General features: G+C 43.1%; 1 long non-coding RNA gene across 1 annotated transcript; it reads right to left on the reverse strand.

Moving 5' to 3' along the window:
• Nucleotides 1-23,243: 23,243 nt before the first annotated feature.
• On the reverse strand, nt 23,244-42,676 carry LOC308581729. Its single transcript, XR_014005221.1, has 3 exons — nt 42,516-42,676; nt 23,969-24,080; nt 23,244-23,399 (listed from the first exon to the last, which is right to left on the reverse strand). It is a non-coding gene; the product is annotated as an uncharacterized lncRNA (long non-coding RNA).
• Between the last annotated feature and the right edge of the window lie 29,413 nt (nt 42,677-72,089).

A 72,089-nucleotide genomic window follows, 5' to 3' on the forward strand; every position in this document is an offset into this window, starting at 1 on the left:
CTAGCATTTCCAAAATCTTACTGTTTCAACTCAGTATCTATAAACTGCCTGATGGGGTAAGAATCTTAAAAGACAAGTAAGCTAATACTGTACATGCCATTTTGCAAGCTTGTCTCTTTCTCTCATTTTTTCAAACCTCCCGAGTAAACATGAAAACATTTAAACTTTCAGAGAAAGTGTTTGGAAGGCTTTATAAAATTGCAACTATTACCCAGTCAGTGTTTATCTGTTTGTTTTTTAATCAATTACCTGGTGGTTTTTATCTTCTCTAAGGCTTCGGGGGGGGGGGGTTGTTCTTTGGCCAGGAACTCGGTGTTATTAAATAAGGAACTTGGTGTTATCAAATCAAGTACATCATCTAAAACAGTGGGTATCTTTGTTTCGCAAGTTGGGAAGGAATCAAAATATACCTGTGCTGGCATGCTTTCATGCAGACATATGGATTGAGCAACTTCCCACCAGGCTATAGCAGATTATAGAGGAAGGCTGGAGAAAAGGAAAGCAGTGGTACTCTAATCACATGCCATACCTGCAAGCATGATGCCTGATTGTGTAACAAAACAGGTGTTTACTGTGCATTGAGAGACTTCCCAAGCACAGTACGTTAGTTCTGCTGTCCCTGTAAGCAAGCATTAAATCCAAGGCAAAAACGAAACAAACAGAACAAAAGCCCAGGTACAATATCTTCAGCTAGCACTAAACTTTCCCAAACTAGTTTTAGTCTTCCATCAGTCCCAGTCAGCACAGCCATGCTGGAGGGCATCAGGTTGGGGAAGGATAGTGTACACAAAAGCAGGTACCCAATTCTGACAATGCAGCGAAAAGAAAAACCCTTTAAACCTCCATTCCTTACCCAGCTTTATCTTAAGTGTCTTTAAAAGCTGGGCAGGAAGAATCCCTGATGGGTGCAAAGATGTTTGACAATTCCAACTGCACTTTTTAATAAAGTCTGACATGCAACTTTAGAGCAATCTGTCTCTGCTCAGCAGCAGTAATATTATGTGTTTCATCAATGAGCTCTGAATGGGTCTTGTCACTGGAAATATTTTCCATCTTGACACCTGCACTTTGAGAAACACTTCTTGGGAATCGACTGATGCTTAGAAACATCTCATGTGAGAAGAGGGTGTTTATTAAATGAAAACCTTTGTACTTCTGTGAAACTATTAATGAAAGCATTTTCTTTCTTTTTGGCATCTTCAACTGATCCATAAAAACTCCTTAATTGACTAAACATTGCTTGCATTCTTGGACGAAACTGATCATCTCTACCCCCAATTTAGCCTTGTTTCAGAGCTGGTTACAGGACTGAATTGGCCTTGATGGATGACCTCTGTCAGGAAAGGGACAAGGGGAGTGCAAACTTGCTTCTTTTGCTCCCTGTTTCTCTACAGCGTTTGATACCATTGACCATGGTGTCCTCCTAGCCTAGCTTAGGAGGAGCGCTGTTTTGCAGTGGTTCTGGTTCTACCTGTAGAGTCAGTTCCAGAGAGTGGCACTGGGGCAATGCTCCTCAGTCCCTTTGCATCTGTGCTATGGATGCCACAGGGCACTATTTTGTCCCCGTCACTATTTAATTACATGAAGCCATTGGAAATGGTTATTAGGGGAGGTTATTAAATCTCTGTTTATCCAAAACATCTGAATCAAGAGTGGCTGTGCTGGTTCTGGACCAAAGTCTGCCCACAGCAGTGGCCTGGACAAGAGCCAATAATTTGAGTTGAAGCTCTGACAGACGAGTGACCCTGTGGGTGACTGGTTTCCATGTCTGGGAGACAGCAGTGGAGCGCATGCTACTGCCATCCAGGGAAGGCATGCAGAGCACACCCCCAAGGGGGCGGGGTGAGGAGGGAGGCCACTGCATCCCTGGGTCAGGTCTGATCCTAGAGTGGAGCTACGGCCAGGCATGAGAAAGCCACCTTGGCAGTTTCCTTGTGAGCCTCAGCCCAGCCGATGAGAGGGGCACCATTGTTGCTGCCGACTCTCTTCCTCTCTGCCCCTGGGTCAGGCCTGACCTGGGAGTGGAGCTGTGGCTTGTGGCATTGGGCTGTCCCATGAGGAAGCTGTCTCTGTGACTCCCTCACATGCCTAAGCCAGAATTGCCTGGGGCCAAACACATCCAGCTCCAGCCCCCTTTATGCCACTGCTGGGAGATTGGTCACTTACCTGTTGTGGATGGGGCTCACTTCTTCTGAAAGAACTGGCATATAGTCTGGGGGTGCTACTGGATTCATCTTTGGCACAGGTGGCTAGGAGTGCCTTTAACCATCTTCAGTTGGCAGGATCGCGATGACTGTTTTGGTTTCTTTGAATAAAGAGTTAACTTCACTGACACCTTGTGAATTATTGCTGACCAGCTCCTGACTCTCACCTTGACACTCTGCCCCATCCCCTGTCCCGTACTGGCTTCTGAACCTGGAATTTTGTCCCAAAGGGAACACAACCCTTGGCATGAAAGAGATTCCCTGTTCTCAGAGCACAGGGTATGAATGGATGTGGGAACCATGTGAAATATTTCTTTTTCATCTATACAAATAACACTGTCTTTTGTAGCAATGAAATGCAAACAAAATATGACTATTTAGCAAGGAGCGAAAGAGAGAAATATAGTAGCAATTTCCTCTTACTTCCCGGACCTCAGAAATTTCACTGCACTATCTATACATCAGGCATGGCCAAACATGGCCCTCCAGCTGTTTTGGGACTACAATTCCCATCATCCCTGACCACTGGTCCTGTTAGCTAGGGATGATGGGAGTTGTAGTCCCAAAACAGCTGGAGGTCCAAGTTTGACTATGCCGTCTATACATGGTAGGTAGTAAGTGTAAGGATGATGTAAAATAGTGACATTCCTAGAAGATGAAAAGATGTATGTCAGTATAAAAAACACTCCTTACATTCCCTTTGGTAGGTAATTTAAGATTATTCTTTCCCCATTTTGTATCCCATCGAATCTGTTGCCACCTCCCTCAACCTTTCTTACCTTTGTAATTTAAAGTGACAGGTTAAATGCTAATGCAATTGATAGGGGTGAACAACTGGTCAAGGAACAACCTGAGCTGACTGCTTAATATATCTACGAATTGCAGAAATATGCAGGTCAGGTCTAATTTTGACAGGGAATGGTTCACTGCAAGGCTTTATGTCTCCCTGGATAGCCATTAACAGACTCATACTAGAATAACTACCTCATTGCTTAGGGTGGGAAAATCAAGTTCATCTTAATAGGGGGGAAACAGAGCCAAGTTCCTGATACCCTCATTTTTAAGTGCCATTTTGTTAAATATTGGATCTAATATTATAATCTAAGATTATAGAATTCGAGGCGGAGGGGATCAGTAATAGCCCGGCAGATGTGTATACCCCAAGGCAGCCCTCAAATTTTCCCATAAATAAAGCATGCCTGTGAAAACAGCAACACGCTGTTGTTCTCTTTATGTGAAGGATCCTCTGTGGAAACCATTTCATACAGACGTGTTCATCACTAAATCATTAATTCCAGCTAATTCCACCCTGTTTTGGTATTGCTGGGTCCGTCATGTTCCATTCCTCCCCGTTGCATGCCGCTGAATCCTATTCCGTTCTGTTACATGCCTTTCCACTGTAACACATTTCTTTCTACATAATACATGCACTTTAATGTAAAATGCACAGTTTTCAACACATTCACCAGTAAAATAAAAGACACAATTTTGTCCACACATTTTACCTACTGGGAAGACCCAGTTTTCTGAGTGCATGTTCTGGAAGTTGGGCAATAGGGGCAGTACAGGATTCCTTTTGGTGTACCGACCTCCCCGCTGCACCAGGGATTCCCCGTCCAAGCTGCTTCAGGTCGTGGCGGATGTTCTCCTGGAGACACCTAGTTTGGTTGTCCTAGGGGATTTTAACATCCACGCCTACACAACCTTACAAGGGGCCGCTCGGGACTTCGTGGAAAGCATGGCCTCCATGGGGCTGTCCCTGAATAAGTTGGGCCCAACTCATAGTCATGGACATGCCTTAGACCTGGTATTCACCTCTAGTGACGTGGGTGATCTGACACTAAGTAAAAGTGAAACCAAAGAAGTGCCATGGTCAGATCACTTCCTGGTGCAACTGGACTTCTCCGCAACCCTTCCCCTCTGCAGGGAGGTGGGACCAATTCGGATGGTCCGCCCCCACCACTTAATGGATCCAAATGGTTTCCAGAGAGTGGTAGGGGATGCTTTATCCCATGTTGATGACCTTTCAGCTGATTCCCTGGTGGCCCGCTGGAATGCGGAGTTAACCAGGGCTATTGACTGTCTGGCTCCGAAGCGCCCTCTCCGATTGCATGGAGCCCGGACAGCCCCGTGGTTTTCTTCAGAGCTGAGGGCGATGAAACAATCGCTGAGACGGCTAGAGCGCCGGTGGCAGAAAACTCACTCCGAATCTGACCGGACACAGGTTAGAGCTCAACGTCGAGCCTACCAAGTGGCGATAGTGATGGCGAAGAAGACTTTCTTCACCGCCTCTATTGCATCTGCAGAAAATAGTAGCAGGAGACTCTTTCAGGTGGTCCGCAATTTAACGGAACCACCTTTACCACCGGGGCCTTGTAAAGACCCCAAGATCTCCTGCAACGATTTTGCAAAGTTTTTTGCAGATAAAATCACTCATATTCGGAAGGAGCTAGACACCACTGTGGGAGCAGGGCTGGGGCGGGAGAGTGCTAGAGCCCTGTCTGGTCAAGTTGCATGGAATCAATTTCAATCCGTTACCCCCGAGGATGTGGACAGGCCGCTTGGACACATGAAACCAACCACCTGTCTCCTTGATCCTTGCCCATCCTGGCTAATAAAAGCAAGCCGGGAAGGGCTGGGTGATGGGCTCTACGCGGTGGTGAATGCTTCCTTCTGTGAGGGAACATTCCCAGATCCACTGAAAGAAGCGGTCATTAAACCGCTTCTTAAAAAACCATCTTTAGACCCGGCCAGTATGGCCAACTATCGCCCAGTCTCAAATCTTCCATTCTTGGGCAAGGTGATTGAGCGTGTGGTTGCTGAACAACTCCAGGCACGCCTGGAGGATGCGGACCATTTGGATCCCTTCCAATCGGGGTTCAGGCCTCATCATGGGACTGAAACTGCCTTGGTCACACTGGTTGATGATCTCCAGCGAGCTAGGGACAAAGGTAAGAGTTGTTTCCTAGTTCTGCTGGATCTCTCAGTGGCCTTTGATACAATTGACCATAACATCCTTCTGGACCGTCTAGAGGGGTTGGGAGCTGGGGGCACTGTTATACAGTGGTTTCGCTCCTTCCTCCTGGGCCGTGTTCAGAAAGTGGTGGTGGGGGTTGAGTGTTCAGACCCTTGGGCCCTCACTTGTGGGGTGCCTCAGGGTTCCGTCCTCTCCCCCATGCTTTTTAACATATATATGAAGCCGCTGGGAGAGATCATCAGGGGGTTTGGACTGGGTGTCCATCAATATGCAGATGATACCCAGCTCTACCGCTCTTTCAAATCAGAACCAGTGAAGGCGGTGAAGGTCCTGTGTGAGTGCCTGGAGGCGGTTGGAGGATGGATGGTGGCTAATGGATTGAAGTTGAATCCTGACAAGACAGAAGTACTGTTTTGGGGGGACAGAGGGCAGGCTGGTGTGGAGGACTCCCTGGTCCTGAATACGGTAACTGTGCCCCTGAAGGACCTGGTACGCAGGCTGAGACCCTACCTGCCCGCGGACTGTCTCGCCAGAGTGGTGCATACTCTAGTTATCTCCCACTTGGACTACTGCAATGCGTGGGGCTACCTTTGAAGGTGACTCGGAAACTACAGCTAATCCAGAATGCGATAGCTAGACTGGTGACTGGGGGCGGCCGCCGAGACCACATAACACCGGTCTTGAAAGACCTACATTGGCTCCCAGTACGTTTTCGAGCACAATTCAAAGTGCTGGTGTTGACCTTTAAAGCCCTAAACGGCCTCGGCCCAGTATACCTGAAGGAGCGTCTCCACCCCCATCGTTCTGCCCGCACGCTGAGGTCCAGCACCAAGGGCCTTCTGGCGGTTCCCTCATTGCAAGAAGCAAAGCTACAGGGAACCAGACAGTGGGCCTTTTCGGTAGTGGCACCCGCCCTGTGGAACGCCCTCCCATCAGATGTCAAAACGATAAACAACTACCTGACATTCAGAAGACATCTTAAGGCAGGGAAGTTTTTAATGTATGATATTTTAGTGTTTTTGGTTTCTATGGAAGCCACCCAGAGTGGCTGGGGAAACCCAGCCAGATGGGCAGGGTACAAATAATAAATTATTATTATTATTATTATTATTATTATTATTATTATTATTATTATTACCACATCGAAAATGCCATGCAAAATTCAGAGGAATGCATAATCTGACTGATAGCTGTGTCTTGGCCTCCATGTAATTTCAGGAACATCAGATCAAATGAATCCCTTCCTCTAGCTACATCATTTCTCTCTCTCTCTCTCTCTCTCTCTCCATCCCCTTTCCTGCATTCTGGAACACAAGTGAGTATACAGTTTGTTCCTACACAGTCACAAATCCAGGCATTGATCAGACCCAGATTTGTTTAGCTTCAGCCCATACCCTGGGATCTAATTACCTGAGTGGGTAAATGAGCTATCACAGATCAAGCACCATGAACAGAATTTAATATTTGAAAGAATAAGTGGGGACCATTCCCAAACCCTAACAGGAGAGCTCCTTATTCAGGGCTTCAACCTGCTGTCTGGCAGATAATGAATTGATTCTTTTCCAACCACCTGAAATCTTTCCCAGCTGAGCTGTACACAGTTAAAAGCTTCGGGGTTGCTAGCCCTGAACCCCAGCCTTTCATCGCTATATTGTCAGGAACAGACTATAGCACAGGGAGTTTTTGTTTTTATTTTAACACCGTGGGGTGCATTTTCCTGGTTCAGTTACTGCTCACACCTAAGACATAATATGCTAAAGCAGCAAATTCTCTCTCTCCCCCCTCCCCCCTTTAATGAAATTATTCACCATTCTATGGCTCTACTACTCTCAAGCATGCACTTAATTGTTAGACTCACCACCAGACTGAAATGTTATTCCCATCTCCCATGGTTCAACCACCCTCAACTATTGACTTGATTATTAGACTCAATACCAGACCAGCATGCTATGCCTAATTTCCAGTTCTGCTATAAAACCCATCCTAGCATGGTTCTTCGTGTGCGTGTGTGTGGGGGGGGGGTGAAATCCAGGATTTTAATGTAGCTACAGCTGAATAGTATGTTTCATTCCCTCATGCAAAGGTGGGATGGATACAACATGTCTCCAGTCATTGCAGCACAGTTGGACTCATGAAAGAGGGATTGCAAAGCGCCTTTTAGCTCCTAGTTGGGACCAGTTGCAACTAGTGAACAGTTATGGAAGGGTTGATGGGCTGTGAAGTATCCTTGTTCTCAGGTATCCTTGGGGTTTGCCAGGGTTCACTGCTCCTGGCATATCTCATCAATATCAGATTATGACATCCTTGCAATTGTCCTAATCCCAATTCTTTTTAAGAGACTCAACTTTTGGGTTAGGTTATTTCTTTGGGATGATATAGGAAAGGGCTGAAGCTCAACAAGAGAACATCTGCTTTCAATGCAGAAGGTTCCAGGTTTAATTATTAGTATCTCTAGAAAGCTTTTGGAGACCCCTGTCTGAAATTCTGGAGAGGCGCAGCAGCTAGTGTAGACCATCTGAGCTAGATGACCAATGGCCTGACTCAGTATAAGGCAGCTTTCCATGTCCCTCTGATCCCAATATATTTGCTGTACATGTTTCTCAGAAGGATCCCAGGGATGCTGCAAAATCCTACTTTTGTATTAGGCTCAGGATTTCGTCAGTACAACAAGGTATCTTCCTTCAGTGCGAACAAACGATTTAGTATGACTCTTCTGAAAATATTGGATTGCTGCACTTGTATAAAACTTGTGGCAAAATGGATATAAGTCAGCATCATTCTTTTAAAAAGGAAAAAAGGGGGAAAAAATCATTGCCCCAGAAAACAAGACACTTGATTATCTCCCGTGCCCCTTTTCTTTTGTTCAGGACAGTAGGTTAGCAAAACATGATGTCTCAGCTATCACATAAGTAATACAAAATGCTACATTTAGTACTGAACTGTGATAGCTTCCCAGAACATCTGATTCCCAGTGTGTGACACTGAGCAGCTACCAGTCAGTCTCAGGGATCCTGAAATTAAGATCAGCTAGAACGATTGACAGGATGAAATATCAGAGAAGAGGCTGAAAGAGCTGTGCGTCTTAAGTTTAGTAAGAGGTTGAAAGGGAGCATGATTTCACTCCATTAATACATTAGAGGTGTTAACCTAGCAGAGGGGAGAAAATTATCTGAATTAAAGACTATGGAAAGAAGCGGTAATAACTACAAATTGTACATTAATGCATTTAGAATAGAGATCAGGCAGTTTTTAACTCCTAAAAGAAGTAAAGTTCAGAAAAGGATTGCTGAGTCACAGCATCCCAGAAGCATGCACATTTCAAAACAGTATTAAATAAATGGATGGTGAAAGATGTTTGTGATTGTTAATATTGGCTGGGGACCCATGGATGTGTCTGGGTATGTGTGGAGGGGTGCTTCCCTTATGTATGTCAATTAAACCCACCTGCCCATGCATACATAATTTGGTCATTGTTTGGCAGGTCTTTGATTGTTATATTTGAATAAATAAGGCATGACCATTCCACAGTTACTCTGTCTCTCAAGTCTTCTTCCATGGTGTGTTGGCAAGGTTAGATTGGTTGCATCATAAAACAGGGCCAATGTTCACCCTACCCACGAAGAGAAAGTAAATGGTGCCATCAGATGGCTAAAGACTCATCCCAACTTGGAATTTTTATTGCTGTACATTTCACAAGCTGTATTCTTATGACCTTTCAACTTTAAAGAGAAGAAAACTCAAAAGGTGTTCCATGCGCTCACTTTCAAAGAAAGTTGTTTCAGGCAGGTCTACCATTGTTCTCATTTTGAACTCCTCAGATTAGATTCTGAGCTATTTTTATGTGTCCAACAAATGATGGCAAGATTATGAAGGCTATTTTATCTTTCAGCAAATATGTCAGAATGGTCTGAATATCTGGCTTCAGTATCATCTGATAAGCATTGTCAGGCTGGCTGTAACCGATTACACTGTCATTCTTGGGTTTTCACAACTAATGTGTGTTACTTTCAGCTCACAATATAATATGCTTGAATGCCAAAATAGAACGAACACGGCTCTTCAGGGAGACGACTCCCCTCCTTCTTTCTTTCCACAGCTTATTTGTTAACAAAATGTGCATCTCATAATTTAACTGCCCCACCTTTCCAAGGCTCAAGGTGGCTTGCAACCCCAAATTAAAAGCCAACAACATTACAATAAAAACAGCTCCAAAGAACAAACAACCTTCTGATACAATGAAACTCATCACAGTCAACAGTAGATGGGCCAGATATCTCCCACGCTTTGCATATTAACAGCCAACAGTGTCTGGGGAATCTGATGAGTCTTTAGCAAGCCATGGAAACACATCAAAGTTGGTGCTTGCCTTACTCTGGAAAGGAGGTGGGTCCATATGGTGGACATCAGAAGGGGAATGACTCTCTGGATTTGAAAGATGGACTTCAGCTGACTATAGTACAAGCAAAAGAGGATCTTAGAACATTGGTAGGCCTGTACAGAACAAGGTATTCCTTCAGGAATCCATATCCCATGTTGTTTAGAGCATTTTAAGTCAACAAAACAACCTTACATTTGGCTTGGTAGTAAATGGGCATTAACAGCCAATACTGGTGCACCAGTCAAAGCCAGTAAAAGGTGTTCCTAGCTGCAGTGGTCACATGAAGCTCCAGTGACAATGATGGATAGATGACTACCCCCAAGACTATGCACTTGATCCTTCAAAGGGAGTGAAACCCTGCCCCAAACAGACAACCTTCTTTATACAATTTTATTGTACCACTGTTTTTATTTTCTGTTGCATTTGATATAGTGTTTAAATGCACACGTTGGTTCAGTATAATAAAAAAGTGATAGATTTTTAATCTTTATTCTATGTAACATTTATATCGAACCAGTGCAAATAAACACTTCTCCCACCATAGCTAAACCATCTTGATAAATACTCATGTATACACTTCAGCAGTTTTATACATAAATGCTTGGATTAACTTAATGACTACTAAACAACTACAGCTGTAGTCTTTGAATGGATCAAATTTTTGTAATAATGACCCTATATTTTTACCTCTCTCAAAGAGTACTTTTCAAGTGGCACTGCCATTTATCTATGCTATTGATATAGCAATGCACAAATAATGTATATTGCATTGCGAAGATGTTAATAAACTGCTTGGAATATTGCTCTGCTGCTAAGGATGAAGCGAGCTGGAAAAAGCTGCACTCTGCAATCAATAAAGAAGCTTGACTTGTACTTTAGAACCATCTCTGGAGGATTTTTGTCTATCCTTGTGACACATTTGTTGTGACTTTCCACCAAGTTATGAAGACACACACCTGTTTACAGAGGCACTCCCTTGAGTTTCTTTTCTCTTTTTTTAAATTGATTGTCCTGTTTTAATCACTATATTGTTTTAATGGTACTGTTTTATTATGTTTTTGAGTATGAATATTTATATTTTAATGTTCATTAAACTTTTTATTCTTTGTAAACTGCTTAGAAGGCTATTTTGGTATCGTTTGGTATTTTTAAATGTGTTTGGGGGAAGGGGTGGCCGAGGGGAGTTATTGGTTTGTGGGAGGGGGGTTTTGTTCTTGTTTTTGTGTGTGTGTGTGCTTTTATATTGTGTTTTTATGTTGTGAACAGCCCTGAGATCAGCAGATGAAGGATAGTCAAATAGATAGATAGATAGATGATAGATAGATAGATAGATAGATAGATAGATAGATAGATAGATAGATAGATGATAGTTAGATAGATCGATAGATAGACGGCAACAACAACAGCAAGTATTAATAACTCTGAAAAATGTTGAAGTGTTTCAGCCATTTCTCTTTCTCTCTAGCTCTTCAAGTTACTGACTCCACATATAGCTTGACTTATATACTTAATTGCCAGGTTCCTAGGATGAAACTTTGTCCCTCCTGTGCATAACTTCTATTAAATATTTGCCTCTCCGGTGAACAACTTTCTGAGCAAAACATTTCATTGTGCTTTTAGCCGCCTGTGAACTTTGGACCCTCTTCTGTACTGGTCAGGAGAAGAGGTGGGTTTTTTAAAAATAATTTGTTTGTTGTTGTTGTTTAGTCGTTTAGTTGTGTCTGACTCTTTGTGACCCCATGGACCAGAGCACGCCAGGCACTCCTGTCTTTCACTGCCTCCCGCAGTTTGGTCAAACTCATGTTCGTAGCTTCGAGAACACTGTCCAACCATCTCGTCCTCTGTTGTCCCCTTCTCCTTGTGCCCTCTATCTTTCCCAACATCAGGGTCTTTTCCAGGGAGTCTTTTCTTCTCATGAGGTGGCCAAAGTATTGGAGCCTCAGCTTCAGGATCTGTCCTTCCAATGAGCACTCAGGGCTGATTTCCTTCAGAATGGATAGGTTTGATCTTCTTGCAGTCCATGGGACTCTCAAGAGTCTCCTCCAGCACCATAATTATTTTATTCAATTTTACATTATATATTTGAATTCAAACAGTAGTCATAACCATTAACATATAGGATTCCCTGAATCCTTAGACTTCCCTCCACCCCTCCAGGGGTTCCATTGTCAATATTTTTCTACTGCGTCATATAATTTCTCAATTTATTTATTTTTAATCCATTTTTACCTTAGTTTTTGTTACATTACATGTGTTGTTATAATCTTGCCAAAGTGTTTAGTTGTTTACAGTGTTCTCTTAAGTAACATGCATTTTTTCCATTCCTTATTAAAGTTTCCATCTTCTTGGTTTCTAGTTTTCCAGGTCATTTTCGCCATTTTGGTGTAGTCCATCATCTTTATCAACCATTCCTCTCTCGTCAGGATTTTATCTTCTTTCCATCTCTGCACTGCTGTCATCACATACATAAATAATCTTTTCTGGGGAGCAGAGGTAGAATCATAGAATCATAGAATCATAGAGTTGGAATAGACCACAAGGCCCATCGAGTCCAACCGCCTGCCAAGCAGGAAACACCATCAGAGCACTCCTGACATATGGTTGTCAAGCCTCTGCTTAAAGACCTCCAAAGAAGGAGACTCCACCACACTCCTTGGCAGCAAATTCCACTGTCGAACAGCTCTTACTGTCAGGAAGTTCTTCCTAATGTTTAGGTGGAATCTTCTTTCTTGTAGTTTGGATCCATTGCTCCGTGTCCACTCCTCTGGAGCAGCAGAAAACAACCTTTCTCCCTCCTCTATATGACATCCTTTTATATATTTGAACATGGCTATCATATCACCCCTTAACCTCCTCTTCTCCAGGCTAAACATGCCCAGCTCCCTTAGCTGTTCCTCATAAGGCATCGTTTCCAGGCCTTTGACCAGGTAGTTTTAGGGTATTGTGACCACTGCAGTCACGTTGGGTGCCACCCTGTGAAGGGTGCCAAAACAATGCTGTAGAACAAAGCATGAGAGTGGGGGAGCTGAATTTTAGTGTTGCACAGGACACCACTGAAATTTGACAACTCAAAGTCTGCCACTGTCAGGAGCCTAAAAAGCAAAAAGAAAGCATTCTTACAACCCACATTTTACAGCCCAAACTCCAAAACAAAATGGCTGGCAGTCCTATTGCTTTACGTATGCATTTTTATTTTTCTAGTAAATTACCCATTGTTGTAAAGCATATTGTCTTTGAGAACTAGGTATAGAACTGGATTTTCAACATGGAACTCATGTTTTACAAGAATGGAGGAAATATTTAGTAGAGGAAAAACAGGATGGAGAGTTAGACTGCCAAATATGTTTCCGAGAAGGCCAATTCTAAGCAACAGAAAGAGCACAGCAGGAAATAATTAAATTTGAGTGATCAAGGGGTTTAATTCTAATTTGGTGGCAATACGTTCATTAGCTGTGAGCAGATTTGTGGATAAATCACTCAGTAGCTTGCAGCATGACTTAGATGGAGATTAACTGAATTAGCAAAGTCAAATGAATTCTGATGCTGTCCCTAACCCAACCCATCCCCAACCCAATCACATCATTTTATACTCTTTTTTTCCATATACAGTGGTACCTCGGGTTACAGACACTTCAGGTTACATATGCTTCAGGTTACAGATTCTGCTAACCCAGAAATATTACCACGGGTTAAGAACTTTGCTTCAGGATGAGAACAGAAATCGTGCAGCGGCGGTGCGGCAGCAGCAGGAGGCCCCATTAGCTAAAGTGGTGCTTCAGGTTAAGAACAGTTTCAGGTTAAGAACATACCTCCAGAACGAATTAAGTTCTTAACCTCAGGTACCACTGTAGTGAAGAAATGGCATAATATGAAGTAACTTCCAGGACAAACTGGGAGGAAAACATAGTGAAGGTAGTCAGTAAGGGAGGCAAGGAGAAGGGGGGGGGGTGTGCGCGCGCACGCGCGTGCGCGCATAGACAACATGATCAGCAAAATACACTCCCTCCCTCCCTCCCCCAGAATACCTTTGAGTTTTGACTTGTTAGCTTTAAAAATAATAGTTCAGTGTTTGGAGGTTTCTATAGTTGCATTTTATGGTATGTGACATGCAGCTTCTGATAATGGAATGCGCTAATGCTTGCCATACAACAATTAATACCCTGCACCTAATATTTAACATGCTATATTTGGGTAACATACATCACACTTTTGTTATAATTTCACATGGGGTGCCAACTCTTACCCTTGCAAGGGATTTGCATTCCTTTATGGACCCATCTGTGTGGAATGGAAGAGCAAGATTTTGTCTGCTGCCTCTATGCAATGATCAGTGTTCCAGACAAACACTATTTTCAGAAGTGTCCATGCTACCATGTGCTTCACAGTGCCCTGATTGTGGAACATTTCACCATTGACATTCATTTGGTGCAAAGCCTAATACAGTGGTACCTCAGGTTAAGAACTTAATTCGTTCCGGAGGCCCATTCTTAACCTGAAACTGTTCTTAACCTGAGACACCACTTTAGCTAATGGGGCCTCCCGCTGCCGCCACCGCCATACAATTTCTGTTCTCATCCTGAAGCGAAGTTCTTAACCCGAGGTACTATTTCTGGGTTAGCGGAGTCTGTAACCTGAAGCGTCTGTAACCCGAGATACCACTGTATATTTTAAACACACGGTGATGGCTCTTTTATTCACCCACATTTTTTAAATAGGCTCCTTGCTACTGATGCCTTTATTGGACTGGATTCAGAATAACTTACTTACACTCATGCTCCATTGATTTCAATGTGAAGTAAGCCATGACTAACTTGTCCCATTGACCTAAATTCAACTAATTTAGACAAGATTCAACCTTTCAATTTTTGTTTGATTGTAGTGTTCCTTCTTGTTTAATCCAGGAGCTGACCTATTTGTGGCCCCCAGCAGCTGTTTCCCGACAATGTTGAACTTATTGCATATATAAAGTGTGCTGTGACCATTGGAATGCAATGTCTTGAGATAATAGATCTGTCTCTATAGTTGCCTTTCAGTATCTGTACAATTATGTGGCTTGCTGGCCTCCGGTGGCCCTGGAAACAATGCAAGCTTAGTCCAGTCTGGATTTCCAGGCTCATTTCTGAAAGTGTAGCTGTGTCTAAAGCTCCCCAACTCCAGACAGTTCACTCAGCCAGGCTGCAAACTTGGATATATCACAGGCATCTGAAAGCACCCTTGGTTTCTTCCATGAAACACTCTTAAGTATTGATGGCGCAGTTTAAAAGATAAATAGTGATGCCAGCAATACTATATTGTCACAAATTTTAGCAGAGTCTCATCACTCTGGGTTAATGAGTCCATGGATGAGCCATGCATTACATAAATTGCCACAGTAAGAAATATAATTGCCGCATTAAGAATAATGCCAAATAGCAAGTTCACCACAGGCACAGCTGCTTTACTTCGCCACATCTGTTAAGTGCATGCAATTGCAAATGGGCTTGCCTTTCATTTGGTGTACGTACACCAGTCAAGATAATTTATTTGACTCAGATTATTGGGCCCAATCCAGATTTCCCAGCATATATCTGCACACTGCAAAGATGTGGGTGGGTGTAGCAATCAGCACTGTAAAGTTTTAGAGAGCCTACCATCCCAGAGGAGAATAAAGCTACAATTTAGTGGATTATTTCTCCTTTTGAAGATGATGGTACTCCTGGCTTTATGTATTCAATCCAGTCCCGAGAACCACACATACAGCACATGTTTGCATGTACAGTTCCTGATCCAGGGTGGTTCCCATTCAAAACTGATTAACTGTGTGGAACAAGATGCTCAGTGGCAGCAGTGACCAACCTTGTTGGCTCGAAGTCCGCATCAACCCTAAGTGGGCACACATCTTCTTCTTCTTTGGCAATCACTCATAGCCGAGTAAGATTGTCTTCCATAAACACGGTTTTAACAATGAGTCTGTAAGTGATGGTGGAGGCCAATTCTGGATCCACACGTCCTTCCACAGTGGGGACATTTGTTTCCGCGTGGGAGTTGATCACGGTATGGATTTGCCAAGAGTGCCTTCCTCTTAGCACGTTCCTCCCTTGCGTCCTGAGTTAGAGTGTCTTCAAAGCCCATGACACCTTACATACATGCACACACACACACACACACACACACACACAGCCTCTGCTCTCCTAATTGGTGCAGATCAGCTGAGGAGGGAGGGTAATTGCCCCCTCTCTACTCATCGGATGATCAATGACTGAGTCACTTTGGTGTAAAAGAGATGGATAAATGTTTCTTTATTTACTTAGGAAAATGCTTATATACTGCATTAAAAAAATCAGAGCAGTGTACAACCAATATAAATAGAATAAAAACCACATAAAAATCCAATTCACAGATCACTGGCTAACTGTTACAAAAAGATTTTTTTTCTTTAATTGTCTGTATAAGCCTTGCGGCACAGAAACGTTTTCTTCAAAGGTTTGAAAATTAATGCAGAAGGCACCTGCTGAAATATTATAAATATCAATCTGAGGAGGTTATATAAGAAACCTGTAAAAAGGGAAGTCAATATAGGTTTTGCTGCACTTGCTTCAATGCCTTTCCATCCCTTTCATTTCAAAAAACTCATTTCCTGAGGTCAACAGATTTTCCTGGACCCACCAGTGTGATCAGGGTTGGTCATATACAGTTACTTTCAGTAACTTGTGACTCTCTCAAGAAGTGGAGGGCTTCTAAAAGACCCCGGAGTTTTTCTTTCAGAATGACCATATTTCCCCATCTAGAATTTAGTAATAAATTGGACACAAAATAGAAAGCCAGAAGAACGCTGGATGGAATGACTGCAAGCAGGAAGTAAGAAATATACACATTTATAAATCAACTCAGCGGATTGAACATAGGTGGATTAATGGGTGGCAAAATAACTGGTGACATATTTTTCAACAGAAGTGGTGAAATATGATGGGATTCAATATTTTTAGGCAAGCTATAATTCAGTATAATGCACAATGAGAAACTGATGGCATATGAAGTACCAGAGGGGATTTGGGTATTCTACCTCTGTTACTTCCCAAGCTGCAAAGTCCAAAATTCAAACATTTTCAAGACTGATTTATCACCACACAACATCAAAGCTAACAATAGAGGAAGTTACTCCTTGACACTCTTAGTGTGACCAATTAACAATTCTGATTAAACAAGGTAATCTTACAGGCAGTTTAATCATTTAAAAATCATTAAGGTACCAGACAACTTAATGCAATATCTCAGGAACAAAGCAAAAATATTTGGTTTTAAAATAAATAATACCAACCCCAAGAAAAGAGCCAATGTGGGTGTTTTGAGAATTAAATAATATTCCACAAGGCTTAGCATATACAGTGGTACCTCGGGTTAAGAACTTAATTCGTTCTGGAGGTATGTTCTTAACCTGAAACTGTTCTTAACCTGAAGCACCACTTTAGTAAATGGGGCCTCCTGCTGCCGCTGCACCGCCACTGCACGATTTCTGTTCTCATCCTGAAGCAAAGTTCTTAACCCAAGGTAATATTTCTGGGTTAGCGGAGTCTGTAACCTGAAGCATATGTAACCTGAAGCGTATGCAACCCGAGGTACCACTGTACAAACAACTTGACTCCATAATGTAAATGGTCCCTAGCCAATGAGGGAAAGAGTTTGACTTGATTCAGTCCTTGTTTCCCTTCTTGGGATGGGGGAAAATTCAATTCAGTTTACATTTAAGGGTGAACCTACATAATTTTTGCTTCCCAAAACAGTATGTGAAATGAAATGAAGTCATCCTTAAAAATTAGCACATCACTGGATTTTGCAATACAGTTCCCAAAGCAAGTAGTGTGTACAAAAATGTATATATTGCAATAAAGTGTTCATAAAAATATTTGTGGAAGCAGAACACACAAAATTAGGAAAATTGGTTTGCAAAAATGTGCATATTACACAAAATTCACACTAATATGCTGACAATTTTTTATTAGCACTTAAAATAAACTTCTCAAACTGATGGAGAAATGTGGGGAACTGAACTTACAATCTGAAAAATAAGAAACTGAGAAACCATCTTTCCACCTCACCTCACATTCTGCTTTGATAATATCTTGCAATTATGAACAGTTAAGACACTGATTCCTTGAGACACTCTTGGCTTTTGGGGTTTTTGTGTGTGTTTGTTTTGCAAACAAAGTTCACTTTATTGAAATTCATTAATATCATTACAAATTTAACTTCACACATATACATACATACAAAAAATAAATTCTTAAGTTGGAGACACTCTTGTTTAAGAGGATCTAGCTTCCATGGGCAGCTTAGTGCTAAGCATATGTTTTGTATACAGGAAGTCTCAGGTTTACTCCTGGCATCTACAGTGAAGAAAGGCTGAGCTTGCAAGTGTTGTTGACTTTGGATAACTGCTGCCATGCTTAGAGTACATAATACTCGGCTAGTTTAAGGTAGTATAAAGCAGTTCCTATGTTCCTATTTGGCTTCTGTTACATATTAATCTGGGGTTGAGAAACCCAAGGCCTTCCTGATGGCATTAGATTCCACTGCTCATCAGCTCCAGCAAGCATCATGACCCATAGTTAGGGGGAGGTGGGATGTGGAAGTCCCACAACATCTTTCCCATCCTTTCCCAAAGCCACCTGGGTCTGATGAACCAGCCTTCTGTCAAATCATTTTCAGAAATGAAACTTGCCCACTATTCTTATTTCTCTCCACCCATCAAGCTCAATTCAATCCAATTAACCTTAGACTCCACTGTACATACAACCTGTCCTCAACAGCAACCAGTTATGGTGTGACAAATCATAACAAAAGAATCCAAACTTCAAAACAGATTTGGGAAAGTGGAAAGCAATTTGGGATTTGGCAAAGTAAAAAACCAGCCAACGCTGTCAAAGCCATTCTGTCTCAGTGAGGAAAACCAATTGATAAAATATGAAAAATATGGTTATGCATGGTTATGCATTCACTTGGTTTGGTTTAAGGACAGAACTGGTGGGAAGGGGCATTCTAATCTTCAAGTAGTCCTAAAGCATTCTGGCCTTCAAGCAGAAGAATGAGATAACTGACACCTTTCCCAGTCAATGATGCTTACATCAGTGTGAAACTGAGCTCTCATTTCACTGAGTGTGCCTTTCTGGGCCCAAATTAGTCCTCCTTCTAATATGCCTGGGAGGATTGTGGGGTGATTTGGACTGGAATTATAACAGCACAATGTCATTATTCAAGGGATCTTGCATTGCCACAAATGATATTGGTGCCTTCCTTTATGGGTTCAGGGTTAAGAATAATGTTAGCTGTGAAGTAAATTACAGGAAAGAAAACGGAGCTTCTGAAATATATGTCACAGTAATGAAGTGGAAGTAGATGGCTTTTCTGAATTGCTAACCTTCATCAAGTGGAGAAGATCATTTGCAACAAAGTCAGGTGAAGATTTATACGATAAAGAATAACTGGAGTAAATCAGCAAGAAAGCCAGGTAGAATTCAGTAAGGAAGCTAAAGCTTTCTTTTCTTTTTCAAAAATTTACATCCACCCCACAATCATATCCTACTCTCTTAGGACTGAAAGTCATAAAAAGAATTTCAATGGGAAATTACTCATGTACCAAACAACCATATCCTCTTAATATATTTACTGTGGGGAAGAAAAATAAATGCAGGAATGCTGATTGCTTTGCTTGAAAGAGATAATATCTATATTTTATTCAAATCATACCATGTACTCATGTGTGTGTGTGTGTGTGTGCGCGCGCGCGAATTCCAATTTCTAGAATTTTACCACCAAACATTTCCCCTGCCCTCACATAGTAAATTTGAGATAGAAAAGACATCATCAAAAGTGTTGCAAGGCAAAATAGAAGACATTATGCTTGCCAGCACACCCTGTGGTGCCTGCAAAAAATGTCCCTCAGAAATCCACAATGCATTAGAGTCTGTTTGCTCTAATGCTCTCACTTCCTCTTTGCACTGGCTCAGCCTGTCCTAACTCCATTTTGTATATCCCAAATGTGTCCACTGGACGCCAAATGTTGGCAAGCCCATATAGTAGATCTATCACTGCAGATGGTTGGGGGAGGGGGAGGATTTTCAGGACATGTTCCGGAGGTCCATTCTTAACCTGAAACCGTTCTTAACCTGAGGTACCACTTTAGCTAATGGGGCCTCCTGCTTCCGCCGCGGCGCTGCTGCGTGATTTCTGTTCTCATCCTGAGGTAAAGTTTTTAACCCGAGGTACTACTTCCGGGTTAGTGGAGTCTGTAACCCGAAGTGTTTGTAACCCGAGGTGTTTGTAACCCTAGGTACCACTGTACCCTGTTTCTACATGCAAAATACTATTCTCTCGAAAGCTTTAAAAAACCAATTTCCTAGCTGAAGCTTGGTTAACGTGATGGGCAGTAATTCTAGCTGCTGGTCACACACACACACACACACACACACACACACACACACCCTACTTGGGTGAGAACTGAATGGCAAACTTTGGCAGTTTTGAATGTAGCCTGAATTTAATGGTTGTGTGGCATGAAGGACTCCAAGGGTTTCCAAGAGTATGCTATTGCTTCTGGCAGAAATGGTGCTTCTCTAAACACACAAGTGCTATCTGTGAGAGTGTCGGCCTGCTCCTGCATGCTTCACACATATTATTTGTAAATGATCAGGCTCTTAAAAGAGAGCAGTCTTCATTTCCCCCCACACAGAATGAGCACCCTCTTCAACGTCTACCCAAATTGACTACTGCCCCGGAAATCAGGAATTGAAAGCACTTGTTTGGGTACAACCTGCCACCCAGGTCCTTCAGATTCAAAACTGAATGCCAAGACAGCCTTCACCCTCCAGTGTTTCTGTGTCTGGCTTAGTTTTCCCTCTAATTATCCTAGAAATATATGACATATGTGTGAAAAACAGTTAACACAGACTTTGGGACTTCTTCCCTAGAAAAGATAGACTGGCTCCCTCCTTGTTGTCCTTCAGCCAACAGATGAAAACTTTCTTGTTCCAAAAGGAACTGACTGCTTTTAATGAAAGGGCTGGGATGTGCTATTTTTATTGTAGTTATTTGTATCATTTTAATATATTTTTTTAATGTGTGGGCAGAGGAGGAGGAGTGGTAGAGACTACTTCCCTAACCTGACCCTTCCAGGGAGGAGGAATAGGAAGACAGTTTAGAATAACAACAGTGTTTTGCGGGAGGTCACAGCTCAGATGAGGGGAAAAGTTGGGAAATAATGGTGGGGGGAGCAGGCAGAGCTGGAGCAGCAGCTGCCTGACACATCACTAGAAAGCATTCCAGACCCACCATCTCCCAGGTCCTGGCAAGCCTTAAAAGTAGGAGAGCAAAGAGCTCAAAGACAGAGGGCACTTAGCAGCACCCATAGAGGAGGAGATGATGAGGAGGAATGAGGAAGTGGGAGAGAAGGGGTGTGTGGAGATTCACTTGGGATAATGCCATTATCCAAGAGGCTGGGTTCTATAGCCTCTCTCTGTAAAGTTTGAAATAAAAAAGGACTGTAGGAAACTTTTCCTTGTCTTTATACTTTTCTGGGCAACCAGCTGGAGGCCACTGAAAGCATCCTGACAGTGTGTGTGTGTGTGTGTGTGTGTGTGTGTGTGTGTGTGTGTGTGTAGTTTTGATTATATCAATGTGGGTTTTTTATTACTGCTTTCCCACCATATGTTTTTAGCTCTTATTTTTATCTGTAAGCTGCCTCGAGTCCCTGTCAGGGGAAAAGAAGGAATATTAACAACAACAACAACAACAACAACAACAACAACAACAACAACAACAACAACAACAACAACAACAACAACATGAAAATGCATGAAGTTAAGGGACCTGATGAAAGCTTTAACCTCACTTAACTGGGAGTAAGCGCCACTGAATTCCATAGGGAGTACTTTTGAGCAGGCATGGTTAGGCTCACACTCTTGACTGTAGCCATGTGCTTTTTTCAATACTCACTTTGAAAGCCAGCCCTGAATCCAGTGATAGCAGGTGAAGTGGGAGATAAAAGGCAGGAAGTGGTTGCCTTCTCCAAGGTGCTGATTCCAGCCTATCACTTCTTCCTCCATTCCCTGGCATCTTTTGCCAGAAGGAGACCATGTGCCCCAACCTCCTAAGGCACCACCCATTGGTAGCTTTCTCTCATCTTTTAAATTTCAGTGCACCACCTGGCCAGCTGCTGCCACCTGCAGGTGGCTGAACTTTAACTGCCAACCAGTGCCACCCATCAAGGATGGAATTGAGCCAGATTAGCTTTCCCCCCACTTGAACATAACTGCTCTATGTGTTCAACTTCTGGAAGGCAAATAATAGCCACAAAATTGGCTCAGCTCATGAAAACCTTCATCCACCCATCTCACACAGAGCAGCATTCTGGTCCTTGCACTGCATGCTTGCTTCACACAGTGGAAGGAAATCACAGTAAGCATGAAGTTTTATAATGCAGGGAGACTAACTTAGTATGTGAAGCATTGAAAGGGCTCATTTTGCCTTTTATTTACGCATCCATCTATGAAGCAACTGAATTTTAACTACCAAGTTTTAACTACCAAATAACTACCAAACTTTTAGAACACATCTGAAGGCAGCCCTGTTTAGGGAAGCTTTTTAATGTTTAATAGGTTATTGTATTTCAGTGTTTTGTTGGAAGCTGCCCATAGTATTATTATTATTATTATTATTATTATTATTATTATTATTATTATTATTATTTTGTGGCTTTTTGGTGGCAACATGTCCACACCTTAAAAGCTTAATGAGACTGGAAGACGTTTTCATCTCGGGTCTCAGCCTGGATGCTTGCACTGATACCAGGACTCGGCCCTCATCTTCCTGTTAAAAGGAAACCCTTATATTTATTGACAAGAAGTTTTTAAAAGCCTGACTTTCTGAATACAAATTTCAGTTAAAGTACAGAACTGGTTTGTGTGCCTCCAGATGTCAAAGTTCTGCTCACTTGAAAATGTGGGTCATATATTCTTCTAGAGCAGCCTTTCTCAATCTGGGTCCCTTCAGATGTTTTAGACTGGCATGCCCAATTGTCAGGGCAGATGGGACTTGTAGTCCAACAACATGTGCAGGGAATACAGCCAGAAGGGATATTTACAGAACAATATGCCTAACTTTAGTCCATAACTTCATAAAGCTCAAATTTAAAAGAGCATTCCCTGAGCATCTACTTTGGTTCCTGAAGCATGAGATGAGTGATGATTTTGTGCCAATATTATGAAACTGCTTTCCAATGCCCTGGAAAAGAAAGCATGTATAACAAGCAAAGTACTTTGGACACATCTCTAGAGTCCTTAATACTTCCCTTGAAGAGGCCGAATAATGATAAACTAGCTTATTTAAAGTGGTGTGTGGAGGACTTGCAAGACAGCATTAATGATTGATTTGGTGTTAAGTTAAGCTGGCCCATGTTTCCTCTAGGCAGAACAAGTATTCTTGGTAAATAAGCTAAATAAGTTTTTTATACCCCCCCTTTAATGTCATATTAGTTACAGAAATGGGGTTGCGTTCAATGAAGTCATTCTGCAGATGAAAGTCACAGAATATTCCCTCCCCTTCCTCCAACCTGCATCCTCTGAAATCTGCTTTGGGTGTACCCCCAACCACCAAGAGTGTATGGGGGGGGGGGAGAGTTAGGGGACACAAAGACAAAGAAGAGCCAGGGATGTGCAAACAGAACCTTGTTCAGCTCATGCAACGACTTTGTTATATTCAACCCATGCCCTTGGAAATTGTGATTGGTCACTGTTTAATTGTGATTGGTCACTGTTTAATCAGTTTTCTGGACAGAAAACACTTCTGGTCTGTCCCATTGATGCTGTAGCTTCCTGTAGAAAAACAGAGACTTGGTGAAAAACACAGTAGTCCCCCAGGGACAGTTCCCACATGGGTAATACAGAATTGAAGAATATTGTACCTGACAAGCTTGAGATCGTTGGATGCAAGTTTGTGTTTGATTGCAATTGCTTTTAGAATGTTTTACACTATAGTTTGTTTGTTTGTTTGTTTGTTTGTTTGTTTGTTTGTGTGTGTGTGTGTGTGTGTGTGTTGGTTTTAGAATGTTCTGAACTGTTTTAGAATTTGCTTTCTTTTTGGTTTTAAATTATATTATCTGTTTTCCACTCTGGGCTTCTTGAGGAGGAAGAAAAGGATATAAATTCAATCGATCAAATGCCAGAAATGGTAGCTTCAGCCTAAAGTGACCTGCATTTGACTAATCTTAATAATGTTAAATAGTGCTTTTTATTCACTTTCCTGTCAAAAGGGCATTATTTTCAATTTTCAAATCATTTTCTCAACAACAACAAAAGGATTGCCTAATGTGGTTTGGTACCTTTGCCATCTCTCACACCTCTTTTCAGATATGAATTTACTATCATTGCTAGGATTCACTTACCACACACTCACACATGCCTGAAACAGCTGCTGAAGAACTGACAGAACCAAACTTATACAGCGTTGCATTGAATATTTGCTATTTGATGTTAGCCGCCCTGAGCCTCGTCTCAGCCGGGGAGATACAAATAAAAGTTGTTTTTATTATTATTATTATTATTATTATTATTATTATTATTATTATTATTATTATTATTTGCAGTAGCAGGAGTAGCAGTAGTGGTAGTAGTAGTAATACCTACAGTTATCAAGGCTATGTTCAGCCTCCACATTTGGAGACAACAATGCTTCTGGATGCCAGTTGCTGGAAATTTAGAGAAGGGAAGAGTATTATTATCCTGCTTGCTGGTTTCCCACAGGCTTCTGGTCAGCCACTGTGAGAGCAGGATGTTGGGCTAGATGGGCCATTGGCCTGATCCAGCATGCTCCTCTTACATTCTTATGTTCTTAATATGAAATAACCATGTTTTCTGATAATCCATATTTGGTATGGAGCTTGGGGAGAGGGGTATAAGGAGTGACCCTGCACAATGTCCCTCTGCACCAGTACAATAACTACTTTCCATGGGGACTAGTGAGCTTTCTAAGACCACAGTGTATATTACTAATGGTAAAAAATGTTGTAAAGTACAGTTACTGACTCACACTTGCATTCATGAAAGGGTTAACCTGAGCCCGCAGCTCAAGTTGCCAGTGAGTGGAACTTAGCAGGCTCCCAGCAGCCTTCACTTTCCTCCCCCCCCCCTTTCTCTGCTGTTTCTTCGAAGAAAAGAGCCATGTGGAACAGCTCCCATCTGAAGGGAAACCATGTGAATAAAATTTATCTAAAGGGAGATTTTTACCACTTGCCTCTTAGCTAACACGAAGACTGCATGGTTCTTTTGTAAGGAAGCCAAATGCTTTTCTTTTTATAGTCATTTGGAACCTTTTCCTCTTCTTCTTTTTGCTAATGGATGGAGACTTGTTTGCTGTAACTCCTGAAACTGTGAAATCTTCGCTTGTTTGCAAAGCTAGGTTTTATTCTAGGCTTTTTCTGGGGGTGGGGTGGGGTGGAACCATCTAACCAAGTTTTAATGTCCTTGGAACAATCACCACTGTACTAACTCTGCTGCATGAGAGTAAAGAATCTCTCTTCCAAAGCTCTCTCGCCTATGAAAAAACACATTCAGCATTTTTAACTCAGAACTGTTACAGTACATTGATAAATAAACTATGGAAACTGCTTCATATACAAATGAACAATTACTGTCATGTCAACCTGTGAGGGGATGATTAGCTGCTTGTGCGTAAAAGCGTACTCCCTCAGAGTTTGTGCGGCTCCACAAACCTCTGTGCGTGACAGAGCTCCTCAGACATGTCTGCTCTAATCACTCGTAGAGTCTGACAGTGGCTGCCGGCGGAAGCGCTTCCAGCAAAGAAGCTCCTTGACGGAAACGCGTCTCCTGGATTCACGGCGTGACAGTTTCCGGCGAGGCGTGGGTCTCCCCACGGGCGCCTCCGATACCTCTCCACTGTTCTCACTGGAAGCGTCTCTGAGCCCTCCCTCCTGCTCGCATTCCCTCAGAGATTCACTTCTCCCCCTGCTGGTTCCTGCCTCAGCTGTTGAGTCTCTTTCTTCCTCCCTGAGCCCCTCCCCCTGTTCCTCCGATGGCAGTTCCCTGACATCCACCTCCCCTCCAGGGCCCCCCTCACCCCCTCCCATTTCCTCTCCTCTGGGAGATGAAGGGTGAAAACCCCGAAAAGAATCTTCTTCATCTTCAGACGTCTCGAACAATTCCCTCCATCGATCGCCGTCCTGGCTCGCTGAATCCTCCTCCTCCTCGGAATCTGTGAACCCCTCCAACTCCTCTTCTTCGTCGGTGGTGGCAAAGTATTTCCTCCGGAACCTCGCTACGGGCTGAGGTTTACGTGGGAACCTCTGATGAAAAGTTTCTATTAAAACTTCGTCATTGACATCCTCTGCCCTAACCCAGGTGTTTTCCGACTCCGGTTCCCCTTCCCACATTACCAAATACTCTACTTGATCTCCCTTCCACCTGGAATCGAGGATCTCCGCAACCTGGTAGCTGTGTTCCTTCTCCTCCATTGCTGGCCCCCTAGTGACCCTCCCTTCTCTGTCTCCTTTATACGGTGACAGCAACGACCTGTGGAAAACTGGGTGCAGCTTCATGTGGTTCGGTAACCGGAGTCTGAAAGCCACTGGGTTGACCTGCTGCGTGACTTCAAATGGACCCAGCCTTTTGGGTCTTAACTTCTTACAACCCCCTTTGAATGGTAACCCTTTGGTTGACAGCCACACCTGGTCCCCCACCCTAATGGTTTCACCTTCCCTTCTGTTTTTGTCGGCCTGCCTCTTATATTCCTCCTTAGCCCTGTTTAAGTTAAGTTGGAGCTGGCGATGGATCGCTTCCATTTCTTCAACGAACTGTTCTGCAGCTGGAACGCTCCAGTTCTCCCCTTCCCCCCCTGGGAAGGCTCGGGGATGGCACCCGTGATTAGCCAAAAAGGGGCTCATTCCCGTGGACACGTTCTCTGCATTGTTGTAGGCAAATTCTGCCAACGCCAGCTTCTCCACCCAATCATTTTCTCTGTCATTCACATAACACCTCAAATACTGCTGGAGGACACCATTAGCTCTTTCCGCCTGCCCGTTGGTTTCTGGATGACGGGCAGTTGAGAAATTAACTTCAACATGCAGTAAGCTCATGAGCTTCCTCCAGAACCTGGAAGTAAATTGTTTCCCTCGGTCTGAAACCACCCTCAAGGGGGCGCCATGCAACCTAAACACATTTTCTACAAACAATTTAGCGGTTTCTTCTGCTGTGACCGCATGTGAGCAGGCTATGAAATGGGCCATTTTAGTTAACAGGTCTACCACAACCATGATGGCTGTTTTCCCTCTAGACCTCGGCAGATCAGTCATGAAATCTATTGCCACTGTTTCCCATGGTCTTTCAGGTGTGGGTAGTGGTTCTAATAAACCTGCCGGTGCCCGCCTCTCCCCCTTGGCTCGTTGGCATTGGTCACACCCTCTCACATACTCCCGCACATCTTCCCTGACCTTGGGCCACCAAAATTCTCTGGTAACCAGCCACATGGTTTTGTGTTGCCCAAAATGCCCTGCTGTGGGGCTATCGTGCAGTTGCTTGAGTACCTTCTCCCTTAATTCCCCTTCAGGTATATATAACGCTCCCTTGTAGTACAACGCCCCGTTTCTCTCCTCAAAACCCCCGGGTTTGTCTCCCTCCCTCCTGAGACCCCTGAGTTTGTCCTGGACGTATTCATCATGCACTGTTCCCTCTACCAATTCCCTTTGCCCCACCAATACCGCCCCACACACCCAGCGGTCTTCTGGAATGACATGTGTCTCTTCGGGTGCCCCCTCCCCCTCCAAATATTCGGGTTTGCGTGAGAGAGCGTCCGCCCTAACGTTCTCTGGGCCTGGCACGTAACATATCTCAAAGTTAAATTTGGAGAACTCCTGGGCCCATCTCAACTGCCGTTGGTTGAGCACTCGCGCAGTTCTCCAGTACTCTAGATTCTTATGGTCCGTGCACACTTGCACCTTATGTTGTGCCCCAATTAGCAGGTGCCTCCATCTCCGGAAGGCCTCATGAATAGCAAGAAGCTCCCGGTCGTACACCGTGTAGTTCTTCTCGGATTTGTTCAGCTTTCGCGAAAAGAAGGCGCACGGTCGCCACTCTGACTCCTCCTTCTCCGGCTGCAGAAGAAGCACCGCCCCTATGGCTCTGTCAGATGCGTCTGTTTCGACCCTCAGCCTTTTTTGTAAATCCACATGCAGAAGTTGTTCTTCAGAGGCGAAGGCCCTTTTCAGTTCCTCAAACGCTCGTCCCGCCTCCGCCGTCCAAACAAACTTCTTTTTACTGCTGAGACAGTCCGTAATGGGCGCCGTCAGGTGGGCGAAGTTTCGGATGAACTTACGATAAAAGTTCCCAAACCCTAGGAACCTCTGCACATCCTTCTTGGTTTTGGGTGTTTTCCATTCCAGCACTGCCTGAACCTTGCCGGGATCCATGGCCAATCCCTTGTCTGACAGGAGGTACCCCAGGAATTCCACCTCCTTGGTATGAAACTGACACTTCTCCAGTTTCACCCACAGCCTGTTGGCTCGCAGCCTGCTCAACACTTCTCTGACGTCTCTCACATGTTGCTCCTCATTCTCCGAATACACCAACACATCATCTAGGAAGGCGACGCAATTCTTGTAGAGCAAAGGACCCAGTACGTGGTTCATAAACGCTTGAAAACACGCTGAGCCTGCTTGTAATCCAAAAGGCATAACGAGATATTCAAATGCCCCCAAAGGTGTGAACATGGTGGTTTTCCATTCATCCCCTTTCCTTATACGTATCAGGTTGTACGCCCCCCTTAGATCCAGCTTTGTAAAAATCTTTCCCTTCCGCACCCTGGTCAAAATATCATCAATCCTGGGCATAGGGAAAGCCACTGGTTCTGTCACTGCATTTAACAGCCTAAAATCACATACAAGTCTCGGCTTGTTCGTGTTTTTTTTATCCACAAAGAACACTGGGCTACCTCCCGCTGCTTTGGACTCTCTGATGAAACCTCTCTTCAGGTTCTTGTCAATGAACTCTCGCAACTCCTGCATTTCTCTGTCTGACATGGCATACAACTTGCCTACAGGAAGCTGTGCTCCAGGGAGTAAATTGATCTGGCAATCAAAGGGCCTATGCGGGGGTAGTTGGTCAGCTTCCTTCTCGCTGAACACGTCGCTGAGATCTGCATACTGTGGTGGTACCTTCACCTTCTCCATTACTTCAGTCCCTGCTAGGGTGGCTTGGGCCCCTGCTGAACCCTTTTCCCCTTTGCAGTGTTCTAAGCAATGTGCCGAACCAAAGGAAACCACTCTTTGATGCCAGCCCACCAGCGGATCATGTAGCGCTAGCCAGCTCATCCCCAAAATAATGGGAGCGCCTCCCAAGGTGGCCACATTAAATGCTATCAGTTCTGTGTGCCTTGCCACCCTCATTATCATTGGGACGGTCTGCAAGCTGACTCCTCCTCCCAACAACTCCCTGCCATCGATCGTGGTCACCTGCAGGGGGTTGCTTAAAGGGATAGTCTGTATCTGGTGCTCAGCAGCAAACTCCTTGCTCATAAAATTGCAGGAGCTGCCTGAGTCCAACAGCGCCTTTATTTTTAGGGGGTGTCCATTTTGCAGCTCTAGCGACACTTCAATCACTAGAGCAGGTTGAGGTGCTTCTGGCACGGGCACTTTCACTGCTCTTTGGCCTGGCTGCAGTGCCCCGACTGTGGCAACCAGGCGTTGGCTTTTACCTGCTCTGTTTCTCCCTGCTCTCCTCCCTCAACAGCTCCCACCATCCCTTGCCATTCCTTCCTCTGGGGGCAGACTCTGGCAAAGTGGCCTGGCTGTTGGCAGAGGTAGCATTTCCGGGCGCCCTTTCCCTCCTTCTTAACCCCCTCACTGGGTTTTGAAAATGCGCGCGCGCGCGCTGTTCCGATTTCCATCGGCTCTGCAGGCGGGAAAGCTGGCTCAGGAATGTCTGGAATGCGGAACTCCTTCCAACGTTCCCCTCTCCCTTCCCGCCTCTCCAAGGCTCTTGCCTCCTGGCGCGCTCCTATGGTCAGCGCAGATTTGGTCAGCTGATCCATAGACACCGCCCTGGGGCTCCGGGACAGTTCATCTTTCACAGCCGAAGAAAGACCTTCTTCAAATAACATCTGAATGGGTGCCGCCGATAAATCCCAACCCAATCTGTGTACCAGCATGGTAAATTCAGTCCAGTACTCACGGACAGATCGGCTTCCCTGCTTGCAAGCCATTAGCTGCCTGCGCACCACCCCTTCCTCAATATCGCTGGAAAACATGATATCCATTGCACGAAAGAACTTCATCGTGTCCTTTAGTACGTCATTGTGCGTTGCCATCAGGGGCCGAACCCAGTCCCTCGCCCCCCTCTCAAGATGCCCAATCACGAAAGCAACTCGTGATTCCTCATCAGGGAATTCATCAAACTGCACATTAAGTGCATATTGCATCTCTGTCCTAAAGGCATGGTAATCCTTGGGGTCCCCCCCAAACTTCTGCACCAATCCTGGTACCTTTCTGGGGAACTGAGTGGCTCTCCCCTTCTTGTCTGCATCCTGAGCCCTTCTCTCCTCCAGCCTCGCCGTCTGCAGCGCCAGTTGGACCTCCAACGCTCGGTATCTGTCTTCCAAGCTTGGACCAGTCCCCACCCCTGCTCCTCCGGTGCCGGCTGGGTCGCTCATGATGCTTTCTCCTGCACAGGCAGCGTACAGAGACTGTCAGACTGCTGTGAGGGGATGATTAGCTGCTTGTGCGTAAAAGCGTACTCCCTCAGAGTTTGTGCGGCTCCACAAACCTCTGTGCGTGACAGAGCTCCTCAGACATGTCTGCTCTAATCACTCGTAGAGTCTGACAGTGGCTGCCGGCGGAAGCGCTTCCAGCAAAGAAGCTCCTTGATGGAAACGCGTCTCCTGGATTCACGGCGTGACAGTTTCCGGCGAGGCGTGGGTCTCCCCACGGGCGCCTCCGATACCTCTCCACTGTTCTCACTGGAAGCGTCTCTGAGCCCTCCCTCCTGCTCGCATTCCCTCAGAGATTCACTTCTCCCCCTGCTGGTTCCTGCCTCAGCTGTTGAGTCTCTTTCTTCCTCCCTGAGCCCCTCCCCCTGTTCCTCCGATGGCAGTTCCCTGACACAACCATTTTGGATTAGATAATATGTTTTGTGATGGCTAGTCCTGAACTCTCTCCATCTGGACAAAGAGGAGATAAATTCATAAAGGAAACTCTCCCTAACTGACCTGGGTGGTAAAAAACAACAACAGGCCACCTTCTTGCTGGGAGAAAAGTAATATCAAGTTCAGCTGTGTATGTGAGAGATGGCATTATATTTGGACAGTGATTTATGATTGATGATTCCCAGCTCGAGATAAGAACATGATTCTTTGTTTGTTGTACATGACAAATCCGATAGCGTGTATGAAAGATACAAATGTTTAAGGCTATCTTTGCTATATTATTATCTGACAGCCCTGAGTCTACCAAGCAAGCATATTAATGAAACAAACCTCAGCCCTTGTAGTTATTTTTTATTCCTGAACAGCTGGAGGATTTTCACTGCTTCCCTACATTTGCTAAAGACAGATATTAAAAGGTTTGACCTCAGCTGCTAATATCAATTAGAAAAATAAAACACAAGATAGAGAAACACATCTAAGCGATAAGAAATCAGAGAACCCTCCCAACCCATCCACACACATGGCCCAAGTCAAAGACACCAAGACAAAACTGATCTACAAAGCAAGGCAGCCAGTTGACAAACTGCAGGGGAGCATAGCAGTTGTAATGGAACACTTGAATCCCCAAGAAGCAATTCAGAATAGTCTCCAAAAATGGCGCTTCAAAGATATGGGTTTTATAAGAACAGAGTTGCTTGTCCTCCATCTGTACTATGAGGAGTTCATTCCCCACCCCACCCCCCCACCCCGACTGCTTCTGATTGAAAAAGTTTGGGGTATGTGGCAAAGATCTGATCTCTTTGGGAGGGAAAAAGATTAGGTTAACATAAATTTTTACTATGCTATAAATATAGATGAATGAGAAAGTGGCTTCAAAGTGATTCTCTCATGTTAAAAGTATTTGTGAGCATTAAGGCTTCACATAGAGATGAGCAATGCAAAGTTTGAAGAACAGTTTTGTGTTCAGATTGTGTAGGGCTGCCATACGTCTGTATTTTCCTGGACATTATTGGGATTCCAAAGGCGGAATTGACATCCAGGGGGAATTTCCAAAGGGCGGCGCTTTGTCCTGGATCTTAGGCAAGTCGATTAAAAAATCTCGTGTGTGTGTGTTTGCAAAAAAAGCACAACAACTTTGGGGCATGTGTTTAAAAAAGCTCAAAGATTTTTCAACATGCAAAGATTTTTCTGTTTTTCTAATTGTCTGCTTTTGCCAGGAAACCTAAAGAAGCAACAGTTGCTCCATGTTTGCTCAAACTGGCATCAAGTTCGTGTCTGAAAAGGAAACTGCAGTTAACAGTTATTCTATTTCAGGTTCCACTGAAGACATTTCATGCTAATTTAGAAACAAACTTTGCTGGCCCATTTACTTTGTAGATTTACTTGTAAATGGTCCCACTGTGCTTTGCAATGTACCCAGGGCAAACCCTATGAACTCTTTTCCCATTGATTAAACTGATTGTGCTCAGCTTAGATCTCTGTTCACGCCTTTGCAAGCGCACTCTGGTTCCCTTTCCTGTTTGCAGCAACTTCTCCATCATGTTGAATTCTGTACGCGGAACCTTTACTAACCTCCACTAAAAACTCCACGCACCCTCCTCCCCCTCCATTCCCAGTAGTGCTGTCCTTTTCTTGAAATTTGTTTTCCTGTCAACTGTGAGTAGACGACTACTGGTTTAGAAATGCCTTTGTGCACCAAGGCCTCATTCTAGTTAATGTACCATATGGCCCAAATTAAATTAACTTTAGATGCATCAACTCAAAGTTTTTATACCACCACGGAAGGTTTTTCTGTTTTGTTTTGCTTTAAAATGCCTTTTTACTATTCTATTGTTCCTCCTGGCAATTTGGACATAAGTGCAGCTAGAAAATGTACCTGCACAATTTGTCTCTCCCTCCCTCTCTCCCTCTTCACTAGAGGACAAGGAAAACCATTTGGTGATAGTGAGCAAAATATTTGCGTGTAGAGGTCCCCAAGCCACCCCAAATAACTCACACATCACACAGAATTTTTGTTTAAGGTTTTTGGCATAATTTTGGCCACAACTTTATTAAAATACAAAAAATGTGAGTGGTTGCTTAGGCATTGGTTGTGACTATCTGCCCCCGGTGGGGACAGACTGACATTTCGCAAGGGGAATACATTTTGGGGATAGTGACGGGCAGACGACCCCATGACAGGCATAGCAAGGTCAACGCGAACAGCCCCACACAGAGCGAAAAGAGGAAACTCTACTTTTCGTGCAGGGAGTTTTAACATTTCTGGCTGTCAATCACAATATGGCAACATTAACTTCTTCCCAACAACAGGGGAAGCCCAATCACAACAGTGGCCAACGATCAATTAGCCCGCCCCACAATTTTGGAGTGTCTTGTTGGCCCCCACCACAACACGCGCTCTCCATGAAGGAGAACACGCTTTGCTGTTTGTTCAGTACATTTGGATCTGTAAGTGCTGTAAGTGCTGAATCCGGCTAATAACAGAGTGCAGGGAATGACTTCCACGAGTCCAGTGGAACTTCCTACTCTTTTCCCAGCCTCATCATATCTGCTCTTCCAAGCCTCCACAACAGATTTGGAGGTGGGGGGGGGTCAGGGGGAGAAGAGGAAGGGGAAGGTCTGTTGTGCCCACATAAGTTATTTTATGCATAAAATGATTTAGTTGGATAAAACTCTCTATACTAACTACCTAAATTAGAGCTGTGCACAGATAGCTTCTAAACATTCTCCAGTCTGTTTATAGGCAGAGAACTTGAGGGGTGAGATCATTTCAATATCCTTTAGCAGTTCTCAGGGTGGGGCTTACCATGAGCACCTGCAGTAGCACAGTTTCTTCCTTCCTAAGGTTCCTGACACTGCAGCAACTGTGTTAGCACCTGGTACCATTTGGCATCCTTCACAACCCTCTAGACCTAGTGAGGCCTTTTTGTGTGTCAGGGGCATTGTTGTGTGGCTGCAACAAAAAAAAATTGAAGGAGAGTTTTTGGAGAATAGTTGGTAAGGTGTTGTGTTTTTTTTCAAAGACAGGAAAAGAAAAATCTTAGCGATTTCCTCAGAAAAATGTTGAGAAATTTCAGCTCAACTCTATATTTAAAGTAAAGGAGTGGCACCATGAACCAGTTAAAACTAAAGTACACTGAAAAATCACAAGGCCTTGTAATCACCTGGGCTCATAAATTCTGCTCACCTGACTGTGGGTGGTAGTTGCTGTGCCACATGGCTCTCTGCTGGTGTTAAGTTCTTTTTCATAATTCTCAATAGCTGGTGAGAGACATTTACCTCTGCCACTGGCTGAGAGAATTTAAATATGCCTGCCTGTGGATTTAACCAATTGCAGGCTGGCTGACCAATTCAGAAATCACCCAATGCCTAGGCCAAAACTCACTCATATCTGCAACCAATAAAATTGTGGCCTGTTTTGAGCCAAGAATGATGTATTGTGATTTCTTCATTGTGCATGTACCATACCAGTGCAGCATTCACTGGACCTGGGCATGCAAATACACAGTTGAGTTTATGAGTCAAGAAAGAGAACTCAAAAAACCATATGTTCTCCCATCTAGAACATATCCTTACTTTTTGTTTGGGAGAGGGCGGACTGCCACTAGCCAGTTGTGAAAGTCCTCCAAGCGACCTTCTGTATTATTTAATTTAAGGGCATTATATTACAGATGGAAAAGAAATTGTGAGTTTGCTCAAAAGCTGCTGATGTGGCTCCGTAATAAATGTTTGTTTTCTCGTCAAAGTTGGAAGAGGTCATGTGGGTAGTGCCAGAGTGAGTCTGTCAAAAGGAAGCAATAGCTGCTCATTTTCACTTATCTCTGAAGAGTGTCACTCAAAGCTATCATAAAAGTTCTGCTTACTGCACACCAAATATTGATTCCCCTATAAGTGACTCGGGCACAAAAAGGTTCTATGAGCAATGTGCTTTTAAACAAAACGCCCGCATTGATTCATTTATCAGCAAGCTGGATCCTTCAGAAGGGGGTTGGGAAGATCTAAACAATCCTTTTATTAAGAGTTTCAAGGGGAATTACTTGTTCTCTCCTCACAGGTAGAGGAAGACATAGACCATAAGAATAGAACTATTGGCTAGACTAAAGACCCATCTAGACGAGCATGCCACAGGGGCCACCTAGATGCCTATGGGAAGCCCACAAGCAACACATGAGTGCAACAACACTTTCCCCATTTGTTTTCCTCAACAACTGGTATTCAGAAACATACTACTTCCTATACTGGAGGTAGTACATAGCCACCATGACTAGTAGCATTATTTTCCATAAATTTGTTTGCTCTTTTATCAAGAGTATATTCAAAATATACTGAAGGCCACCAGGCTATCCAGGCTGGTAGTCATCAGTATATTTTGTGGAAAATGAGTTGTAAGATGTGGGTCTCTGCTTTGATCTAATTCCATTACCCAAAGAGGGGTAAATTTTAAGTAGTTAGGCCAGTGATCTTATTAACAAACTGAAGGGTCCCAAATTGAAGGAACTTAAATCTTTTTTAAAAAAAATTCTCTGAAGCTCCTCTTAATACAAACATGGGGATCAGACCGTTGTAATTTGCACTGTGGGAAATCTAGTCCAGTGCCTTTCACCATATGAGAATGTCACATACCTATAGCATGCTTTTCAACTGCCTGATCTAGTGATGGAAAATAATTATTCAGTCTACATTTCTGAGTGAACTTGTGCCTGCTGGACTAATGCATGGATCACAACGTAAGTATTCATCAATTTTTGCAAGACTCTGAATTTTGAAATATTGCTCATAAGTACCAAAATGTGTAAAAAATAAATAAATAAGGGGAAACTATGGTTAGAAATGCATACACTGATGAAATATCTATTAATGCTTATTTTTGTGGATATTTTAAGGATATTTGTTCAGGTTTTCTTCATTTTAAAGAAGTAATAGATCAACACTGATATGGGATGGGATGGACTTATGAATGAAGGCATGTACAATTGATGTGGACTGGGAATTGATGGATTCATCCATCCATAGCCAACTTCTTCTGAAAACCTCTTCGCAGGGAAATTCCATAACCCCTCAAGATAAACAACTGCAGACACTCTCTTTTTTATGATGGTGATGATGATGATGTGGCTGTTTCTGTGCACGTTCTGTTTTTCTTTCTTGTCAGCCTCTGATTTACTCTTTTGCTACGGGAGAAAACAACAACCCAACACCTCATATTGTCCATAAAGAATTTGCATAATATGTTAATACCGATATGGATCCAGACATCTGGATGGCATTTGAATATCTCATTTACATTCAGACAAGGAGAAGCCACACAGATGGTGAAGAAAATAAGAAGAGCATTGTTTTAAACAAATATGGCATCCAGGAAATCAAACATGATTCAAGATAGGAATTAAAGTATTAGTAGAGCTCTGTCAGTGTCGGAGACAGACTATAAAACAGGGAAGTCAAGAAAGACAACTATTTTGCCCACTACTACACAGTTATACTTAGGGAAGAAGTGAGACCAGTCTACCCTGGGCTTTTATACAGTCAGTCAAGAGGCACCTTCTTCCTCCTCTGTTCCAACCCTATATGATAGCCATGTTCAAATATATAAAAGGATGTCACATAGAGGAGGGAGAAAGGTTGTTTTCTGCTGCTCCAGAGAAGTGGACACGGAGCAATGGATCCAAACTACAAGAAAGAAGATTCCACCTAAACATTAAGAAGAACTTCCTGACAGTAAGAGCTGTTCGACAGTGGAATTTGCTGCCAAGGAGTGTGGTGGAGTCTCCTACTTTGGAGGTCTTTAAGCAGAGGCTTGACAACCATATGTCAGGAGTGCTCTGATGGTGTTTCCTGCTTGGCAGGGGGTTGGACTCGATGGCCCTTGTGGTTTCTTCCAACTCTATGATTCTATGATTCTATGAACCCTACTTTTTGCATCTTTGGAGCAAGCAGCTGAAAAGTGCAAACAAAATATAACATTGTAAGAACATGTATAAATCTAAAACATAGCTAACAAATAAATATAACAGAATAAACAGAAATTTAGGCGACTTAAATCACCGGACCCCACCCCACTCTACTTGAGATGCTCAAACATGTGCCCCTTGGCCTTCACAACAGGCCAAATGGATGTCAGCATCTTTAATGAGGGAAATGAATAACTGAGTGTACCAATAAAAGAATGTTCTGCTAGAAGCCCTCCTCCTTCCTTTTCCTACTATTAATGCAGGTAATTACTGTGGGGCAAATACAGGTATGTATTACTGACTTTATTTATTAAATGTGTATCCTGACCTTCCTTTCCAAAGGAGCTCAGGGCAGCAACTAAGTCTCTGCAGGAGCAAAACAGCTTCTGTTCATGCAACAGAGTGTCCCTTCCCTCTCCTGCCCCAATGCATTCTCTGCACCTCCCCCCAAATCTGTTCTGGAGGGTTCAGAGGGCATGAGAAGGGGAGAAGAGGGAAGTTCAGTTGTGCAGGCAGAAATTGTTCTGCTTGTGCAAGTTTCACCCTGGTTAGTATCCCACCAGGTGATCTCAGCAGAGCTGAGAAGAGGGCTGTGCACAGACCCACACAATCCGATTCAAGGCCCAGTCTGGCAGTTTGGAGTAGATGATTTGGAGGAAACTTGACCTGGATTTGGCCCCCTGGCTGGTTTTAGGGGCCTTGCACAGCCATGTAGTTGGGCGGTGGGGGGGGGGGAGAGTGAATGAATGTGCCTCTTTTCCCACCTGACCGTAATTAAACCCTGAGTAAATATGCAGTTAGGAGGGGGCAAGGAGGAGACACACACAATCTGCCTGCGCATGTCATCCCCTCACTTCTTGCCACCAGACAACCCCCTACCTTTGACAGCCTCAGATTGCTCCAGGTGAATCTGATCCAAACGGGGGTGATCTCAGGTTCACGAACCCTTTGGACTGCATAGAACTCTGTGTTGGTATCTAAGGAAGGGTGTGTGGTACTGAGTTTTAAGGTAGAAGGTTGATGTTTTGGGCATAGGTGGGAGAATCAGAGTTATCTTAATGGAATGATCCCTGAACTATGAGGGTCTGGCCAGAACTATACTGTCCTTATATGCCTGAAATATATTTTCTCAAACCACTGCAAAGAAACTCAAAGCATTTCTCACACACAAGACTATGCCTGTGGAGCTGGAGTTATGAAAACTCATGACTCATTGAAGCAGCATCTCAGTAGGAAGACTTCAAAGCCCAACTCTGTTGTAGCTACAGCTTGGAGGTACATTTCCAGAAAATGACTCTAATGGGTTGTCCTAATCAGCGTGGCTGTCAGATGCCTTGGCAAGAGGAGAAATAATAAAATCGAAAGCAGGAACGGAGAAAGTGATATCAGGAGATCACCATGGAGAAGAAAGGCATAATAGAAAGACAGAATACATAATTTTATTTCACATACGTCAGGTTCATATGGCTTCACTGTGGGCCACGTACAAGAGCATATCTGTAGCTCTATTAAAGGCTCATAATGCCTCAGTGGTTTTATCAGTAGTTTGGAATGAAAGAGCTAAAAGCTAAAAGTCTTGATTCCCCATATGAGCATTAATTAATTAATTCTTAATCACCTTTCTCTTACATTTTTGGTAGGACAGAAATGTCACTGGCAGTATAGCTGCTATAATATACCATAGGTATCCATCATGGTGCCCTTCAGATACTGTGCACAACTCCCATCATCCCTGACCCCAGACCATGCTGCTGGTTGAGACTGATGGGAACCTGAACCCCAAATGTCTGGAGGGAATCTTTTTGACTACCCCTGTACATGGATGACCACAACAACTTGAAACTTCCTATCTGTATATGATTTCTAGGCAGCATATTTGCACTGATTATAAGACCCCAGTCCCAAAAACTATTGTCAAAATTACCATTCTTAAAATTGCATTGACTTTAAGAGGAATTGTTCGCATTTTTCTTTAGCTGATAATAGTTCTCCCTGTCTGTCCTTCATGCGTAAACCATCTGCCTGTTATCTTTTGGCACCTTCCATATATATTCCGATAGAAAGCCATCTGCTTCTCTCCTTTAAACTTCTGTGTGCGCGCACACACTCTTATCTTCTTTACAAATCTTTGCATATGTCAACATTTTAATTACACAGTGGCATATTACAATGTCATTGACTATGGGGGGTTCTTCCAACAATACAGTCGAGGAAAGTTTAGCAAGAGTTGACAGTGAAATTTTATGGCTCTTTGATATATTGTGTTCATGAAATTTACAACAACTACGTCAACAGAAGGAGCCAGATGATGCATGAGTCAATAATTGTGCTAAGTGATTGATGTAGACATAATTCCAAAAGCACTGTGGCTTTATTAAAATACAATAACAATATTAATTTATATGAAAATTTGGCTCAGCCAACTGCTATTTCATTTAAATTTTATATCATCTAACAATATGATCTTCCTGTTGTCAGCCTAAACAAAGGGATAGTTTATTCCTCGGCCGCCAGAACCGTGTGTATGGTTATATGCAAAACATAGCTAGTAATATATAATAAACATATGTGGTAATATGTAATAAACATAATAGTAATATGTAATAAACATATGTGGGTTGGTGTACACTGTATATACTTTATAAGAAAATGGACTGTGGGCTCTATCTCAGCATTACAACTAGAAATAAACATTTATAAAAGCAAGCGGGAAAAGTTACAAAATTACCACATTTTTTAACCCCATGGGGGGGGACACACACAGCACCAAGAACCTCTGGCTCATTGCAGCTTTTAAACACACACACACACACACACAATGCACAAAGCAACCAAGTAAATGGCCCATTGCTAGATCTACTATGGGATCAGAAATATTTAGAGTACTATGATGATCCATTAAACCAGTGTTATTTCAACGTACAGTGGTACCTCTGGTTGTGAACAGGATCTGTTCGGGAGCCCAGTTCGCAACCTGAAAGGAACGCAACCTGCATCTGAACATGCACGAGTCTCGATTCGCCTGTTCTGTGCATGATGCCCTTTTGCGCATCTGTCCATGCACGAGCGGCAAATCCCGGAACTAACCCTTTCCAGTACTTTCGGGTTGCCACAGGACACAACCTGAAAAGACGAAACCTGAACCGAACATAACAAGAGGTATGACTGTACTTAAGAACAGGTTTAAGGTTGAAATCCTAAACTCATTTACTAGTAACAAAGAGGCAGCATCTTTTTCTTTTCGTACCACTGTAGTGGAATGTTCTCCCTGCTGTAATGTAAGAAGTCGCATCTGTATTGGCACTCCACGGGCCAAACAGAGGCACATCTGTTTGAATAAACATTCCCCTGATCTGTTGACTAGAACCTCCTGCCCTGATCATTTTAATTGTTGCTTTACTTGCCATAATTGTTATGCTTGCTTTTAATTGGACGACCGAGAGAAAAAGGAACTGTTCAGCACCTACTTTGTCTTTGTCCAGGCTTGTGCCCCAGGGATGTCACTTGGGTGCTGCTGACAGAGTGGTTGGACTTCACCCCCAGAGGCACACTCCATTGCCTTTTGAGACAGACGGATGCCAACAACAAAATTCCTCTGCAAAGAGCACAGAAAAGATTGCCACTGTCCAACTAGGATACAGTTCCAAAGCCCCGAGCAAGCCCTGAGCTCAAATGCTCTGTCTGGCTATAATACTCTGTTTTTCCAGACTGCCGTCTCCATAGTGCACCCTGATGTTTAAGTTTTTACAGAGCAAAGTCTGTGAGCCTTTGATGCTTGTCATTCAGAAGGGCAACAGAACTATACTGAGAAAACTGCAGTAAATGTTTTTCATAAAAAAGGTTTTGTTTTCTTCTTCTTCTTTGGTGATCACTTACTTGGTAGCCGAGTTAGATTGTCTTCCATAAACACGGTTTTAACAATGAGTCCGTAAGTGACTGTAGAGGCCAATTCTGGATCCACACATCCTTCCACAATGGAGACATTAGTTTCCAGGCGGAAGTTAATCATGGTGTTGATTTGCCAAGTGTGCCCTCCTCTTAGCATGTTTCTCCCTTGCGTCCTGAGTTAGAGTATCTTCAAAGCCCATGACAACTTTGCTAAAGGCTGTTCTCCAACTGGAGCGATCGCAGGCAAGTGTTTCCCAATTGTTAGTGTTTATACTACATTTTTTTTTAGATTTGCCTTGAGACAGTCTTTAAACCTCTTTTGTGGACCACCAGCATTACACTTTCCATTTTTAAGTTCGGAATAGAGTAGCTGCTTTGGAAGACGATCATCAGGCATCCGCACAACATGACCAGTCCAATGAAGTTGATGTTGAAGAATCATCTTTGCTTCTTCCAGTACACTGGTATTAGTTTGCCTGTCTTCCCAAGTGATGTGTAAAATTTATTGGAGACACCATTGATGGAATCTTTCAAGGAAGCATAGAGTGTGACTGAACCCCACTCCACCCCATCAGTGTCTTTAAGGAAGGATAAAGGTAAAGGTAAAGGTACCCCTGCCCATACGGGCCAGTCTTGACAGACTCTAGGGTTGTGCGCTCATCTCACTCTATAGGCCGGGAGCCAGCATTGTCCGCAGGCACTTCCGGGTCACGTGGCCAGCGTGACAAGCTGCATCTGGCGTGCCAGCGCAGCACACGGAATGCCGTTTACCTTCCCGCTGGTAAGCGGTCCCTATTTATCTACTTGCACCCGGGGGTGCTTTCGAACTGCTAGGTTGGCAGGCGCTGGGCCGGAACGACGGGAGCGCACCCCGCTGCGGGGATTCGAACCGCTGATCATGCGATCGGCAAGTCCTAGGTGCTGAGGTTTTACCCACAGCGCCACCCGCGTCCCTCACTTAAGGAAGGATATTCTAGGCTAAATATAATCCTAGTACAGTCGTACCTTGGGATTAATACGCTTCGGGTTAGGCAAATTCAGGTTGCGCTCCGTGGCGACCCGGAAGTAACGGAGCACATTGCTTTGGGTTTCGCCACGCGTGCATGCGCAGACCATCAAAATGACATCACACCCATGCGCAGAAGCGCCAAAACGTCATCCGCGCATGAGCAGACGCGCAGACACGGGTTACTTTCGCTTCGGGATACGAAGGCGGCTCCGGAACGGATCCCGTTCGCATCCCGAGGTACCACTGTAATACTTTGTCTTATTTAATTGGATAATGTACCTTTACTTGTGATATATTTTATTCATCCGCCATGATGTATATGTTTGTAGAAGCTGGTTCTCTTATTATACCTTCTCTTGGCATAAATGTGTTTACAACTGGATGCTATGTCTTTGGTATTATCCCCCCCCCTTATCTTATTTGATGAAACATGTATGTTGCATGTGTCTTGATGAAATTAATCTCCTTCAATCCCCTTCTTTACGGTAATGAAAAACTTTAATAAAAATATTGGGTTTGTGCACCTCTCTTCTAAAACATGGAAAGTTTTAAGAAACTGGAGGGCGAGTTTCAGCACAGCAATAAGGCTGTTATTTGTCAGTGATTCTGAAAGACTGCTGAATAGGTCCAGAGCTGCTGTTCCCTAACTATTTTGGAGGATTAAAACCCAAAGAATATTGTGAGAAGGTTTACGTTAGCAGAGTTAAACAATCCCCTTTATAAGTTTATGCAGCAATCAGCTTGTTGCTGACTCGTCTGAGTTCTACTAATAAAGATGCCTTCCTTGTTAAAAATCCCTTTGAATCCCTCTTAAAGAATACACACAAGAATCTGATTCATGTTAATATAAAACTATTTTACTCTCAGATTCATTCAGGTTTACAGAACTGTACCTGAAGGCAGGCTTAGATTACATAACAAGCAAATAAACTATACCAGAGGGAAGTTGGTCCAGAGGTGACTGCAACTGAGCAGTTATCTTTCAAAAAACTACCAGCAACCGACAAACTGGTTGTCACAGCAACCGGTTAGAACATGGAGGCCGTTAGTCCTCTGTCAGAATGTTGCACTTGACTGCACCTTTACACCCCACAAATATTTGGCTGTAGAACATAATATACCGTATTTTTCGCCCCATAGGACGCACTTTTTCCCCTCCAAAAATGAAGGGGAAATCTGGGTGCGTCCTATGGGGCGAATGCAGGCTTTCGCTGAAGCCTGGAGAGCGAGAGGCATCGGTGCGCACCGACCCCTCTCGCTCTCCAGGCTTCAGGAAGCTATCCGCAAGCCTTGCAAGCCCGGTGGGAGTACCCGCGGGCTCACAAGGCTTGCGGGCAGCAGCCTGCAGCCCCCGCGAGTGTCCGCAAGCCTTGCGCGCCCGGCAGGAGGTCCCACTGGGTGCGCGAGGCTTGGGGCAGCAGCCTGTCGCCCCGAAGCACGGGGAGCCCTCCGGAGGGCTTCCCCTGCTTCGGGCAGGTGAGCGCAAGGCTTGGGGCGGCAGCCAGGGCTGGGGGGGGGGGAAATATATATATATTTTTAAATTCATTTTCCCCCCAAAAAATGAGGCGCGTCCTATGGGCCGGTGCGCCTTATAGGACGAAAAATACGGTAGCTGCTATATTGATTCATATGCAACTTCTATGATCCATCATGAGCCTTGAAAAGACAGTAGCTTCACCTTTTAAACCAATATGCAAATACTTCTAAAGAAACTATTAGAGGTTACCGTCCACACACTTTTGCTGCACCAGAAACTGGTGGTTAGGTAAAACCTCTCAAACTGTTTTAGCATAGCTTTCCTCTCTCTCTCTCTCTCTCTCTCTCTCTCTCTCTCTCTCTCTCGGAAGTGGTGAACAATGACCAAGTTATTTTAAAGATGACTCACCAAACTGTGAAGTCTTGGTCAAAAGATTTTATTCCCAGACTGGGAACAAGCATTAAGATTGCAAAAGAAATATTTCGACTGTTATCATAAACAGTACACTATCAAACAAAAGTCTTATCTCCAGCACGTTGTAAATCACAGCAACAGTCCTTCACAGGCAGCACTCTTCTGTCAGACATCTGCCCTCAGGCGTCTACAAGCACGAAGCCAATTGGTCTTCTTTTTATTAGCACTTCCATCTGACACTAATAAAGGTCAAAGTGCCATTCCAAAATTTAAAGGGGGGAAAAAACACCTCTGGAACCTTCTAGAAACCTTTTAGTTGTTTCTTTGCAGAATGATTCCCTAACAAAGGCACAGCGGTTGAACAACCTGAGCAAGAAAGTAACCTCCTTGTGTTAGCTCATAATGAGATGTGAGCAAACAGACATCCCAAATGGGAACATAATGCACCTCACCTTCTAAGGTACAGCCTAACCTCTCATCAACCTGGGAAATTGTCTGCTTACAAACACAGGCCAGTCAGCGGAAAAATGGAGAGGATGTACACCCCATCCTATTCTCCTGAAAGGCATCGAAACAAAATTATTTGAACTTCGGACCAAGTTGATGGTAACTTTTGGATCTGCTTTTCCTTCAGCAGGGGGAGACTATCTGCAACTATGAACAGGAAAACCTACCTTATGCTTGTGGGAAATAGTGTTAATACATTCAAGGGAAGGTCATCCTTACCCACCTTGCAACCTTAATAAAATTGACAAACATAATCATTTTTACCCAGGCTGGCACACCTTTGCTTGACAGAGGGAATCTGGCCAGTGCCACCCACGCTCTGGTAAATACCAGGCTGAACTATTTTAATGTGCTCTATATGGGGAGCCCTTGTGGACTTCCGGGTTAGCGCGATCGACTAATGGCGGATTCCCTCTGAGCTCTGGAGGGAATCGGCTCCGTAGGATGGGTCTTGCCGCTGCGGTGAAGCAGGGACCCTTAAAAATCACAGGCGGGGAAGCCTGTGAACCTGGTGACTCGGCGGGCACCATTTGCGCCCCCCGACCCGTGAAGGAGCCTTTTTAAAGGCTTCGGAACGGGAGACAGGGTGAGCGGCGCGGTGCTGTGAGTCGACTGCTTCTCCTACGGAGTGAAGCCGCATGCCATGGTCGGAGAGCGCTGACTTCTTCTTGTGAACAATTGGACTCTAAAGTAGCAACCCGTGAGTAGTATGTAAATTGGACTTTCAAAGGAAATTTTTTTGTTGAATTAGGTACGATCGGGGAAGGCGTAAACAGGAAGTCAATCTCCCCATCTTATAAATAATCTAAAGCAAGGACTAACTAACTAAGGTTGAGAGGATTTTTTCCTTCTTACTGGGCAAAAGATATTAATTTCACAATTTGGCAGTTTAAGTAATTTTTACTGGAGGACAAGAGTTAATTTTTGGAGCTGAAGTGTCACCCCCCCCCCGGACCCGGGAGTGATCCGTGAGAAAGCCTGTTGGAGAGATATTGAAGAGCTTGACAGCTGTCAAACTAGCTGTCAAGACGGAAAAAGCGATCTTTGTTTTCTGTATCTGCTGGATATATTTGTTACAATTTGGTTATATTTTGTTGAAAACAAGGAAGAACCGATACAAACTAACTTGATTTTTGGATTTGAACTGGATGGAATACTAAGTAACCAAAATCCCTCGAGAGGGGGTTTTGGGACATTACAAGAATGGCTGAAGGAGGGAAAACTCAAGCTAAATTGGACAGAATTTTCTTTCTCTTGGGAAAGTTACAAGGCCAAATTGATGTTTTGGCTACTAATGTTGCAACCCTGGACTTAACAGTAAACAAGTGCATTGAATTTGATAAGGACTTGATCCAGGAAGTTTATGCAGCTGGACAAGAGGAGAAAGATGAGAACTTTGAGAATGTGGAGAAAGAGATATATGTTGCTTCTGAGGAAAGGGAAGGAGGAGATGTGGTGTTGCAGATGACAAAGGAGAGCCAGAGTGACATGATGGCTACAAAGGAAAATAAGAATTGGATGATGAAAACCTGGTCCAAATCGGAGACTGAAGAATGGAAAGATCTCTATATGTGGAGATCTGAAGATCCAAGGATTATAAATTTGATCAAGGTGAAAGCTGGAGCTTTGGGGACATTTGGATTTGAAAGGAGTAAGAAACAAGATTTGGGCTCCACTTTTAAGCATGGTGGTCTGGCTGGAGGAAGCATTGTCCCCATTGGAGTAGAGCATCTCCGAGATCTGGTGTTTAATATTAAGGACTATCAAAAAATCCAGCAGAGAGGAACTGAGAGACAATTAAGGGCCTAGGATGTGAGATCTCCAGGCTGATAGCTGACTAAGACTGATGGACATTTGTTGGGGATTGAAACCAGGAAAGGGGATGGGGTGGGGTTTGGGGATCCAAAGGGTGTATAAATATAATCTGTCTTTTTCTTTTACTCTGTTTTGATATCAGTATGAAAAGTGGGGAATTCGTGGAAAGGAATTTGGGTCGACTTTAGAAAAAAGGATTTAAGAATGAGTACTGAGGTATAAATTTTGAGGTTTATAAGGTAAAATTGGTTTTTTTAAAAAAAGGAATTAAGTATAAAAAGGTTAAAAACTGGGGATAAGAACTTGTTGAATTTACAATTCGAATGGGAATATTAGAAGGGGAGGTGTGGGGAAGTCAGGGAAAGATGTTATAGAAAATAAGGATTGCAAATTGTATATGTTTTTAATTGTTGTTTTTTTTGTTGTTTTTTTTTGGCTTTTTAAAATGGAAAATTTCTAATAAATATTTATTAAAAATATATATATGGGGAGCCCTTGAAGACTATCTGGAGTTTACAACTAGTGCAAAAAGTGGTGGTAAATGTATGGGGGGCATTAGAATGTTTTGTTGTTGATTGATTGGGAGCTAGTACACATTAGAGAGGTGTCTAGCGCATATTAGAAGATTTTGTGCTAAATACAAGCGCATAATATGAGCCTGCTGCATCAGGGCAATGGTCCACCTAGTCTATCATCCTGCTCTCACAGTGGCCAACTAGATACCTGTAGGAAACCTGCAAGCAGGACTTTAGCACAAAAGCACTCTCTCTTTCTGTGTTTTCCACCACCTGGTATTCAAAAGCATACTGCCTTATTTTTTTGCCTCAACCTGCATCACTTTGCACTGGTTTGCATTGTTCCACCCTTACATTCACTTTGGAAAGGTCCTTTTGGAGTTCTTCACAATCCCTTTTTGTTTTAATGGCCCTGAACAATTTTTTATCGTCAGCAAACTAGACCTGTTGATTTTGATGGGAACAACCCAAAGGGATTTGCTTTCCTTCCAGTGTTTTGCTTTGCGGACACCAATTCAGTGACATTAGATAGGTGCCCCTTGGTTGTACTACACAGAGAACAAGGATTCTAGTAGCAGCAGTAATAGCTCCGGTGATTATGTAACAAATCCTTAGCTGATAGCCTTAACATCTTGTGTACAGTTTCAGTATAGATGCTGCACATATTTTAAAGACTGTAGTTTATACTGCTTTTCAAAAGACATGCCACAAACTATATTGCTGCAATACATCTCCCTTCAATGTCTGGTAAAGCTTGATTCCAGATGATAAAAGAAGTCAAGGAGAAGTACCAGTACCGGCTAAACTGAAAGAAGGAAAGAGATGAAAGGCAGGATAAACCCCAGCTTTTTCAAGTGAAAAGGGAAAAAGTCAGCTAAGTTCATCTCTCTGAGAGTGGCACGTAAGTCAAATGCAGGGTTCCACTCCAGGCAAATGGATGATAAATTCACCAGCATCCCTGAGATGGGGGAAAAGATGGATCAATGGGAATTATGTTACATGATAAGAAACTAGCTGTGTGCTGAGTGAATGAATAAAGAAATATATCATGTTTAAATAAGAAAACTAGGGAAGATGACAAGAGGCTGGAGCATCACTCTGAGCAAAATTTATAGCTGGGAAAGCTGAGAAACAGCCCAGAGAATGCTAACAAATTGTCTTACACAAATGCGGCAAGATCTTTTACAAAGTGTTTTTCAAGCTATACTGTGAGGATGGGAGCAAATTGGAAGTAGGACAGAATGGACATGTCATTAGACTTACGAGGGAAAAAACATTCTCTGGTTCACTGACTGTTTAGGGATGGAGGAGAAATTTGTTCAGGCCACATTTTAAAGAAAACTGACCTAATTTGCAGATCCTGGACATATATGCAGAACAGCGACCTCTCAGTTTACTCACTTCTCAAAAAAATTGTAACACAGCTTTGGTTTTAGATCTATTCTTACTCCTCCTACAAAGAAACCATAGGTTCCAAGTCAAAGCAGAGCCGAAACAGGACATCCTGTGCAGTTTAGCCCTTAGGGTCATTGGCACTAGGGACAGTGACAACTGTAACTAGGGTCCCCAATGCCTTTGGTTTCCATTAAAAAAAATCATCATTTATAAAAATGTGGAAAGGCAGCATTGTCTTACTCTAATTTTGTGAGAGATTAGGAGCCAAACCTAACAAATGCATATTATTGTTAGTATGAGAAGTCCCAGAGTTGTATTGATGTTAGACAGATTCTCAGACCATAGAAATACAATTAGTTGAGGAGGATCTGTATGATGTCATTTCCCCTCCTCTCAGGAGAGGAAGGGGCATAGTACTTCCTGTCCCCCACCCCACCTTCCTTTGAACAGAGTTGGATGCAGACATGCCTCTGCTTGCTCCAGCTCACGCAGAGGCCTGATGCTGGTTACACTGTAAACGTAAGTATTTTGCCTGCGTAGTTTTTACTGCTACTGTTGCTGTGAGCCAATGCATGTTCTAAAGTTTGTAAATATAATTGTAAACTTAATTCCCAAGCAGTTGCCTGATTCTTTGTTAAGCAGGGTAAGAAAGGGAGAGCCAGCTTACTTCTAGCTGGACTTGCTCATTCAGTCATTCAGCCTTTATTGGACTTGCTCATAACAAGGTTTTACAGCATAATTCCTATGAATTTAATTTTGTTGTCAAGAGTGGGATTTTAAACTCTTTTCAGCCCCCCCCCCCACATAAGCTCCTAGAGGGATAAATTGCAAATGATATATCCCCTCTTACCTGTTAAAACTTATCCCACAAATTTTGCTTAACTAAAATTGTGGTGGCTACACTGCACCATCGCATTTCTTCCTATTATTACTGATGATTCAGAGGTTTTTTTACATAGCCTTACCTGAGAGTGGGACTCCTCCTGCCTGAATATCAAAGTGATGGCAGCAGCAGCAACAGGAAAAAAGTATTGAATGGGGACATTTGTGTGCAACCTTTCCCCCACCAGCCCTTAACTCTGAAGATTGAAAAAAAAAATCACTTAAAATCTTTAGACTCAGCAGTAATATAAACATGCATACTTGGGCTGCATCATGCCATTAAAACTATCTGATGGGATTGTGCTCTTGTTTACTCCTTCGTTCATTCTCCACTGAGATTCTTATACCGAACAAATACTTCCTCAGGGAAGATGGGGAGGCCCACTAATGTGAAAAATGGAGAATGGCATCTTTTATTTAAGCTGACAAATTCCATTTTATTATTCAGGGTCCGTAACCACCTCTGTTCCGACATGGAAGAGAACTTTGAGTGATCAGGTGTGAGAGCAATTCAAACACAAGCCTGAGACACTCCCAACGATCCGCTGGAAGACGGTGAAATTTCAGTCTAGCCAGTAGAAGATCCGAAAAAACAGAAAAGGGAGATGGAGATAGACAAATTGAGCTAAATGAATACTGAAATCATTTATGGCAGCAAGACAGCCAGGCATGTAGTGGCAAATATTTAACAAATAAAACAAATTACTAAAAGGAGGAAGCCTGTTATTGCTCGGCTTGCACCAAAGAGTCATCGCTGTTTGGAAGGAAAGTGAAAGAGGCAACTAAAATTAGACACCTGAGTAACTCTGGAAAACCAATTGCTGTGGGGTGGGACTAGTTACCTGCTGTGCCTAGTATTGGACAGTGCTGTAGTTTCTTGCTATGTTTTGCAAGCAAAATGCCTGACAAGTAGGAGTACCGAAACAAACACAAACAAACCTGTAGGAAACAAGAGGTCATAGCCACTGCCATTGTTGATGGGTTGGGTTGCATACAAGAAATCACAGAGAAATTTCTCCCCCCTGAGAATATTGAGCAAAATAGATGCCTCCCCTCCAATAGCACTGTCTGAAAATTTATGTATTCATTTACTAAATTTGCATACCATACCTCACCCCAAAGGAGTCCAGGAATCTTCAGTGCAGCATCCTTGAAGTTGGTACAGCAAAGAGGCATTTCCCCCTGATCCCACCTGCCAGCCTGGCTTCTACAAGAGGCACGGTTGTGGATGTGGTAGTAGCTATGCCACTCCATCGAGCCCTGCCACTGTTGGCCAAGATTTTGGACTCCAAACTTACATTGGGCTATGCCTTGATGAGAGATTGATTCTCTGTCCTGATGCCTCTCATGATCTGCAGTTTTCATGCCATGTTAAGATAGAGAATTGTGATATCTTGCCAGGGAGATATAGGCCACTTTAAAACGTTAGTGGTTTGGCTTGGGAAAGGACCATAGCTCGCTGGGAAAGCTCCAGAGTGACATGCACAGGGTCCCAGGTTCAATCTCCCTTTAAAAACCATCAGGTAGAAAATGATGTGAAAAACCTTTGCCTGGTAACCAGAATAGATTATACTGGGCTAGATGGAAAAATAGGTATTAGGTTTTTTCCCTATATGTTGCAGTGTCAGACACTTACCAGGATAAAGGAATGCATACCCCTTTCATGCCACTGTATTGTTTTTCCAGTCTCTTGGGTGAGCCAAATTCTCCCAATCAACCAGCCAGGATACTTCCTATAGCAGTAACAGAAATGGGGAACAAGGGATGCGGCATGCATATTTATCTGCAGAATATAGACATCCAGAAAGAGGTCCCCTCTCACTATATTCTAGTTCAGGTTGTGTGACGTTCATACCTAGGATTAATTTGTTAAAAAGAAGAAGTAATCCCTAAAATCATTAAAACGGTTCTGTCCTATTGTTCATGTCAAGCATAATAATTATGGGACTAACACCTCCTATAAGCTCTAAATCTAGTTACAGCCTTTGAATATTGTCATACAATTTAGTGGATTAAAGAACAATCTCTGGCATTATTTGATATGATCAGCTTCATTGAATCCAGGTACTTAAAAGGTAGGTGAAGGGGAAAGGAACTTCATTTTTTTTTAAAATGTCTCAAAAGAAATTCATTTGATCCTTTGCTCCGGAAGATAAATTACCGGTAGTTTGTACTTCAGTGTAATATATGAGTGATTCTTGCATCATTTTACTTTACCTGAGACACATCAGATTCTTTTATAAGGTACACATTTTCAGTTTACATTCACTTCAGCCCACAGGAAAAATGAAATTCACACATGCCATTTCAGCTGTCCTTTAAGCTCAAGTTATATTTTCATTTTTATGAAAATGTTTTTCAGTGGTAGGGGGGGACATAGTTTGAGAATGCCCAGTACAGTTGGACTCTATGCAGGGGCAATTGCCAGCACCACTTGGATGTGGTGGTAAGATTATTTACTTACTTAAGTCATTATCCATCCCTTTGTAAGCTTTCACAATTGCAATGACTCAGAGAGAATAGGCAAGAAATGTTATACTCCCTGGGAGGGTGGCTTGGGGCCACTGGATGAAACATTTACAATGGAATTCTATGTGTGTTGTTCTGAAGTTATGTCTCATTGTATTCAATGGAGCTTAATCCCTAATACTGTAAATGAATTTAGGGTTACAGCCTAAAATGACTAAAAATAAGTTATCAAGACCATGAAGAACAGCCTAATATATTAACAGAAGAGGAGCTAAAGTCACCTGCTACATCTCTCATATTCTTTTTTAAAAACCATTGTATTTCTTAAATCACTATCAGTCTAGTTGGACTGGGTTACCTAGACAGAAAATTCTACATAGAAGCACCACCATGAAGACAGCCTTGCTCTTATTGCTGTCTGTCTCACCTCAGAATAAAGAACCAAACCTCTTCTGAAGACATTAAATCATGTGTTGGGAGAACATATGGAGGATGAGGTGCTCTTTCAGTTGTCTTGTACCAAAATTTTTCAGGGTTTTATGATTGAATCTGACAGCCAGAATTGGGCTGAGAAATCCCTGGAGGTCAGCAGAGCTCTATAAACACAAGTGTTTAACATGCTCCCTGGGGTCAGATCCCATTACTAATCTTGCTGCCACCTTCTAGATCAGCTGAAGACTATGAGCACTTTTGAAGTGACACCAGCATAAATCACCACTTTTTCTTTTTTAAAAATAATTTCTACTTTGTCAATTGTTTCAAAAAGCTCCTCCATCGTTGGAGGTTCTGAGTACTAAAGCTGGAAGCTGTAGAAGGGGAGAATGCTTAGATCCGGCTCGCTGTTTTTTTTCCACAGGCATCTGTTTGGCCATTGTGAGAACAGCACGCTAGGCTAGATGGGCCCTTTCAGTTCACACTTTTAGGCATAAGAATGTAAGAACAGTAGATCTCTGCTGAATCAGACTATTGGCCTATCAAGCCCAGAATTCTGTTCTCACAACACTGTCTCTGGGAAGCCCACAATCAGAATATGAGAGGAATATCCATCTCGCCACTTACGATTCCCAGTGGTATTTTGAGCAATACGCCTGAAGCCAGCACAAAACATTTTGCTGCCTGAGGCAGAGCAGTAAATCAAGGTGGAAAATATCTGAGGCTGGTTGAGATTGTTTTTTAGCATCTTTGGTAGAAAGTCCCACAAGCACATCCTTCTCTTCCCTTCCTGGCTGTAAAAATGCAACAACCGTGTATCAAATGACAAATACCTCGTTGCCCTTTTAGGGCATCCAAAACCAGCTGCCTGATTTTGGTCATTCATTGCACTCTTGCCTTATGGTAGGGCTGGCCCCATGCATCTCTATGAATTATAACAAATGGATGATGTAAGGAGCCTTCCCTTGAGGCTGCCCTAGTCATTGCTCCCTGTTTTCATTTCTTATGCCATTAAACAACACTAAAGGATAAATGATGAATAATCTTGACAACAAAGGTGGGCATGGGATTTTAAGAGATGAGGCATGCTGTAGCTGTCAGCTGTCATTACTGACTTTTTGCCAGCAAGCTGCTTTGGAGATCAACTGCATTAGTTCAATGGCAGCATGAAAACTTCACAGGGAATTAAACACACTTTTGATCAGGTTACTGGGTACATATTCAACAAACATACTGAATAATATTAAAAATTCACCAACGTTATTTCTCAAAAGCAATCTCCATGCGACACTGAGGTTCAAATATCTGTCACTTTTATATTTGTGTAATGCTCATGTATAGAGTCTGCACTGATTATTTCACAAAGTAATCATACTGTAATTATATATCATGCCTATATATAGGAATTAAACAGCAATTGAAAGGCACAGAAGCAAAATGTAATTATACATCTATCCTATTTTGCCTGTATGCTTGGAACTCTTTGTCAACAAATAAATACAAATGGCTCATGATTTGGCTGACTAAACTATAGAGGAAAGCGATTAAAAAAACACACCCATTCTCCAAGTATTTAGTAATTTTAGGAAATGGGCATGAACTAAAATCTGATTTATGCTTTACATTGGAGACTTTTACTTGCTGAGTGTATATCACTCATCTACTAAGAGAAAAACCATGTAAAATATGGTGCACATATCTGTAAATACAGAAGAACCCACACACCAATTTTAAGTGTCAAGGATGAGCATATAGATAGCTACATGGCCTTTTCTCCCTCTAGCTAAAGATCTGGCACAGATTTCTATAACTAATTTGCTCATGTTGGCTTGGAAGCTTATGAAAGCCTGTGCCTTGTTACTCATAATCTGCTTCCTCCTGCATTGTTAGGAAAACAAATGAATTTCTCTCTCTCTCCCCTACAGTGGCTCGTTTTCAAACTACATAATCCAGCATGCATTTATACATGACATGACCACTTAAAGTACAAAATAATCAGACTCCCCTCCACATTCTGAGTTTCACAGCAAATGCATTTTCTATGCATATTTAATGAAATATAGCATAAGTCTTTTCTATTTTAAAGATAATGCTTCCCCCCTGTTATTGCAGTGGAAGTCAAGTTTCATAAATAAAACCTTAATTAAAACAATATTCAGTGGAAAGACTTGGCTATGACTTTTTATGCCCATGCTTTTCACCATCACCATAGATTACTGGTACCAAAGCATCATTCCCACTAAAGCTAGTTTGAGTGAGCCTATGACAGAGTCTAGTTACATTTGGGGGGTGGGGAATATGCAGATTGGACAATCCTATGGGAATGGAGAAGCTGTTAGTCCTTGTTACTATCCTCTCTTCTGCATGAAAAATTGCAAAGTCACTAGGAAATCAGTGGTCTCAGATAGATCTCTGCTAAAAAGAGAATTCCAGCTAGCCATCTTGCATAATTTACTGTCTTCTAACATTGTACCTTCCATTCTGAAGGAAATCAGCCCTGAGTGCTCAGTGGAAGGACAGATCCTGAAGCTGAGACTCCAATACTTTGGCCACCTCATGAGAAGAGAAGACTCCCTGGAAAAGACCCTGATGTTGGGAAAGATGGAGGGCACAAGGAGAAGGGGACGACAGAGGATGAGATGGTTGGACAGTGTTCTTGAAGCTACCAGCGTGAGTTTGACCAAACGGCAGGAGGCAGTGGAAGACAGGAGTGCCTGGCGTTCTCTGGTCCATGGGGTCACAAAGAGTCAGACACGACTGAATGACTAAACAACAACAACAACAACATTGTACCTGCAAGAGAGAATGAGCAAAATCACAGGATCATAAAATAGTGGAGTTGGAAGGGACCCAAAGGGTCTCTAATCCAATCCTCTGCATTGCTGGAATCACAGCTAAAGACAGAAATGAGGATTTTTGGATTTCGTTGCACTCAAGCTTTGTCTCATGCTGGATCACTCCTTGCATTGGGCACCTGCTTCTGTTTGAGCCACTCATTTACCATTGGATTTTTTCTTAAGTCTGGGAATGTCTGCTCATCCCCTCCTAAGAGATGGGTGAGGTTTGCGACACCGCGCAGGATCCTGGCCAGGTGCTACCCATCTGGCTACAGGGTCAGGGCCATCTTAAGCATATCCAGCGTCATGGTGCAAAGCTCCCTCCCACGCCCCCCCCCCATTTCCCAGAGTTTTTTAGGGAGGATGGCTGGAGGAGGTGAGCAGTGGCTGGGGGGTGGCTCGTCTGGCAGGGAAGAGGCGGAGGCTGGATGCAGCACCTCCCAGCTCAGCTGGCCACTTCGTCCTGCGGGGGCCACGGCAGACGGAGGATCCGGGCGCTGCTCTGCTTTGGCACGGCATGGCAGAGGTGGGCGAGGGTGGCGAGTTGAAAGGGCCAAGAAAAGGCAGATGCCCTTCGACCCAGACTCACTTGCTTTTCATATCTTCAAGATGGGGGCGAGTAACATCCTCATGCACCCCCACGCGCTGGCGTTTGCAGCGGCCCATTAAAGGGCTGATTGCGGGAGTCACTGGCCCCAGAGTGGTGGCAAATAGGTCGAACTCCTGGCTTTGGTGAGGTGCGAGGGCACGCTGTGTAAGTTCACGCTTTGCAATCCCCTTCCACTGCACTTGACTGCCCTGCACATCCTCAGCCCCTGTTAGTTGAGAGGGATACCTTCCATTGCCGAAGCCAAGGTTCCTACCCCTGAAATTCAATAAAGTTGTGGCCTAATTTAAACCCATACATGATTGGGGGTGGGGATAGGCTTTGGGGACAGGGTTTAGCTCATGCGCTCGCAAATATATGCAAGAAAATGCATATAATTGTATATCACAAAACTGCCAGTCATGCACTTGCTGTGTAATTTATGCATAAATTTTAATAGGAATAACGGGAGGGATCAGCATTAGTTTGCTTATGTGAGTATAGAGTGAAAAGGAGAATGTGGGTACGGGACTAAACTGACTGCAATGAGAACATTCCAGGCATTAGCTCCTATGGCCAACTCTTTCGTTATGCAAAGAAATACTCAAAATACTTCTTATCATAGCTGTCAAGCTTTCCTTTTTTTGCGGGAAATTCCCTTATTTCAGTGCCATTTCCCGCTGCTATCCCGGATTGTTAGATATCCCGTAGACTGTCCCCGGGACAGGTGAATCTACTGATCCCTTATTTTCAAATCTGAAAATTGACAGCTATGCTTCCTATATGGCCATTCACTTCAGAAAGAAACTGTTCTGTTCATTTTATCAGCACTCCCTTTCTGCAGATATTGTATTCTATGTGTGCTAAATGTGTGTATATATGTAAATATAATATGCAAGTGTACAATTGTAATAATTTATGTTTTAAAATGATTACATTTATGGTACCAGGGTGGAGATGGGAGAGAACATGAGCCAATTCAAAATCAAAGGAGGAATTAGAAAGCCATCTGTGTGGTTTAGCCCAACGCAGAGATTCCCACCCCCCACCCCCATGTTCCATTTGTACTCTCAATTGCCCACATTTACCCTAAGAAATATAATCACTATTATTGCACTAACCATCCCTTTTACACACGCTCAGGATACTTCATGCATCCACTTTGGTTAGAATAAGCACTCTGTGCAATCTTTATCAGGACCTAAAGGTCATCTATAAGAAAGAAAATTGTTCCATCTTACAAGGAAGTAAGACCCCCAAATAAGAGATAACAAAAATCAGTCTTTTCTCCTCCTAACTTTATAACCGAAACCGGCTAGGGAACATATTCTGAATGCTACTCCATCCCTCTAGGCCAGGGGTCAGCAAACTTTTTCAGCAGGGGTCCAGTCCACTGTCCCTAAGACCTTGTGGGGGCCAGACTATATTTTTTGGGGGGGATGACCGAATTCCTATGCCCCACAAATAACCCAGAGATGCATTTTAAATAAAAGGACACATTCTACTCATGTAAAAACACACTGATTCCTGGACCGTCGGCGGGCCAAATTTAGAAGGCGATTGGGCTGGATCCGGCGCCCGGGCCTTAGTTTTCCTACCCATGCTCTAGGCGGCCTCTCCTCACAAGGTAAGCAGATTGATTGCACACTCAGGAGTTTCAACAATACATGTATATTGATGCCTTTAAATGGAACAGGCAGAAGAAGTCCTTCCATAAAGCAGGGAGAATCTATCACCTTATGAAATCACTAATAGACAATTTAAGAAGGAGCAAAATTATGGATGGCACCATCTGTAAGGGGGAACTGAGGTCACACAATGGATAATGCACAATGGTCTGTGCGCTGGAAATGCTATCAGTTCAAATTTCAACTCACTGCAAGTTCACAGTGGTCCCATGCTGAAATCACTCCTCCAGTTTCTCAAAACAACAACAACAACCCAACCAAAACTTTTCCCCAACCTGCTAAAGAACTCCCCCCCTTTTGCTTTATTCTCAGGGCACTTTAATAATAATAATAAATTTTATTTATATCCCACCCTCCCCAGCCGAAGCCGGGCTCAGGGCGGCCAACAACAATAAAACAGTACAAAAGTACAGCATAAACAACACTCTAAAATCATTCATTATAACTTTAGGTTTATTTTGAGAATTTCTGTGGGAACAGGGTTTTGAATGTACTGTGTCACTGCAAGGTAGTGAAGGGTGGTGCAGCGTTTTTTTCTTTACGGTAAATATTTCTCCAGCAAACTGCAGCCTCCCTGACTGCTTACACTTCCTGTTGGGGGGGGTGTCCCATGAGGCGTTACTGCATGATGTCATTTCCTGGGCTTTCATTGGAAATGCCAGCACCTGAGAAGGCTGCAGAGTGCAAATCACTGGTATGGTGATTTGCAGAATGAAAAGAAAGGACAACCACAATGCTCCTTTGGCCACCTTAAAAGCACAACAAAAGCCTTGTACCCCACCCATGAGAATTTCACCAATATTTTCTCTCCCCATTGGTAATTTTCAAACACAATTTCTTTCCTCATTCCTTGATGCAGGATTGTTTGCAGAAAACATGGAAAGGACTTTTGACATGGCACTAGCTCATGGACCACTCACTGTTTCTCAAAGCAGCACATGAGGTGCACATGCAATTAAGCACCTGAAGCCCTTTGAAATTCACTAAAACCCCACAAGTTAGATGTTTGGTGGAGAAGAAGGAGAAGAGTAACTGAATCCTGACCCCCTTCCCAAAAACTAATGCCTGTTAACTTTAGAAAGGGCACCATAACATATTTCCTAATGGTTGGTTAAGAGGACTATTTCCATAGGACTTATTTATGGTTCACTGTCCAGATACAGTTACACACATGGAAGCTTGCTCCTGCATGTGTAGGGCTCCCAATTGGATCAGAACATCTATCTATAATATGAGAATAATAATGACCCAGTGATAATTGTACTGGCCTACCTTAAAGGGGTTCAATTGTCAAATCTGCGAAAGGTTTTTTGTGCATTTCCCACAAAATACAATATAGAAGCTGCTGCATTTTCTTATTATTCCAAATTGCCCCAATCTGGTTAAAAAACCCAAAAGCATAGTAAAAGCAAGAGATTGAATTTTCACATTCAATTCCCCGAAATTTATTTCATCTGCAGTCCAAAGAGAGGTTTGTAGCAATCTCCAGCTTCACTTCCCACAATGACACATGCAAGTAGGAGATTCCATCTGACAGAGCAGCAGAATGTGATGCCTTGAAAGGAGCTCTGAGGGAGGCAGCAGGGTAAGTTAGCTATGAAAAAAGCTGCCCATTAGTCTTCTATCTTTCACATTCCTTTGCAAAATACTGATTTGGCCTGCACTATTAATGAAGACTCACTGATGCATGAACTAATTCCTATGTCTGTAATTTTGTCCCTGCAAATTGGTGTTTAATTGTCTGCATGGGGAAAAAATTAGCGGGGGTTACACTGTCGCTAAAGATGAACTTGCTGATACTCATCAAAGGCAACACTTAAATGCCGTGTTTATTGCCCATGATGGATCTTGTCTTAGTGTGCTGCTTAAAGACAAGGAGTTGCTTTTGTATATGCTGTTGTAGATTGTGTGTGTGTGCAAAAACTGTTGAAATTTGCCTTATTGAAACAGTTCACTTCTACATGAGAGAGTATGTGGCCCATAAGTCATCATCATCTCTGCCCTCCTCATCCCAGAAATGCCTCATTTATGGGGTTTCCATTGGCCTATATTTTGGGTGACTGCTGCAGGTTCAGTGAAGGACCACTACTGGTGGCAGTCAGCAGAGCAAAGCCACATCCTGACTCTCTTTGGCATGCCAGATCAGGGGTTTGGATTGCTCTGTGAGTTCTGCGGAGCTCAGTGGGTTTTATTTCTGATGCTATTTTGCCTTAAGAAAGCTTTGCATTGTTTAAGTCTACATTTGGGTTGCTAGTTCCCCCCTCCCCCACCCTTTCTGCTCTGCCATTTTATTCTACAACCTGAAACAAATAATAATTAAAGTGATGGATGGTGCCAAAAAGGAATGGAGGTGAGTGATTGAAGAATTACAGCTGCGACTTTTCATTTGTATCCACTTTTGCAAACGGCAGGGGAATACAAGGAGGCTTGCTAGATTGGCCAAAAAGAGTAAAAACATGGAGCAATGCTGACAAATAAACCAAAATTGTATTACTGTCTCAAAACTCAAACCATCATTCATTCTGATGAAGAAGAATAAAATCAATGAAATGAAGCTTTTTCTTTTTTTTTTAACCCAATTTGTTTTGGGCTTTTACTTTAAATCCATTAAAGAACATGCATTTTTAACCTCTACGTGCCCATTAGGAATAAATGGCAAACATTTATCAAACATGGACGGCTAAAGTTGAATGTAATTTCTGTATCAGAGGCCAAACATTGCAAAAAGTTATTAATGGATATGGTGCTGTGAATAGTTCTTGTAAGATGTGGTTTGTATGAACAAAGGAAAAGTAATGTGAAAATTCTCTCTCTCTCTCTCTCTCTCTCTCTCTCTCTCTCTCTCTCTGTGTGTGTGTGTGTAAGAAACAGGACAAAATATTCCAGAGTTCCACTTTGTGCCTTTGAACATGCCTAACCTACATTGATTTGTCCTTGACATTTTGCATTCCTTTTTAAGGAACCATTGGGCTCCACAGCAAGTCAAAGCAGGAGGTTTAAGAACTATTTAACTTGTTGTTGCAATATTGGCATGGAAGCAGGTCCCCTGGGAGAGGATGAGAAGTTGGTTTAGATTCTGATACAACACTAAGTCATGCCTTTCTAGGACTCGGCTATATTAGTCAAAATACAGCATTATAAGTGCATTATAACATTGTGACTCCAGATGGCACTGTAGAGTTGAAATGTCAACTCAATGATATTTTCAATTGTGAGCTTTACAACAGGGTTTTTTGCAGAGCGTTTTCAGAGCGTTTTTTTTATAGCTGGGTAGATTTAGCCCAAAACAATAAACGAAGCGAACCACAGCTCTCCTTCAAAATCACACTTCTCACTTTCCTGCATCTATTGGAAATATTGGTGGAACACTTTGACAGAAAGCAGTGCTGTGAAATGATTCCAGGCACAGTTTCTTCATGTGGAGAAGTCCTGGAGAAGTCAAAGAAAACAGGCCTGTTTAAACTGACTCCAATATTTAAAGCTCAGAGCAGCTTAGTTGTGGCTAGTCTTTGCAGCAGTAAGGAGAACTGGGTACTCTTAACACGCTATGAAACATATAGAGAGAGAGATACCATACATCAGTTCATTAAGAAAGCATATCCATGTTCACTTTTGTAGAGAAAATGAGAATGATTTCCCACCTCACTGAGTTAGTAAATGAAAGGACACAGAGTAGATGGCATGTGGCTGGATTTGTTTAATTGATACAACTATGCCACAAAACGCAGACATGATCGTTTTGATCTATCAAGTCAAGAAAGCTTGAAAAAGCAGGTGGCTGAGAGTTTTACATTTCCATTGTGAAATTACAAAAGCACTTAATACACCGGCAAAGATTTATAGAGAACACAGGGTGGGAGTTCCTGAAACACTGTCCTTAGCCCTGAATTAGCAAAAGTCTGATTCCTGCAGAGAATGAAATATCACCAAACATCGCATCTAGAAATTTTCCCTGTTAAAGTAATTCTGCTGTACCTTGTTAAGTCTCTTTGGTATGGGGAAGTAATTATTTTAGCAGAAGCATAGGTCAGTACTGCTGGGGGCGGGGGAAGACTGTACATGGGTGATATTATAATAATTACATAGTTTGCAGTTAAATTATTATATCTGTCACATATTACAAGATATGGCCATCAGGTAGAATTACATAAAATCTGCATAAACTGTGGCAGTAGAAGGAGTCTGGCTTCTAAGACATTAGTTTCCTCTAGTACAGCAGAAAGCAACAGTAGAGGTGGGGATATAGTTTACCTAAGCACTTCTGTGCAAGGGAGCATATTTGACCCCACCCCCTTTGCAAGGAATGACCTATAAGATGAGGGGGTGGAACCTCATGCAGCCTACCCCAAAGGAAGAAGTGCTGGTTTAAGGTGGAAAGTAGATATCTAGGAATGTCTATTGAAAATAAACCATTGGGGTTGGGGGGAGGTCAGCAACTTTGTCTGGATTTTCACTTTTGGGAATATGGCAACCCTACAACACTGATGTCTTAGGTCTTGGGAAGATGTGCTGTCCAAGTCAGGAATTACTATGTCTTAAAGATGGTCAGGGGATGAAAGAATCTCATTGTTCTCAAATAGAAATATAAAACATCATATTAGAATCATAGAATCATAGAATCATAGAATCATAGAGTTGGAAGAGACCACAAGGGCCATCGAGTCCAACCCCCTGCCAAGCAGGAAACACCATCAGAGCACTCCTGACATATGGTTGTCAAGCCTCTGCTTAAAGACCTCCAAAGTAGGAGACTCCACCACACTCCTTGGCAGCAAATTCCACTGTCGAACAGCTCTTACTGTCAGGAAGTTCTTCCTAATGTTTAGGTGGAATCTTCTTTCTTGTAGTTTGGATCCATTGCTCCGTGTCCGCTTCTCTGGAGCAGCAGAAAACAACCTTTCTCCCTCCTCTATGTGACATCCTTTTATATATTTGAACATGGCTATCATATCACCCCTTAACCTCCTCTTCTCCAGGCTAAACATGCCCAGCTCCCTTAACCGTTCCTCATAAGGCATCGTTTCCAGGCCTTTGACCATTTTGGTTGCCCTCCTCTGGACACGTTCCAGTTTGTCAGTGTCCTTCTTGAATTGTGGTGCCCAGAACTGGACACATGCATATTGCATGTTAATACAAAGATTTGTCATTTCAGCCTTTAAAGTCCACAATTCCCCCCTCCCCCAGGCATTTATGTGGAATGGCTGTGAAGGATGGTTAAAAAGTCTAGATGCACATGGCATCCATTTCAACCAGGGTAATTAATAATGTTTTCTTAAATTCTTCCAGCATGTTGTTTACACTGAAATTAATTCACAGAAGTTGCATAATTGGTTGTTAGTTCCATAGCTTATTTATTTGTTTGCTTATTCCAGTTCCATCCCTCCATTTCCTCCAAGGAGCTCAAGGTGGCATCCATGCTTATCCCCTTCCCCTTTCAATATCCACAATAATCCTGTGTAGTAGGTTAGGCTGGAGGAGACTGCAACTTGTGGGGTGCATATATGCTAGTTAGTAGTTTAGGAGTTGAGGACCACAGAGTTCTAACTGCTAGAGTGGGCTCAGTGACATGAGTGTAGCCAGGATGTGTTTTAGTGGGGGCAGGTGTTTTTGTTAGGGAGGGCAGAACTAAGTTAAGTTAAGCATTGCTCAGTGACATCAAGCCACCTCTTCTACTGAGAGGGAAGAAGCAAAGCCTGTTTCCTGTTCCTTTCTTTCTCTCGCTTCACACTGCATGCAATGGAGGTGGAGATGCCTCAACTTATCTCCCAGCCTCAGACATGTGCTAATTGTGATGAATGCAGGGCAGAACGAAAATGACTGCCTTCTTTCCAGAATTGGGGCTGTGCTGGAGAGGAGGGAAAGGTGCAATCCTATTGCATGAGCAGAAGTCATTTCTTGCTCATGTGTGGATAGTGTTGGCTGCAAACCAATAGTGCCTGCTAATCTTCATGGCCTTGTATGAGCAAAAGAGTTCTCATGACATGGCAACACTCTATACATCCTGTCCAGCATAGCATGCACTTGTATCTATTTCTTCCATATAGTGTTTCATGAGTTGTGTCCTGTTGACCAATCTGAGAACAGGATGCTGCACTAGACACTGCCGTTGACCTGATATCTCCTTTTGTTCCTAGGTGTTTAAAAGCATGGTAAAAATACAAAAGTGAACCTCTTTTTGAATATTGTATGTTAGAAACATTTTCTGGTTTTGTTTCCTTGCTTTTTTAAAAAATATAAGGAGCTAATGTGCTATAAAATGGGTTTAAAAGGCTGATACACTGACAGGATCTTTAAGTGTCTCTTTACGGATTGGATTTCATTGTTTACAAAGCCTCCAAGCGAGGGGAAGCATCAATAAAATATTACCGTGGGATGCTAATTTACCTCCCTTTCTTTAATTCATGAAATACAATGGTGTGCTACATATTCTCCTCCAGCTGAAGATGATGTTTAACATTTCTTTCCAAGCTTTTTGACCATTCAAATGCAGGAAAGATTCCCCCGCCCACCCTGACTGCAGTTCTGTAATATGATTTGCTCAGAGTTCCGACCTTGGATTATAAAGACATTTGAGTACAAGAGCAATGTTCTCTGCTAACGAGCCGTATTCGTTTTATAGTAACAAACAGCATTCCCTTTGCCTGATGAATTGAAAGAACTCGTTGATTCATTGAAAGGTGGAGGTGGCAAATGGCGCTGTATCCTTGAAACATTATGAAAGCACTTGTGCAGATGCAAAGCACATTCCTCTGAAAACAGTTAGCTTCTTTCTTATGCTTGCAAATTGGCTGGTGTGTCTGAATAGAGAGACATCTCCATCTCACTTCATTCACTTGCTTAAATATTCTGATACAAAGGAAGCAAGTGGCTTTGATTATGATGCCAGCGGAGTCAAAACAGGATACATCCACTATTGTGTCTTCTCCCTTGCCTGGCTTTTTTCACCCTTCTGTAGAGATAATAAATGTGAGGTGCAGCTCATGTTAGTTATATATATGTTTGTGTGTGAGAGAGAGTGAAAGTCGAATTCCTGGATGCCAAGATCCAAGTTTGGGGCAAGTACTCGTTGGTGAGATAACCCCAGCAGAGATTTGAAATCACAAATCATGCCTCAAAGTAAAGCATGACAATACAGGGTGCTGGACCTTTAAAATATGCCCTTCCAAGTGACTTCAAAAATTGTGCCCTTTAGAAGTCCCCTTTCAAAGTATCTGTCTTCCCCAGCCCAGGAAAAGACCAAATGTTTGGTAAGTTAAAAACACAGTTTACTTACGTACTCTACAAAGGCCAGATTTGTATGCTTTCCCACACATCAGACAGAAAAGTAGCAGAGGCAGTAAAACTTACCTTAGTAAAAAAAAGTGGTGACCGTTCCGAAATTATTGGTTTGGGAACATAATAGAGGCTTGCTGAATTTCTCAGGTAGATGGGGGCAAGGGCAGGATATGATAGCCATCTTCAGATATCTAAAGGGCTCTCACATGAAAGCTTGATTTCTCCTGCTCTGGAGGGTAGGACCACAGGAAAAGAGATTCCAACTAAACACCAGAAGAGCTTGCTGATGGTAAGAGCTTTTCTACAGTGGAGCAGACTCCCTTGGGGAGGTGGTGATGGACTCTCCTTCCTTGGAGGTTTTTAAGCAGAGGTTGGATGGCCATCTGTCATGATTCCTGTTAAGTTGTGGGTGAACATATCAGACGACACAGCGATTCTTCAGACAGCTCTTGTTTATTCACAGGCCAGAACAGAACTAGGCTGAAGGGTTCAGCCAGCCTGCTTATATAGAGCTCAACTACAAAGCGACAGTAACAACTTTCTGTAACTATCCAATCACTGAACGTCACTTTCAATTCCTTATCTGCATATGTGGACCTGAGTGAAAACTATCTACAGTATCCCCCTGCTGCCCCAGGGTGAGAACTTCAGTACATAACAATTCCTACATTTCAGGGGGTAGGACTAGCTGAGCCTCGGGGTCCCTTCCAACTCTACCATTCTGATACTTTGATTTGAATGTGAACATAACCTAAATTTATTTTCATTTCATTTTAGTAAGAAGGAAATCGAACAAACTCCCCTCCACCCCCAAGCTTCTGCTCATTAAAACCAAAGTTTTATGGGCTGACACAGCTTTGTTTTGTGCCACATATGGATGCATCTGTCAAACTGGGTTAAGCAGCCACATAATTAAACGCGGCAGAATCTTTAAAGCCCCTAGAAGTCAAACATCTCTTGGGAAGTATGAGCCAAGTTGCCAAAGTACACTAAAGTGAATTAAAAAAGAAAAAAAGAGCTGTGCGTTTAATTAAGGGTGGTGTTGGCTGAGAACATCTCCTTTGCATTGGAATGGAGGGATATTACACAGGTCCACCTTCCATGCCTTTAGGTGTGTGCAAGGGGTGGGCGAATGAATGGCATGCCATACGCCAAGCCTGTTTCCAAGAACTGCAGTGGGAGACGGCAGGCAGGTCCTTTTCTCATCCACCTCCTTCCTTTCCCTTCCCATGTGAATGTCCCATGATAATTGTCTAGCTATGGGGCTTCACATGATTACAACAATGTCAAACATGCTTATATAACCTAAAAGATTGAAATGATCTCCCCGGACATTACCTTTCCTCCTACAAAATCATCTCTCTTCCCCCACCCCCCGCCTCCAAATCCACACCTAATTATTGTAGCTCATGGCTAAAATGTAAAACATGTCTCATTAGTCATTTAAAAACCCAGGGAATTAGAGCCATGCTTCTTTTGCCCTTTGAGAGAAAAAAGCATAGAAATCTAGTTTAAATTTCATATTTTTTCTCAGTCTTCAGTATTGGCAGTGCATGCAGCAGGCAATTACTTTTTGAATATGGCTATCTTTGATTCCACCCCCCCCCCCTCCTTTCTGAGATGGCAGGTCCAATGATATATTGTTAGTATGCGGACAGAATTGATATCTGATGGACATTTGTGACTCAGATCTGTCCTGAATTTCTTTTGACTAAGATTCCGAGCTTTAGTGACAGTAATTCACTTCTCTGCCTCCATTGCAGCCTCAAGCAGCTGTCCAGCAGAGCTTTTTTGTGCTGTCTGGGGTGTGTAAATATATATTCTAGGAAATGGCATTTTAGACCCATTGGAAGTACACTGTGACTTATTTGCAGGTTACATTGAGGGTAAAGTTGCTCGTCTCCACAGCAATCATGATGGCACATTCACATTCACAACAATCCCCGGCAAGATGTCAAATGCAACATCCACAGAAACATTATGAGAACAATTTCAGTTGATCTGGCCTGATGATGTGCAGAAGGTGCTTGCAAGCAGCTATGTGTGCTGAGTTCTGTGAAATTAACAGCAATGAATTTACTTCATTAGAAGATAACACATCTTGAAGGCAAACTTACCTGGTCTGTTAGATTTCTGTGCAGTGACCTTGCTGGTGAGTTCTAAATTCTTCCATGCATGTGAAGCATCACTACTCAACCAAGAAGAAATGAGGCCCTAGAAAAATGAAAATAATGCAGCTACAATGTGTTCACATAATGCAGATTTAGAGCTATCACAATCACCTCCAGGGCTACAGGAACAGACTAATCATCTCTTCTGGAGGAGGAAGCAAGAACCAACATGTGATCCTGATGACACTCCCAGGACAGGGGTAGTTAATGCAGTGCTCTCCAGAAGTTGTTGGACTCCAACTCACATCAGCCTAAACCAGCATGGTCAATAGTCAGGGGTGGTGGAAGCTGTAGCTCAGCAAGATCAGAACCACAACATCCCTGACTTTGCCTTAAAGACCTAGCAACAGCTTTCAAAGTCACATTGCTTTTTAAAAATGCTGTTGAAAGTCCATGTTTGCAGAGAAGTGCTGAGATCGGCCTTGATATAGCCCTATGGTACAAATAAGCATCTGCACTTTTAGAATTTGTCTCTGGAGATTCAGCTTTTTCTGCACCGACACATTTTATTTTATGCTTATCTGTTCATCTTGCGTGCTGTGCAATGCGTAGCACCATTGAAAAGATTTTCTACATGAGTATTATAAGCTTTCAGGTATGAAAGTTGCTCAAAAATCGACTATTCTTATTACCCTCCAGAAAGAACATCTGTGGACACTCTGATTGCATTTCATTTTTAAAGACTTGCCGCTATGCCTATAAACTGAAATGATGGCTGGTTTGGTTTCCTTTAAGCACAGTTTATTGGCTATCTGTAAAAATAGAAGATAGGGGAGACTAGGTAATTTCTGGAGGGTTCTTTTCAAACAGCAACAAAGAGAAAATGCTTTCCATCTGCTGCAAGCCCATTAAAGGTGGAGATGTGGTTATTATTTGTGTCTGAGTTTTCCCTGGAAACATGTTAAGAACACACAGCAATAATTACAATTTAAATAATCTATCTAAAATATGGTGTGGATATTTTTCCCCAGATGGGATCCTTGAAATGTTCAGATTTGTGTGCGGAGAAGCAAGAAAAGAAATCATAACTTCAGATACTGGTGTGTGTGTTTTTCTACAGTAGTAAAAAATCAATGGAAGTTTCATTTTTCAAATATGGCTTCCACAATCGAGCAATTTCTTACAGGTCCAAAGACGCTGTGTGCTGTTCCCTGAATTGAGGTGACTAGGAAGCTGAATCATAAAGCAGATGGACTCCAGTGGCAATTGTTGACAAACATCTGTGAGCCTAGGGTTGGCATATTTCAAAAAGTGAAATTCCTGACACCCACCAAAATTGTTGAGCTTTGTGGGCAAACCTCTCCCCCCCCCCCAATAGTTAGCTTTTGGAGCTGTTTCTGCTGCTTTTTGCCATACATCCAGGTTTTCCCTGACATTTTGCCGGTTTGGCAAAATTCTCCCTGATGCCATTTTTACACCCCAAACCAGGACATGTCAGAAATTTTCCTGATGTATGGCAAGCCTAATGAACCCAAACCAGCTGCTGACAAGATCCAGGATTCAGTGGACAAGTACCTCTGCTCAACTCCCCTTGATTCCCCCACAACCGCTGCAGCTCCTTGCCCCACATCTCTGCCCTTTCCTTAGGGCAGGTTTAGCCAATGCTGTTGGACTCCAACTCCCATTATTCCTAACAACTGGCCATGCTGGCAACAAGTGTGGAGGACACCACACAGAGTCCGACTGCCTTAGGGTCACCAAACCCTTTGGAGAAGCATTTCACCAGTGGGGCTGCAATGGGAAGGATGGATGGGAGTTCTTGTTCATGTACAATGTTTTCAGATATAAAACATTTCAGCTCAAAAAGAACTGGTTTTGCTTTGCACGGTGACACAGAGAATGGGCTGAACTAGGGCTATGTTTATTCATACAAAGTTTTGCAGAACAGAAATCAGAAGAGGTTGGAAAAGCCCCATCATGGGCTTAAATAGTGTTGACAGCCCTCCCAGCACCAGCAGGTGTGTGTTGGCTTTTCTTCTTCTGTTCTGGCCCAGTCACAAAAGATGCTCACCATGTAAGCCATGCAGGTGGCATTGTTTGAAGTGAAGAAGAAGAAGAGTTTGGATTTGATATCCCACTTTATCACTACCCGAAGGAGTCTCAAAGCAGCTAACATTCTCCTTTCCCTTCCTCCCCCACAACAAACACTCTGTGAGGTGAGTGGGGCTGAGAGACTTCAAAGAAGTGTGACTAGCCCAAGGTCACCCAACAGCTGCATGTGGAGGAACGGAGACGCGAACCCGGTTCCCCAGATTACGAGTCTACCGCTCTCAACCACTACACCACACTGGCTGTTTAATCAAGGCAGCAACCTCACACATATGTGTACATGCCCTAAATGTTCACTGATTTACACAATGTTGCCTGATAATTTGATTCAGAGATTCCAGGAGTAGAGTGGAATGGTGGTAATGAATCCTCAGAAGACACATGGCCAAGCATATTATTTAGCACCTGCCTTTATGTCTGTACATTAAGTAACTGCCTTTGGATCATGAGTCCAGCATATCAGTATTTCGGTGATTGACATGCTTACCATTTAAGCAAGAGATCAATTATTCAGATGCCCTTCGTGAAAGTTATGCTTTCAATAAGTTGCAGCCTATGGAAAGTGCAAAAGTGCTTTTCAAAATAGCCAAGTAAAACATCCAGAAGTTCAGTAAAAAGTTGATTTGCAAAATCCAGAATTTAGTTCTAAAATCCCTAGGAAGGCTCATCCTTCACTTGGAGGTTCATATGTGTAAACACATCTGTAGACTGCCTCTTTCAGACTTAACATTTTTATTGGAGTGTTTGGGAAGTGCAGCATAATCAGTCTTTGACAAAGTAAAGGTTACTTGATATTGACTCGTCCTCTAATGAATGAGGAAACTATAGCTGTCAATTTTCTTTCTTTACAGACTCCATAAATTTTCTGTCTTCCCAAGGGGAAAAGGACAAAAATGAAGGTGAGATAGATAATGGCTTGAATCTAGAGTAGTCCTTCCATTTAATGCAGCAGTGGGTAATGTAGAGCCCTCTAGATGTTGTTGGACTACAACTTGCACCATCCCTGACCATTAGCCATGGTGGCTGGGGCTGATGGGAGTTGGAGCCTGAATGGGAGATGGGAGTTAGCAGCCCTTGATTTAACAGAAGGGGCCCTTCCTTTAGTAGAAAGGCTGGTGTTAACCATAGAATCATAGAATTGTAGAGTTGAAAGGACCCTATGAGGCATTTCTGAAATCCCTCTATATTACAAGGCATAGAACTGTAAGCTAGCATCCAGCGAGTCCCACCTGTGCTTGCAAAACTCTTCAGTACCTGCACTGGGGGATAGCCATGTTTTCCTTTCTTCATCTGTATACCTTTACACCTAATGGGGTGGTTTTGAAGACCTCCAGGGCCCTGTGGGCACTTTTTGAAAGGGTGATCTGCTAGGCACCTAAAACCATGCATCTGCTTGGTAATGATATTTCACTGTTCCCTGCCTCTAAAGCCACTGCACAATATGTACTATCAGAGCATGAGAACCTTTTACCCCTTTGGTTGCTGCTCAGTGGTGGCAGTTGGATAACATCCCTGATTTTCTCTTCTTGCTCATGCTCTCAAATGTTTTCATATTCTTGGTGAATGCCGTGCATATTGATTTTCAATTACAACAGTAACAAAACACATTATTCGCAGATTCAGGTATGTAGCTGTCTTGGTGTGATACAGTCGAAATAAGTTAAAAAATTAAAAAAATTGTCCAGTAGTACCTTAGAGACCAACTAAGTTTGTTCTGGGTATAAGCTTTCATGTGCATGCACACTTCTTCAGATACCACTACACAAGCCTATCAGCTGGCCCAGCAAAAGAAGTCTACCCATCTCTTATGTGACCAACCTGCATAATGATTCAAGGCTGAGAGGATGCTGTGATAAGCCACAAGTTCTGATTGGCAGGCGGAGAACAGGCTTGTGTACCCTACCAAGACCCATCCCTCAATCAGCATTAACATAGCATATACAGTGGTGCCTTGGTTCTCAAACTTAATCCTTTCCAGAAGTCCATTCCAAAACCAAAGCGTTCCAAAACCAAGGCGTGCTTTCCCATAGAAAGTAATGCAAAATGGACTAATGTGTTCCAGACTTTTATAAACAACTCCTAAAACAGCAATTTAACATGAATTTTACTATCTAATGAGACCATTGATCCACAAAATGAAAGCAATAATCAATGTACTGTACTATAAAATAAAGAAGACAGTATTGTAGGTGATAAAAAATAAAATTATTTTTTTTCTTACCTGCACTGAGGATAGTCATTGTTTCCATGGGGGGCTTTTATCCATTTCCGCAGTCACACTATCTTTTTTTTATATAAATATTTTATTAGGTTTTGACAATAAGAAGATTCAAAAGAAGTACAAAAACAAAAAGAATACAAAATTACAAAACACAATAGTACAAACATTAATCACAGAAAAGAAAGAGAAAGAAAGAAAAAAAGACACATATACAGAAAAAACAAAAATTCCCTTTTTCTTAGTTTCTCATCTTTAGTTAACTTATTTTCCTGACTTCCTCACATCTCCTGTTCTTCTATCCCTTTTAAAAATTAGTTCAGCAAATTCATGTCCTGTTAACTTATCTGTTATCTGTCCAAATCATACATTTTAACTTGTTGCTAATACCCCTGCGGTTCATTTCAATGTCCTCAACATTCAAAAATTTTACAATGTTTCTGTAAATAAATTTTAAATTTCGTCCAATCTTCCTCCACCAGCACTTCTCCCTGGTCTCGGATTCTGCCAGTCATTTCCGCCATCTCCATGTAGTCTATTAACTGCATCTGCCAGTCTTCCAGAGTGGGTAGATCTTGTGTCTTCCAATGCTTTGCGATGAGAATTCTTACTGCTGCGGTAGCATACATAAAAAAAGTTCTATCCTCCGCAGTCACACTATCAATCAATCAGTAGCTGAACTGGGTTCCACACAGTCACAAAAACAAATTAACCAAAAAGCCTCAAAAACACAAAATAAATAGCAAAAACAAAGGCACCAAATACAGTGGTACCTTGGTTCTCGAACTTAATCAGTTCTGAAACTGTGTTTGCCTTACGAAATGTTCAAAAACCAAGGCACGGCTTCTGATTGGTGCAGGCACCCCGGAAACAATAGCTGACAAACTGCATCAGACATTCGGCTTCCGAAAAACGTTTGAAAACCGGAACACTTACTTCTGGGGTTTTGGTGTTTGGAAACCAAAGCGTTTGAGAACCAAGGCACTTGAGAACAAAGGTACCACTATACTAGAAAGTTATTTCCTGGTGTTCACTGTCCCTCTCCAGGGCTGACCCTGGCAACAATACTACCTACTACCAAATTCTAGCCTGGATAGCTCAGTTGGTTAGACCAGTGTTTCCCAACTGGTGTTCCGCGGCACACTAGTGTGCCGTGAGACGTTGGCTAGTGTGCCGTGGGAGGGAGGCGGGCGAGTCGGGCGGTGAGAGGCGGCGGCGGCGAGGATCCGCGTCGAACCGGGGGCGGCTCCGCGGTGGTGGTGCCGAGGTTTCTCTCTCCATTCTCCCCTCACACACACACACAGGAAATAACACAGGATCAGCTGACAGGACCCAGCCAATGGGGCGGCGGCGGGGCAGCGCGTGCAAAAGGGAGGAGCGCGAGACAGCGGACGAGGAGGAGGCCGGCATGTCCGGGCAGCAGCAGCAACAACAGCAGCAGCAACTCCCGGCGACGGCTCCTCAAGCCCCGGGCAACCCTACTCCCTCACCGGCCTCGGCCGCCCTCCTGCTCCACCCGCCGCCGCCTCCCCCGCCGCCGCCGGCCACCTCGGCCCCGCCGCCGCCCCCTCCTCCGCCCGCTATCGCCGCCACCACCACAACAGCCGCCACCGCCTCAGCTGCCGCCGTCCCTCAGTCCCTCGCTTTGCTGCCTCCTCCCCCCCCACCCCCAAAGCTTGGAGGTTCCCCGGCAAGGGGGAGGGAAAAAAATTGAAAACTTTCACTTTCATGCGTCCCTCCCAGCGTGATGCTGCGCGCTGACGTCACGGGGCTGT

This window comes from Podarcis bocagei (assembly GCF_964188305.1).
Source record: "Podarcis bocagei genome assembly, chromosome: 2".
NCBI lineage: Eukaryota > Metazoa > Chordata > Lepidosauria > Squamata > Lacertidae > Podarcis > Podarcis bocagei.